Consider the following 70,100-nt stretch of genomic DNA (forward strand, 5'->3'; position numbering starts at 1 on the left):
CGGAACGGAATGGGACGGGCCGGGACGAGACAGGACGGAATGGAACGGAGCGGGAGCAAAGATGCCCTTAGATGGAAACAAGGAGGAAGAAGAAGGAGACAGAGAGGTTATAATTTTGTGTTCCACGAATGTGGAACGAGTCGTTCTAGGAGGTGAGGTGGAACGAAAATTCATCTAAAACTCGTCCCGTGGAACAGCTCGTTCCACCCGTTTTAGATGCACCAAACGTGGGACGGAACGTCTTGTCCCACTCTGTTCCGTCTCGCCCCACGTACCAAACGATAAGGATATTTTTATAACTCACACTCTCAATAAAAAATAAAAAAATAAAAAAAAGCCATGATGTCATATATTAACTTTTATCTCTCATTAAAATATTTAAAAAGTATTGTCTCAATATAAAGGCCCTTGGGCCATTTCCGTTAGGGCCTTAGGCCTATGGACTCTTAAAACCCTAACCCCTAATCATTGGGTCCGGCATTCAAGCCCAAGCCCCCTTCAGCCCATTCATCCTAAACCCTAAACCCTTCAAGCCTTAAACCCAAAACCCTAAATCCAAAACCTTTTGACCCACTAAACCCAAGGCCCAACCCGAACCAAGCCCAAACTCGGTTAACCCCGTTTGACCCGTGACCCATTGACCAACCCGGTCTGACCATTGACTCGGTTAACGATGATCGTTGACCATTGACTTTGACCCGTCAATGTTGACCGTTGACTTTTCGAGTTTCGTTTGGAACCCCTCCTAGGCTAGTTTTGACGTCCTAAACCCATTTTTTACATCCGTTTTCCCAAATTCAATCGTTTGAGTATAGTTTTATTAATTGTACTCTTTATGTGCTTAGGTGCAATTATTAGCAGTGATTTCGTCATTCCTATTTCATACGGCTCTACAACGACGGAGTATCTGTAAGTGAACCCTTTCTAAAAGGCATATTTAATAGTATAAATGCATACATGAAAAGCATGATTTATTGACTACGTTTTATGAGATATTATGTTTACTTAGAATATTTTGGAATACCATATTTTCTATCGAACTCATGTTCTTTGTAGGATATCTGATGGATGACGTTATACTATTCAGAAAATGTTTTTACACACTTCTTTATAGTATATGTGATGGATGACTTTATATTATAAAGAGGTTTTTGAGATATATGTATTATGTTTTGGAAAGATTATGTTCAATGTTTTTGTGTGTATCTAGTGGTCATTGTTCTGCCTACGGGCAATGATACTTATATTGGCTTCGGCCGAGCATAGGTTGGTGCTTGTTTGGCAGATGATACTTATATTGGCTTCGGTCGGGCGTAGGTTGGTGCCTATTTGGCAAATGATACTTATATTTGCTTCAGCCCGGCGTAGATTGGTGCCTATTTGGCAAATGATATTTATATTGGCTTTGGCCAGGCGTAGGTTGGCGCCTGTTTGGCAAATGAAGTGCTCTAAATGAAGAGTTCTCTATGCCTTCGGGCGATACTAATACCACTAGTTAGCACATTATATACGAGATATGTTTTATGAATGTTTTGTGGCATGCTAGGGTTTTCAGAAAACCTACTACATACTATGTTATCGATGTTTTCATAAAACTTTGGAGGTTAGTATGTTGATAATTGTTTCAATATTATATATATATACATATATATATATATATCAACTTTGGGGGTTAGTATTATATATATCAACTTGGTCCACTCATGGACATAGGAACGAGGACTACAATCCTACGTATGAGGCATTCCCATATCAGTGACTTTGAGCTATCTCCTCAGCTTTGACCACTCTTGTAATAACACCTTCCGTTGTAAACTGTTTTAGAATATGCCTTGAACATGTCATGCATTATCATTATATTCATTGTTGGCAGTTGAATATTGTTATTGCGATAGTACTCTACTATTGCATCAATAGTCACATTCTATTATCTTGCTACAATTTTTGTGCGTATCTCATGTGTTCTCAGCATTTTCATTCGTAAATAGCTTGCGTCACCTTCGTGTGTTGGCCAGCACTTGACCATCCTAATGTCTGTAGGACATCAAGATCGGGGCATGTCACATAATTTCTGGGGAGATTCTAGCCCATGGATATATTTTCTTCCGAATGCGTATTTTAGCCGAAAAGTTGAAGATGACTTGGGGGGTTTAAAATTTATATTTTAATAGTTCAATTACTAATATCCATGTTAAGTTTGGTTTTTCTGAATTTTGTTTTTGGCTTATTTAGTATGTTTTGATTATGATTATACATTAAATTAGGTATTTAAGTGCACTAATTATTTCTTGATTGTAAAAAATGTAGCAATTATACTTTATTATCCAACAAATTGCAGTAAATGTAAGAAATTTTGAATGCATATGTGCCTCAAGTGGCATGAAGAAATAAAATGCAAAAGAGCAACTGTGTGAAATTTTTACGACAAATTGTATAATAACATGTGGATATCGAAAACTCTAAAAGATTTGGAATATTTGTAGCGCACATTTCGGCCAAATTTGGCCTAGAAGGTTAAGTCAAATAGAACTCAACCAAGCCCAAACCTTAGATGACAAAAAGAGTGGATGCCACTTAGTACTAGGTCTAGTGGTATTCCTCTTCACTTGTAAGTGAGAGGTCTTAGGTTCAATTCCCCCCAAAGGCGAATTTGAACAACATTATTGCTAGTCCAATGGGAGGCTAAACCCATGTCCCTCCCCCTTAGTGTAGAGTTGGCCACTTATCCAAGTAAATCATCCATTACCACACACAACGACTAGTTAGCATGATGGATTTGATTTTTCTTTTTCAAAAATGATAAATATAACTAAATTACTTGATACCATTAAAAAAGAAATAATTGAATTTAAGAACTAATTCATGACTTAACAATAGTAAGCTAAGTCACTTAGGACTCGTTTGGTAGCTCGGACTGTACTGACTATTACTGTCGGATAGAATACATAGCCACCAGATAGTACTGACTAAATTAATTGGGCGTTTAGTGCAATATCAGATAAATGACCGTATTATTGATACTATGTTTGGTATTATACCGGATAGGAGAATCAAACTTAAAATAAAATTAAAAGAAAAAAAAAACTGACATCATCTCTTTTGTTCCCCAGATATCTCCGCTGCACCCCCCAAATCCCTCCCTCTCTCTCCCTTCTTAGTCTTCGTCTGCTCCCCTGAACCAAACCCCACCACAAAGGTAGCAACAAGAAACCCAGCAAAATGACGACATTAAAGCAGAAATTCCATGCTTTAGAGGGGAATCAGTGCAACCAAAAACCCATATGAAATAAAAACCCCAATTTTGAGTTTCTAATCCATTGAAATCAAAGACCCAGATGAAATCTCGCCCAGTTTTGAGCTTACCCACCACACATCAACAAAATCATGGAACAATTAAGCTAAAAACTCATAAAATATCTCCAGAATAGGACCGGCAGGACTTGGGTTTGATCTGCCACCTTTGGATTCCGTTCGAAATCTTCTTGATGCTGATCGGAGGTGGGGATGGAGAAAGAGGGAGAGAAATGAGTTCACGATCTACATAGCAAATGGCGAATGGGTTGGAGAAGAGCGATCGTGCTTTCATTTTAGGCGAGAAAGATGAACTGATTACATAATACCAAGGTTTTGCTTGGGATAAATAAGCAAGCGTATAGGGTATTAAATAGGCGGGGCCAAACTAACAATCCGATGCTTATTTAGTACGAGACTCATTAAAAACCTGTTTCGTATTATATACTACTATCCGATGTTTTATACGGTGTGCCAAACGAGGCTTTAGTACTAGGGGCTAATGATATTTATGTTCTTTTGTAAGTGAGAGGGTTAGGTTCGAATATCAAGAATGATGAGTTTCTAACTAACTTATGTTGTGTTAAAAAATAGTAAAATAAAGTAATGTAGTTCAAGTGGTTAAAAAAAATTTTAATCTTTACTCGATCTCAGGTTTCCTCCTCTCTCAATATTGTCTGTATAAAGCGAGCAAGGTTTAGAATCCCAATCTAAGTCCGAATTCTCACATATGCATTCCTTGGAGTTACCGACTATGCTTTGATTTACCATTTAATGCAGAACCAAAAACAAGGTGCCACCACTAGATCATCATGGAGAAAGGATTAATATGTTATTCAATGTAGGATGATACCTCTTATATGCAAAATAAAAAAAATATTTTTGTTCTTTTTATTTATGTAATTATATTTTAGTGGCTTTTAATAATTATGTAAAGATTTTGTTACAAGTAGGTAGCATTTGAAATGTTGGGTCTTTTGCCCCCCAAAAAATGCCCTTTTAGATATAATTAAAATAAAAACGTTATGGAATGTATCGCTTTTACATCTTCTTTTCTAATTAATGGGAGTACGCATGGATATTTCTACCCTAAAAAAAGGAACTAGACAAGGTGGTCTCTCATCCCCTAGGGATTTTTAATACTTTGTGACATGAAAGAATCTCTAATTGTGCCGAGGCTAAGAAATATTAGTTTAAAGAGAAATTTGAAAAGTTTCACTTACTTTTCAAACAAGAATAATACACAAATGGTTTATTCAGCATGGTCTTTTCCTGACTCAAGAACATATATATATAACTGTAAACCTAAATATTTTTCCAAAACACAACTTGAAAGACAACCGTGCTCTTCCCGAAGGCATAGAATATAACAATTTACACTTCCGTAGATGTATAACAACCAGCTTCTGCAATGGCACTTGTTTATCCTTGTTTGAACCCAACCTTATCCAGCTTCACCTCCCTCTCTCTACCTCTCTCTCCTTTTTCCTCTCCTCTCTCTTTTGCCCTCCAGCTCCCTCTCTCTCTTCCTCTCTACCTCTCTGTATTCTTCTTCCCTCTCCTTCCTGCTCTCCCTCCATCTCCCGTTCTCTCCTCTTACTCCTCTCCCTTTCAGTCTCCCACTCCCTCTCTCTCCTTTTACTCCTCTCCCTCTCCATCTCCCTCTTCTTTTCAATCTTCCTCTCCCTCTCCCTCTCCTTTTCAATCACCCTTTCTCTCTCCTTCTGTTATTCCTCTCCCTCTCCCCTTCAGCCTCCATCTCAATTTGCAACTCCAATTCCTTCCTCTTTTTCCTTTCGCTATCCGCTTGCATGGCATGGTCCAAGTACATGACCGCCTTCCTATCTCTTTTCCACTCCAGCTCCCAGTCCATCTTCTCCTCCATCTCTCTCTCTCCCGCTCCCTCTCTCTCTCTCTCTTTCCTTGTCATGTCCTCCTCCACCACAACAAAACAGGACACTGAGGGTTGCGAAGGGAGAGAGAGAATCTGAATGTCATCAGCATCAGCATGCTCATCCATAATGCCTACTTCCGGAACAAGTTGAATCACACTTGTCATAAGAAAACAATTACTACTGGCAAAACTTGTCAATATATCACATGCCGGTTTGCAATTGGTTTCCAAATCACCATCAATATAATCAGCATACTTATTTAAAAATTCTACCCAGATTGTTCCCACAAAACTATATGAAAACTCCCCCAGTGGTGGAAGCTCTACTGCAATTGGTGATGGGCCTTTCATAAACAGTGCTCGATTTTCGAATGTTTTTTCGAAGCTCTCAACCTCAAGCCATTTATTGGCGGACCAAATGTATTCAAAAGCATGCCAATCATGAAATTCTTGCCGAGCAAACAAGTAGACCTCACTACAAGGAACGTCAATCAAATGGTAGTAGTTTCGGGGCATAACTTGGTGAAGTTTACTGCATTTCCTACGCGTGCACCTGATCTTATTTTCAAGGACCGAGCAATTCATCATGTCCCAAGCTCCAAGTGCAACATTAAAGGCACCCAATAAAGTGGTGTTCAATGACTTTGAATGAAAAGTACAAAATAAAGTTCCATTCATATAGGCCAACTCCTTTGCCTTTACCTTAAGAACATCATCATCCGGAAGAATACGGTCAGATATTTCTCCATGTTCCATCAGCGAGTTTATATGTGCTTAGGACATAAACATGATTATACCTTTTAGAAACAACAAAAACAGCACAATCGCCGCGAGAAGTAGTTGGAGAAGCTGTGAAAGTTGCTATATGCTGAGGGACTTTGTTTCTAAAACTCAAGGGAGATGATAGTTCGACAACCTTGTTCTGAAAAGGATTATAGAAAAAGAAAAGTCGACTACCATCTTCTACTTCCAGCTTTCGTGACAGAAGCAACCAACCAAATCTTGAAGCGCAAGGTTTTGCGTCGACGAATAATTCTTTTACTTGTTGCGTTACGAGATGTCCAAGGCAGTAATTCTGGTTGGTCCAAAGATCAGAGAGTTCCAGTATGCTGAAAATTTCTCCTCGAATGTCGAAGCAGCCGTATTCCATTAGCCATGTACTGTTGTTTTCACGTCGAAATTAACCCCATCGAGAAAAGCTCGCTGCCAAGTCTTGCATACCGCACCAAATCGAACATAATCATGGTAAGAAAGACGTTCGGCGATTAGGTTTAAAATTGGAATTGAATGGTCGGACCATGAATTATTTGCCATGATGTTTGATATGAGTAGGGATTCACGATAATCGATCAGAACAAAAAGGATATATAGATGTTGTAGGCCAAAATTTAGAGAAAGTAAACTTGCCCCCAAGTAATACAAATACAAATAGGATAGGATAAATCTTCTAAATCTCTTAGGATTCCTTTAAAAAACCTAAACTTGCCACCCAAGTAATACAAGTACAAATAGGATAAATCTTCTAGATCCTTTAGAATTCCTAAAAAACTTCCACTGAAAGAAGAGAACCGAGTCAACCAAAACCAAATGTGATTACATCAAATAAGATAATTTTTGCATGCATCTTCTGTTTAGAATATGTGATGCTGTATTTAGAGACTCATTTTCTTATTAGGTTTCCTAAATTTTCTGTAATTTATTGTAATTAAGGTTCTACTCATGTATATATATTTCCTCTTAGTGAAAGAATACGATTAAAGGAAGTATTTCAATAATTTTGACCATCCCTTTCATTTTACTTAATTTCAAATGTGCAGTAATAAAGCACAACAAGTGGTCTAGTGGTAAGAACGCGGACTGCAGGTCCCCAATAAACAAAAAAATGTGGACTGCGGGGCCAAAAAGATTGTTTGGAGGGTTTGGGCTATGGATTGTGACATATGTACTGTCAAGTGCAATTTGGTGGGCATCTTACTCTCCCGCTCAAAGAAGGGTTCGGGGTGGAGTTGGGTATTACTTTGGTAATAAAGGTCATTTGAGCAATGATAATGGAGTCAACACGTATGCACCGGATTCGAAAACAATCATGGCAGTTGAGGTAGTTAGTGCAGCCATGGGGGGTGGCATGTCAGCCCTGATCACAATGCCCCTCGATACAGTTAAGTAATCTTATAATTATAAAAATTTGATTTTTTTTTTTTTTTAGTACATCGTTATTTTTACATTAGGGGAAAGAGAGTTCGGCTAAACCACACAATATGCAACCTAATTTGGTTATTAAGTTTTGTTGGCTCTGGTTTTTTCAGATCTGGGCATTGTTCTTCAAAGGTTTTAATTTGGCTCTGATTTTTCAGATCTAGGCATTGCTCCACAGTTCTACTCCCAACTCGAGTTGTGGAGGCTCTCAACTCTGTAATGTCTCTCTTGACGTTTTATTTTTCTCTTTTTTTTTAATTGGATATTCTTATTCTATATATTTTTAAAATATTTTCTTATTAAAAATAGATTTTTATCATTAATTATCAGGGCAAATTAGTATATTCATAAGCAGATATTTGATTTAAGGGGTTATTTGAAAGTGAATTAAAATCTAAGGGGGTGTTAGTATAATATCTCAAACATGAAGGGGTTTTGTGAAAATTCGATTAGCCTTGGGGGGTGTTAGTGTAATTAATCATTTTCTTATCACTTTCATACAATTAACTAGCGTAGGGTTGAAAGTAGGAATGATGCTTCCAATTCTGCTGTTAAAATTTTTATTCGAATCCAAAAGTCGGTGACTAATCTAATATCAAATTTAATAAAATATATCATTTCACAATATATATATATATGGAGAAAAAAATCAAATGGAAATTAAAATATATTTTGAAATTACGAAAATCCGAGTTTTGATTTGAATTTTTGTGAATTTTCAATTATGTTTGTTGTGTGAGTTGATTGTTTTTTCACACATATACAGAATAATATTAGAGAACACGAGAAAATTCATCACTTTACATTTTTTTAAGCCACTATTGGACAGTTCTCAAGAAAATTTTATCGACCATTTTTTGTTACGCATAACAATGCATTGTTGAACTAAAACGTCATTAGAGCCCTATTCTGTGAAGGGCCTATTGTTATCTCATATAAAACATTACAACGTCAAAATGAAGTCTTACAGCAGAGTTTAATAACAAGTTAACTGAAGTGCAATATTTCACTTACTCGTTGGATCACTGGGAAACCGGCACAAACACAGACCATATCAGGGAAACATATTTTATATATTCCTAGGGTCAACATGTTTACTCAGTCACAACACGAAAAACCGAAATAGAGATACGATCCATAGTTCATACAAAGTGCATTAAGGATTCTACAGTTCCGAATTCACAAGCTACAAAATATTCACGGTAGATTAAGAGCTTGAGCATGGTGACGGATGTGATCATCGATGAAGGTGGCAATAAAATAGTATGAGTGATCATAACCGGGCTGCAATCGCAAAAGGAGTGGAACTTCAACACTCCGACATGCATCTTCAAACTTGTGTGGCATCAACTGATCGTGCAAGAATTTATCATCTTCCCCCTACACAAAAGCAGCAGTAATTAACTACCTATGCAACAAAGGCAGTTAAAAGTGTATATGAGAGAAGAAATTATACATTTTAAAAGATCAATCCTTGAAAGTAGTTGATGAGGACACTGGACTAAAATTATTGAAAAATGCATATTTAAAGATTAACATGCAACGACATTACAGTTCATTCTCCTCATTTCCCTATTTCAAATCTCCTTCTGTATTGCAGCGATGCTGCCAAAAAATATCCTTCTTGGATTAAGGGGTTTATTGACACTTTCACATGTATAGTCCGGGCCAATATGTCTTTTTATTCTCTTTTCTTTTGCGTGGAAAAGGAAGCCGGAATGTCTACAGACAAAAAGCTTATGATCTAAAAATCAAATGCCCTCAGCCTAGCCGAAGTTCAATTTCAAGTGATATTGATGAGAATGCATGACAACAGAAATTAACCCAGGATACATTATGCAGCAGAAAGGTGATGTAGAACCAAGACGAACTGAAAAACAAGGAAAAGAGGAACAGAAGAGAGGAAAGGAAAAGACGAAGTAGGGTAATCTCAAAGTTCATGTACAGAAACTTGCTATTAGCAATCAATACGTCTTCTAAAAGACATAAAATTTAAACCCACTTTGATAACCTAGCACCTGTGTAAAAGATAATTCCTTCTTACCAACGCAAAAAGAAAAGATAAAACAAGTTATTTAACATCCTTGCGCCTATGCCTAAAATAAGACTGAATTCCTTCTTGTATCAATCATCACTAGGTTGTATTTTCTACAATGCCAACTCTTATTGTTTGTTCCTTTTTTTTGTAAGTACATGAGATTGGAAAGCTTCAGGGACTATTATATGTTGGGTGACAACAGTATTAAACTCTTGAGAGATGAAGCAGCAGCATTCAGTTTTCCATAATTCGTCTATTGAAAAAATAAGAACGTTAAAGTTCATAAAAGTAAATAAACTAGCATATACCATCATTTAAGGGATCTTAGTCATTCTAATCCACAAGTTTTGGCATACTAAATCAACAAGGAAAATGACTTCTGCATGCCACTATTTATTTTGGTCCCTTGATTCCTTTGATTTCTTCAAAACAAAGGCCGTAAATAAACAGGGGGCGTGTGGGGCGGGTGAGTGGGTGGGTGGGTGAGGGGGTAGTGGAGAAGTCACTTCCAATCAACAATGATGCTGAAACCTCTCAATTTGTGATGAATTCCACGTGTCGGGCTCTCCAGTCACGGAGAGAGGACCAGACAAGAGAGGGACTATTTAAAATAAAATAGTTGGGGTGCATCCTAACAAGTAACAGCTCAAGCTTTCAAAAATAGTGGTAGACCACAAAAATTTAACAATTGTCACAACAACAAAGAACATGATGAAAATTAGATGACATCATTATCTTACCTGATCAATTAAAATGGTAGCTGACACATCCTTAAACTTCTTAACAAGGGAAGTGGCATCATATTCCTGCATTTTTGCATTCAACTTGTTACAAACTAAAGACCACAGGATTATGGATAAGAACTGAGACAATTAGATTATTATCTTACTTCCCAATCGGTTTTATTGCCACCTAGATAATTTGAAAAAGCTTTCTGGCCCCATGGACAGTTTGCAGGATTCACAATGGGTGCAAAGGCAGATACTGACTGGAAAATGAATTACACAAACGAGTTAGATTCAATGTAAGTTTCTCCTATGAATCCACTCCAATAATTGCATAAAGCTCCCCTGCAACTCAGGAACTTTTATAGAAAAACTGAACTTTACGAAGTTGCTAAATTAAAGTCAACTTCTTCTTTGAAAAAAAAAAGCAAGCTAAATTGTGGAAAAATATTTATGTCTCCTACGGTCCTACCTTATATTTATCCAGGTTTTTCAGGTAAATTGTCAAAGCTACCGTGCCCACCCATAGAATGACCAGATATAGATGCCCGCGATGTATCAAGCTGTGAAAAATTTTCATTCAGAAGTTGTGGCAACTCCTTAACAACATAGTCGTACATGCGCCAGTTCTTCCATTTTTCTTCAGTAGCATTGAGATAAAATCCAGCACCTGTTTGAGGAGATAATGCACACACACATACACAAAACTCAGTGATGGCTCTTCACACCTAAAGTTATAACTAATCGCCCACTACCCGGCAAAGCTTGTCCCTCTTGCTAACTAAAAGGAGTTTGCATGCAATGCATGAAGTATAGCAATGCATTGAGTAATTTATTACTACCAAAAGTAAATATATATATATATATACACACACATATAACCTTTTGCATGGAAACTCTCAAGAAATCAGAATATTTGCAGGAAACTCTAAAGTTCTCCCTCTTTAGAACCTACACATTTTTATATCCACCTTGTACGTGAACAAACATCCTTTTCCAGTATTACTGCTTATACACCTCAAACATCCTCATCGACTCTCTACTCATTTTACTGGTTCGACATCTTACCAAAAATAAAAACAGGGCATACAGTATTTGTTTTCCCTATTGACTCCTAATCTATCTTGACTAGATTTAAACTTAGGCCTTATCTAGGGGATCCCTATTGACTCTCCCTCCCCCTTTAAGATACACTTGACCATATTGTTTTCCCTTTCCGAATTATAGAACTGTTAGTGCTTCCGTTTTAACAATTTAAAATACAATTGCAAGATAAAGGGTATCTTTCCTGAGTAAAGTAATAGATTCGCAAATCCCATACGACGAAAGGCAATTTTTGCTGTAATACTTCATAACATGAAATATAACAGTCTAATGTTGCGTACCTACACCAAAATCCCAGCTATCCGCCTCTCCTTCTATAGACAAGCCTCCTATTAAGAGTTTACATGAAGAAGTGGTGAGCACAATAGGAACATAATAACAAAAGATACATGGTGGTTTAGAATGGAACAATATAAAATGACAGCCTACCATAAGAAAATGAAAAAGTGACCGTAAAGAAATAATGGGTTAGTTAGTAACAGAAGATGTAGTTTTGACTATTTACTGCATTTTTTTTATATTTACAAATAATATACAATATTATCCCCAATTTTTTGCATTTTCACTGGTGGTAACGCTTCTAATTTTATTTTGTTTTTCCTTTGTATTTCTGTGTCTGTGGGAAGTGGCTGTAATTAATTTATAGTGATTAGACAAAGTTGGATGAAAGTTGGAGGGACTTTGGCTACTTGTCAGGACACACAAGAAGGAACAAGGTCCAGCCCAACTATATTACAACAAAAAGTGAACATTTATGATATAAAAACGTTTAAAAGTCATTATTATCCATGGGAAACTAACAACAAAATGTGCCATGAAACTCACAGCTGTGGTCAATTCACATTATAAGTTGACAACTTGTGTTCTTTTTGGATGTCAATCGCTCATAATGGCAAAATACCATAGTTATTACATCAAATTACTTGATTATGTCACATTCTACGACATTTGAATACATGACCCAAGCAGTTGCCCATTGTGGTCGGTAGTCAAGTTGTTTAAAAGGTTACCAACTAACATCAGTCCTACTTCCCTGAAAACCTAGCAAAGGGACAAACAACAATAATAATTCTTTCACATTCACAAAAAGCAATTAAAGCTAGCATCACAGACACAATAATCAATTGGAAATTAAAAGCAGGAAGGGCTGCCGACTTACTTGGAGATGTATCAGGGGCAATCAGAGCAACACCCTCACTTGAGGCAACACGTTGAGCTCCTGATTTAGTTATAAAATTCTCATCTGTGCAGGTAAGGCCAGAGAGCCAGTAAAGTACCTTCTCATAAAAAAAACTTGATTATCACACATTGCAACATACAAACTTTGATAGCATCACATGGACAAAAGAAAACTCGAAAAATAAACTCAAGAACATGAAGAAGCACGGGAAAGTAGTTTGAAAATGCTAAACAAACAATGCCAAGGGAAACTTTATGCGAATCGTTTCAGCTATAGAAGGTTCCAGTGAAAACTTTATGAAAAACATTTCAGCTTACAATTTGCACCCAGCGAAAATTTTATGATGTAAAACTAATTCAAGTAGTGCTACAAGCATCAACGATTGTCCCTACTTTTAATTCTAAGTAAGACAAACATCTCCTCCTTCATTTTGTTCATAGCTTTTAAGACAGTGAGACAAAACTATCGATTCAAATAATAAATCGAGGAAGCTTCCTTTTCCCTATCTTAAATTCCTTGTCTATGATGGTAATAAGGGATGATTGAATTTGCAACTATAATGTTATAGGTACCATATAACTAATTTCACTTTCGATAAATTCGGTTACTAGTCTGCCCTATAAGAACCCGAGCTGTCTGTAAACTAAATTAAGGGATACGAAATTCAAAATTTCTCAATCAAGTATAGCAAAACCATTATCAAATAACACCAAATACAATAGATTTCAGCCACATAACCCTACAATATAACAATCAGATAAAAACCCAAATAGTATATTCATTGGGAAATGAAATTTCATAAGAGGTTACACATGGGTGAGAGAGAGAGAGAGAGAGAGAGAGAGGACTTACAGGGAATCGGTAGGAAGGGGAAGGGGAAGGAGGAAAGTAGATGTGGAAGGTCATGGAACAGCCGAGCGTAGGGCTGAAATGCTTGTATCTCTTGTTGTACCCTCCGAACATCTTCGAGCTGCTGATCTCATTCGGCTTCGTCTCCATATCTCTTTCTCTCTCTCTCTCTCTCTCTCTCTCTCTCTCTCTCTCTCTCTGAGCTTCTTCAGAAGTGAGCGAAGTTTTGTTCGGTACAAGTAGTGATCGGTGCTCTCCGAGTGTCAGTTTCATTGTTTTGGTAATTGCATTTTAGACCCTCGTATTTTTGTCTATGCAAAAATTGGGTGCATGTCTTTTGAAAATTAACATTTTAATACCTAAAGTTACAAATAATACCAATAGTCATACAACAATTGTTAATGTATTTGTCATTAGTAATATAGTTTGACTTCATGCAAGCAAAAATCAAACGAGTGATATGTCAAGGTATAAAGTTAACTTGAAAGTTGCACTAAAAGAATAAAGTGTCAATGTTAAAATAAACGGACCAAAGTGTTATTTACTCTACACCAAAGTGGTGCAAAGTCTAATTAGCTTTTTTTAACCCAACAATATTCTAAGGTATCATATATGGAGTTTTATGGACTCCGACTCTGAAATCTAGTGGATTCTAGATTAGACTTGTAAGGATTACATCACCTTGTATCGAATAAAGACTTTTTATGAATTCATAAAATTTATGAAAATCTTGTGATATTTAATTAAGACTTTGTATTAAAATTTTTATTGATTTTAAAGAATTTTATAAAGTTATGAATTTTCATAGACTTTTAGTTCTTTTGTAGTAATTTTTTGTCACATCAAATCCAGCATCTCTCTTTAAGATTCTGATGGAGTTCATTTATCCTTCCACCACCATGTCATCACCACCACCTTCTTACCATGACCATCTCCTCCACTCCACTACAGCAATTGTCGCCATCGCCATCACCACAGTAATTCCCATGGGCATCATCACCGCCGCCACCACCACCGCACTGCCTCAACTACTACCAATTTACCATGATTTCATCACTACTGCCACCACTACCATGCACCTTATCACATCGGTTACATTTTGTGGTTGTCGTCACCACCGACGCCACCTTCATCATGACTCCCAACTTTACCACCACTATCACCACCCCATCACTTGCGCCGCCTGCACCCTTACTCCTCCACCACCCCAAGACCACCCTCCGTCATTATTTCACCCTATTATTATCATAACCACCAAAGACACCACCTTCACTACCACCATATTGCCGAAAGCCACCGCTTGGCACTTCCGCCATGTATATGACCACTTCATTATGGTTACAGTCAATATTTTAAATAATGAAAATTAAAAAAAATAGCAATGTTAATTAATTTCATGTTCTTATATAGTTATTTCATAATTGTTTCTCAAGAATCGATAGTCATATACTTCATGATTCACTTATAGTAATGGGTACTGGTAAAAATGAGTTAAGAAGGTTCTAGTACAGAGTTATGTCAAAATCACTATGCTGCAATACTAAGTTTCTTGTCTAATTTCATTTTAATTTTGGTGCTTCTATACTTCTATTTTATTTATTTTACCTATATTATTGTATTGTCTTTGCTAGTTATAATAAAGACATTAAAATTGAAGTTACAACTAACTTCGCTCTAAAAATATTATTTTTAGCAATATTTTTCGATCATGACACCGAAATATTACTTATTAGACCATAATAATTAATATTGATATGAAAAAAATTTCATGATATGTTACATAAATTGTATTGTTTCAAAATGATTTTTATGAAGAAAAGTGTTCTCGATTGTTGTTAGACATCGTAGGCAATAGGCAGTCATGAAGCAGCCGAGCGTAGGGCTGAAATGCTTGTATCTCTTGTTGTACCCTCCGAACATCTTCGAGCTGCTAATCTCATTCGGCTTCGTCTCCATCTCTCTCTCTCTCTCTCTCTGAGCTTCTTCAGAAGTGAGTGAAGTTTTGTTCGGTACAAGTAGTGATCGGTGCTCTCCGAGTGTCAGTTTCATTGTTTTGGTAATTGCATTTTACCAGTTTCATTGTTTTCATTATCCAGTAAGATGGTTAGTGTAGTATTTGATGACTATTTCCTTACAAAAAATAAAATAAAATAAAATAAATTTAACTGTGGGAACAAAAGTAAGTAAAAGAGCTTATCTAGATTGTAGAAACTCATAGTTACAGGGGTTAAGGATATGTGCTAACTCTTGTTTACTTAACACAACTAGATCAAGTAACAAGTCAATTTACCTATGGATCAAAATGTTGCTATTAAAATGGGTGATACTTTTGATGATTTAGCTGATCATGAATAAAATGTGGTTGATGATACGAGAGTCATAATAGCTGGTTGGGATAGAGAAGGGGCAATGTAATCAATGTACAAGTTAATTTTTTTAGTTATTAGTTTCATGTGCTTATCTAGTAAAGGATACGTCAAAACCACTTATATTGCAATACTAAATGTCTTGTTTTGATTTCATTCTAGTTTCGGTGGTTTTAAACTCTATTTTATACGAAGTTCCGCCTTCATTGCTTTAGGTCGCGTTTGGTACGCGGGACGGGACGGAACAGAGTGGGACGAGGCGTTCCGTCCCACGTTTAGTGCGCCTAAAATGAGTGGAACCCGCTGTTCCACGGAACAAGTTTTGGATGATTTTTTTGTTCCACACCCCCACCCTGGAACGGGTTGTTCCATGTCTGTGGGACAGAAATTTCCAAAATTTTAAGACAAAAATACCCCTCGTCTTTTTCAAAATTTACATCAAAAATCATATAACAAACCCTAAAAACTATCCCTCTTCTTCTCAGCCGTCGTGTTCCTCCCTCTGCATCTTCCCTTTCCTCCTCATCTTCTTCCCTGTAGCCTCTTCACCTCTGCATCTTCCATGTAGCAGCTCTGCGAACCTTCCTCCTCATCCTCTTCCGTAGCATCTTCAGCTCTGCATCTCCGTTCCAGGTTCGATCTGTTTTCATGTAGCTCTCGGTCTCTCTTTCTTCGATTGTTCAAATGTTTTTTATTTGTTCTCTGTTTATGTATTTGTTCTCTGTTTATTTGTTCTCTTTTTATTTGTTCTCTGTTTGTGTTTGATATTTTGTATCAACTAGAGTGCAGCAAAATACTAACTGATTTCTCATCTGTGTCTGGTCCATTTTTTTCTTTGGTTTCTGTTTCCGCTTTCAATCTGTCTTTCTGGACGGTCGGTTTGGTCAATTTGGTGTTTCTTGGATGCCTTTGTGTTCTTGATTGTTGAGTTGTATGGTTCTGATTTTGTTTCTTAAGTAAATACATATCAATCTGTAATTTGTATTTTGTGAAATGGGAAAAAAAGGGGATTTTTGGGCATCAGGGTTTTGGTACTTTGATCTGATTTAGGTTTTCTCCTTTGAGGTGCTTTTCTTGCTTTCTGGGCAACAGGGTTGTTGTTCCTGTGGGTGTTTGCTTGAAAGATAAAGCTTTCTCCTTTCTATCTCATAGGAAAGGTAAGCAATTTGGGTTTTGTTGACTTTATCATATTTGTATGGATATTGATTTGAAGTGAGTGAGCTGGTTTTGTTAATGCCTTTAGGTCTTAGTGGATTTCAGGATTTAGCTGTTCATCGCTCGTGTTTTAGAGGTTTCAAAAGTTATAATAGGCTAGCTTTTGCACTTCTCTTGACTTTTTGTTGTCTTCGTTCGTTGAACGCGCTGTCGTGTTTGTCTTAAGTTTTAGCTTGAAGTAATCATGCCTGTAATTGGATTGCAATGACTAATGATTTTTGTCTTTGTGAACATTTCTTTCAAACATATCTTGTTTCCAGAGCTGTATTGATTTATATTTTTGTAAATATAGCAATTGGAGAAAAACAGGCCCAATCTCGTTTGCAGCTTTCCAAACCATTGATCCCCTAACTGACACTTGATAGGAGCATATTTATGCTACTTAGTTAGCTTGTTTTCTTGCATTTAATTAGCTAAAACAACAGTTAGTTTAGTGTTTAAAGTCATTTTCGTGCAATTTCAGGTTTTAGTGTCAAAGTATGCAAAAAGAAGCAATTTGGAGCATTCTAGAGCATTTTTGGGCCAAGATTGGATAGTGCAAGCATGGAGGCATGAGGATGGACGAATTTGAAGGCTTGAATTCAGTTAGGGAGCTGCAAGGAGGCCTAAAAACCTTATTTCTAGAAGGCTTTATCTATTCACACATGGTGCCTAATTTCTAGCTTGTCATTAGCCGTCCTACCTTGTCTCCTAGCCGTCCTAGCTTGTCACTAGCCGTCCTACCTTGTCTCCTAGCCGTCCTAGCTTGTCACCTAGCCATCCTAGCTTGTCACTAGCCGTCCTACCTTGTCTCCTAGCCGTCCTAGCTTGTCTCCTAGCCGTCCTAGCTTGTCTCTTAGCCGTCCTACCTTGTCTACTAGCCGTCCTATCTTGTCTCCTACCTTGTCCTAGCTACACACATTATCCTTTAAGTGGTTCATGTATAGAATTTCTAGTACAAAACCTTTTGGTTTCAACTAAGTTCTAAACCCTTCCTAGCCCTATAAATAAGGCAGCTACAAGCATCACAAAGGCATTCAGAAATTTCACAAACCCTTCACATCACTCATTCATCATCAAAATTCGTCCATTCTATTCCAGCCGCATCCATTGACCCCAAAACACCATTCTTCAACCTAGAGATACAATCAGCCATTCCACCACTTCCCAACCATCAAACACTCATCCACACCCATCCTACATCCCTTGCCGTGTCTCTAAACATCCCACAAACCGTTCTACATCATCAAAACGTCCCAGAATTCATCCCCATCCAATCTGCCGCAAGCAAGAGGAAGGAGACAGATGCGCAAAATTGTTTGGTTCTCCATTCTGAGCTGTTGAACGATTTTAGGTGTATTCTCTCTTATATTTCAATGTCTAATTCATGTAATCTCTGTTTTGCTCTGAGTATGATTGGCTAAATTCGTTTTTGGCTAAGGGTGTATTCGAAACCATGGATATATATGTGAAATAAGTTGATTACTCCAGTTATCGTTGCATAAGTCATGAATATAATCTGTTTAACTATGTGATTTAGAACTTATTCTTGTATGTTGATTGAGAGTGCACACTTAATTTGCATGCTTGAATCTGGTGCTAGGATAAGAATTTGTTTCACCTAATCGTTATGAGTTTATATCCACAAGTAGTGAAGGTCACTAGTCATGATCGTGTTAAGTAGATTCCTGGCGAAAGTATCATGCTTTTCATAGTTACAATTGCCTTGTCGATGCTTATGATTTCCAATGAACGTAATGATTCTAACTTGTATCTTTATCATGCTGTTCATATAGAGAACTTGTTAGGAATAATTTGGTTGCAATGCATATTCATTCAATTCAATGATCTTAGGGAAATCTTAAGGTTAATTTAAGCGGACCTAATTAACTTGGAGTGTCGAGGTTCATAACTTGTCGAATCGATAACTGGAAGTTGATTTAAGTTGCATATATTTCATGTGTGGAAAAGAATCCCTTAGCCATTCCATTATCCATTGGTTTACATCAATTTGCTTTACAATCTGTTTTCTTTACAATCTGTCCAATTAATTGAATTTCGTCCAAACACAAATCTCCCCCCCCCCCCCCCTATTTTGTTAAGTCTTAGGCTTAGAATCTGTCTTATCTTGTGTTTTGAAGCATTTTGAGTCAAGCTCAAACCTAATTTTCGTCCAAAGTTGAGTTTAGTGTCAAAACTGCCCAGTTTGTGTTTTTAGACAGTTTTAAGAGTTTTTAGCTTGTTTTGAGTCTTGTGAATCTGTTTTGAGTCCCTTGAGTCTTTTCAAACATTTTTAAGTTTATTTTTTGTGTTTCTAAGTCAGTTTAGAGGTTTTAGCACCCCTAGTTAATCCCCGGTTAGAACGATCCCTACTTACTTCATTACTACAATTGTCACAAATAGGGTTTAATTTGTGTGTCAAGTAATTTTCACAACAAATTTTGGCGCCGTTGCCGGGGATTAGCAAAGTTGCTAATCCCTTGTCTTGAGTCTTGTTTAATTTGTTTAGTTTCTGTTTTGTTTTATATTTTTGCACCGTGTGTGTGTGTTTGTTTTTGTGCCGTGTATAGGCCTATTGTTTTCTTACTTGTGCCGAGTCTTTTAAGTGTGTTACTTATTTTGTTTGCTCTTGTGTGCAGGTACTAGTTTATGACTCGTAGCTCACAACCTGTTCGTGAGAATATATTCGACTTTAACGACGATTTTAAGAGGATTTTGAGGAGAGAAAGGAAACTACAAGCATCTAATCCTTCTAGTTCCAAACCTGAAATCAAATTGGAAGAAGTGGAGGTTAAAGAAGAGCCCACGGCAGGGTGTGAAGAAGAAGTACCAACCATGGCAGTAGACAACCGAACCATCAAGGAGCTTTCCGCCTCGGGTTTGGAAAATGCAGCCCCTCTTTGCATCCAATACCCTAGGGCAGCCCCTGAGAAGACCGATGAATTTGAATTGAAGTCCAGTTTGCTACATCATATACCCAAGTTCCATGGGTTATCAATGGAGGACCCTAATAAGCATTTGAAGGAGTTTGAAGTCGTATGCTCAAGTATGACACCGGTGAACGTGGATAGCAACATATTGAAGATGAAGGCTTTTCCTTTTTCTTTGTTGGAAAAGGCCAAGGATTGGTTGTACGAGTTGGCTCCTGGCACTGTCACATCATGGGAAAGTATGAAGCGAGCTTTCTTAGAGAAGTTCTTTCCAACATCACGAATCATTCTTCTTCGCAAGAAGATTAGTGGAATTCAGCAAAACCAAGGTGAATCTTTCCCAACTTATTATGAACGTTTTAAAACCCTTGTTGCTTCATGTCCACAGCACCAATTGAAGGAGGAGCTTCTTCTTCAATATTTCTACGAAGGGCTCTTACCAATTGAACGTCAAATGTTGGATGCATCCGCGGGAGGAGCTCTAGTGGATAAGACACCCATGGATGCCAAAATTCTCATTGCTAATCGCGCACTCAACGCACAACAATATGAAGGAGTTGGGCAAAGAGATGCCCCACGGCCACATCATGTCAATGAGGTAAGTTCTATTTCTGAATTACAATCCCAAATGGCTAACCTTACGTCCATGTTGTCACAGTTTGTTGAAGGCCCCAAACCGCAAGGAACTACAATGTGTAGTGTATGTTCCATTCAAGGACACCAATCTGATCAATGCCCTCAATTAATTGAAAATGGAGGGTGGGAATCTGCCCATGCCGTGGGTTATGGGAATCCAAACCAACCAAGGGGTGATCCTTTCTCTAACACATACAATCCGGGATGGCATGACCACCCCAACTTCAGATGGAGGGATGCACAACAACCTGCCCAACAAAGTGGATTCCGACAACCCCCGGGTTTCTTCCCGAGGCCAATGGCACCACAACCACCTCCTCAAGCACAATCATCCCAAACGAACTCAAGTATGTCCATGAATGATGATAAAACGTATCAATTATTAACCACAATGGCGCAGGGAATGCAGAATCAAGCAAAGGAGGTGAATGAGCTCAAGAAGCAAATGGGCCAAATGGCCGAATTTTTGGGACAATTTCGTGAGAGTGGTAAGTTACCAAGCACTACGGAGATCAATCCAAAGGGTGGTTTTGAATCTGCAAAAGCCATCATTTTACAAAGTGGAAAAGAAGTGGGAAGCAAAGCACATGCATCTGCCCCAAACAAGGAAGATGAGAAGTTACAATTGGAAGAAGAGAAGCAATCCCACCCCACGGCAAATATGGCACCAACCATGCCGCAGCAATCTACACCTTCCAAACCGTCTACCTCAGGTAATGTTGTTCCAAATGTTGTGATTTCAAACACTAATCTGCCCAATGTTCCTTTTCCTCGCAGATTTGCACAATCAAAGAAGGAAGAAGGCGAAAAGGACATTTTGGAGACCTTTCGCAAAGTTCAAGTAAACATTCCTTTACTTGATGCTATTAAGCAAGTGCCCAGGTATGCAAAGTTTTTAAAAGAGTTATGCACAACTAGGAAAAGAATTTCAAACAAAGAAGTTGTGAAAGTAAGTGAAAATGTGTCCGCGGTCTTGCAACGCAAGTTACCTCCAAAGTGTAAGGATCCAGGGAGTTTTACTATCCCATGCATAATTGGAAACACTAGATTTGAACAATGCATGTTAGATTTAGGTGCATCCATCAATGTAATGCCATATTCCATTTATGCATCAATGAACCTTGGTGAGTTAAAACAAGATGGCGTTATAATTCAATTGGCCGATCATTCTAACGCTTATCCCAAGGGAGTCCTTGAGGATGTTTTAGTGCAGGTCAATCACCTTATTCATTTTAATCTTTCTGAAACCATTAAACATCCAATTGAGGACCATTCTTGTTTTGCTATTGACATTGTTGATTCTTTGGCACAGGTGCATTTAGATCAAATGAACGAAGATGCACTTGAGGTAGCCTTAGTCCACGACATAGGAACAAGAAATAAGTGTGAGGGAGTCTTGGCAACCCACGGCATGCAATCTGACCATATTGCCGTGCCCTCTTGTGATGAAGTACTTGAAATGGTCGCTGCCCTCGAGTCATTGCCCTCCCACTCTGGTAAGTCTCCAATCTCACTTTTAGATTCGGTTTTGACTAACAAGTTACTTCCATCAACTGTGCAGCCACCTATACTTGAGTTAAAGCCATTACCTAGTCACTTGAAGTATGTGTTCTTGGGCCAAGATCAAACGCTACCCGTCATCATTTCAAGCTTACTCACGGCTCAAGAAGAAGACAAGTTGATAAGGGTGTTAAAAGAGCACAAATCTGCCATTGGATGGACTTCGGCGGATATCAAAGGCATTAGTCCCACCACGTGCATGCATCGCATCCTTTTGGAGGAGGAAGCCAAGCCATCTCGTGAAGCTCAACGTCGCCTTAATCCACCTATGTTGGAAGTAGTGAAAAAGGAGGTTATAAAATTACTTGATTGTGGTGTTATATATCCTATTTCTGATAGTCGTTGGGTGTCACCTGTGCAGGTTGTTCCAAAGAAGTCTGGCGTCACAGTGGTGAAGAATGAAGAACAAGAGCTTGTCCCCACTCGTGTTGTGACTGGTTGGCGTGTTTGCATTGATTACAGGAAGTTAAATGCCATGACAAGGAAGGATCACTTTCCATTACCATTCCTCGACCAAATGTTGGAAAGGTTAGCCGGTTATGAATTTTATTGCTTTCTTGATGGATATTCCGGATATAACCAGATTGTGATCGCTCCGGAGGACCAAGAGAAGACAACATTTACGTGCCCCTTTGGCACTTTTGCATATAGACGCATGCCATTTGGCTTGTGCAATGCTCCGGCGACGTTTCAACGATGCATGGTGAGTATATTCTCTGATTATGTGGAGAAGATTATTGAGATATTCATGGATGATTTTAGCGTGTTTGGCAATTCATTTGATCATTGCTTGAATAATCTGACTTTAATCTTGAAACGTTGTGTTGAAACGAATCTTGTACTTAATTGGGAAAAATGCCACTTCATGGTTAAGCAAGGTATTGTTCTAGGCCATATCATTTCTGAAAAAGGCATTGAAGTAGATAAATCTAAGGTAGACCTTGTTCGCCACTTACCCTCTCCAACTTCGGTTAGAGAGGTTCGTTCATTTCTTGGCCACGCAGGTTTTTATAGGCGTTTCATTAAGGATTTCTCCAAGATTGCACAGCCACTATGCCGATTGCTTCAAAAATAGGTGGTTTTCGAGTTTGATGAAGCATGCTCCACGGCATTCAAGCACTTGAAGGAAGCTCTCACTTCGGCTCCTATTATCACACCTCCAGATTGGAGCCTTCCATTCGAGTTAATGTGTGATGCGTCTGACTATGCCATTGGTGCTGTTTTGGGACAGCGAAAGAACAAGCAACCCCACGTTATCTATTATGCTTCTAGGACACTAAATGATGCTCAATTAAATTATTCAACCACTGAAAAAGAATTACTTGCTGTGGTTTTTGCATTAGATAAGTTCCGATCTTACTTACTTGGTACTAAAGTTGTTATTTTTACTGATCATGCAGCTCTCAAATATTTGCTCACGAAAAAGGAGGCCAAGCCTAGATTGATTCGATGGATGTTGCTTCTACAAGAGTTTGACATTGAGATTCGGGATAAGAAGGGCGTGGAGAATGTGGTGGCTGACCATCTAAGCCGAATGGTGCATGAGGAAGCAATGCCAATTTCTGAAACCTTTCCCGATGAACAATTAATGTCTATCCAGGTAAGTGAGCCTTGGTACGCAGATTTGGTGAATGTTTTGGTGTCTAAACATACCCCTAGCACACTTAATAGGAATCAATGTGATAAGCTTAGAAAGGATGCTAGGTTTTATGTTTGGGATGACCCATACCTTTGGAAATTTTGTCCCGATCAGATTGTCCGACGTTGTGTGAATGAATCTGAGTTTCAATCTATTTTAACATTTTGTCATTCATATGCATGTGGGGGACATTTTGGCATCCAACGCACTGCCCTTAAAGTCTTAGAATGTGGGTTTTATTGGCCAACCATCTTTAGGGATGCTAGGACGTTTTGCCTTACATGTGATCGGTGTCAAAGAATGGGTAATATAAGTGCTAAGGATCAAATGCCACAAACCCCTATACTTTTTGTTGAAATATTTGATGTGTGGGGCATTGATTTTATGGGTCCTTTTCCTTCATCACATGGTTTTCTCTATATCTTGTTGGCGGTGGATTATGTTTCCAAATGGGTGGAAGCAAAAGCCACCCGTACTAACGATTCCAAGGTAGTTGCAGATTTTGTGAAGTCTAACATATTTGCTAGGTTCGGAATGCCTCGAGTTCTTATAAGTGATGGAGGCTCACATTTCTGTAATCGTACAATTGAGGCCTTGCTCAAGAAGTACAACGTTACACATAGGGTGTCCACACCCTATCATCCTCAAACAAGCGGGCAAGCCGAGGTGTCGAATCGGGAGATAAAACAGATTCTTGAGAAGACAGTGGGTCCAACAAGAAAAGATTGGAGCTTAAGGCTAGAAGATGCATTGTGGGCTTATAGGACCGCCTACAAAACACCCATAGGAATGTCCCCCTTTCGGCTTGTTTATGGCAAGCCATGTCACTTACCTGTGGAGTTGGAGCACAAGGCTTATTGGGCCGTGAGGAAGTTCAACATGAATGTGGATGCAGCGGGAATTCATCGTAAGCTTCAATTGAATGAACTCGAGGAGATACGGAATGAAGCTTATGAGAATGCTCGCCTTTACAAGGAAAAGACGAAGGCCTTTCATGATAAGATGATTCGCACCAAGTCCTTCTCTGTTGGACAGAAAGTGTTGTTTTTTAATTCTCGTCTTCGTCTATTTCCGGGTAAGTTACGTTCACGTTGGATTGGACCCTTTGTTATTACTAACGTTTTTCCTCATGGTGCAGTCCAAGTTCGTAGCTTCAAAATAGGTCAAGAGTTCAAAGTGAATGGGCACAGATTGAAGCCTTACTACGAGGGCTTTGTAGAACATGATGTTGAGAAGACAACCCACTATGCCGTGGGTTTCCATGAAGGTTGATCACCGTGGCAACGTCCGGCTGCAAGACGTAAAAGAAAGCGCTACTTGGGAGGCAACCCATGCAATTCAACAAAGGAAGCTCTCGGACTCACTCCAATTCCAGATTTGCGTTCCTAAACCCTTCCCTTTGTTGTTTATTTAGAATCTGCCTATTTAGTTGTTTTACTTGCTGTTTGTGCGTTTCTTTGTGTTTTGTGTGATTTTATGCTTGAACATTGAGGACAATGTTTGATTGAAGTGTGGGGGGGGTAACTAAGTGTTTTTGATGCAAATTCGTGGGATTTTATCACCCATTACTTATAGACTTGTTCCTTGCTGTTTTAAGGTGTTTTTAAGCTGTTTTGGTGCTTTTTAATGTGTTTTAACTTAAAAATCCGAAAATCACATAAAAATTTGAAAAATTGTTTTGAAAATACCAAAAAGAGTTGTTTTTGAGTCATTTTGTGTCTTAGGGTACCTTCCAACACAATGATGAGGATTTGGTTTTTAATTGCATAACTGTTGAAGTAAGTTACAAACATGGATGAAAGTTTGATATGCTCTTTGGTTTATGCTTAGTTGTAATTATAGTTCATGAATTCACTTGTAATCAAAAGAAAAATTAGTTTTTGTAACATGCTTGAAGGAAGAAACTCAAACTAACGCTACAACCCTGAGAGACTTGAGCTTTTAACGTTCTTTGGAGAGTTAATAATCTGTGCATTTGTTGTCTTCTAAAGTCGTTGCATGATCTCATTATTCTTTGCTTGGTTACTACTTAGAAGGCGTTTCATCATTTAGTTCCAAATACTAGAACTCATGCCAGTTTCATTCAAAGCATAAAATTGATTAGCATAACACATAACAAGATGAAGTTGTTTGTGAACCAAGAGCCAAATAGCTGTACCCCATGTTCATTTGTTTTGTAGGTTTAAGCCCCGTTGAGCCTTGTTTAGCCTATGTTCTTTGTTAAACCACGTTATCCTTACCTAGCCTAGAATAGGACCATCCATGCCTTTGTTCTTAAAGCATAGTGAACATGACTTAGAATGAATTCCTTTTGATTATTCTTGTGCAGAAAAACAAGTGTGGGGGAAGGGATTTATGTGTGAGAATTTGTGCCAAAAACAAGAATTGGGCACGAGAAAAAAAAAATGTGAAAAGAATGAACAAGAGGTCAAAATAAGTGAGAAAGAACTCACAAGTGTTGGTTGTTGAAGAAAGGGTCCAAAAAGTTAAATTAGACCCTAAGTATTGTGTATTTCATCCCCTTGTGTGTCTAAGTGATTTTCTGCATGCAAAAGTGAATTCTAAGTGCCAAGTTCATTACTTGTTTGCTATTGCTTTAAGAACTTTTGTTTATCCTTAACCTTTCTTTGTTAGCCAATACCCCTTAGCCCCGTTACAATCCTTAACATCTATCTTGAGTGTTATGTATTTCAATATGTGGAGTTTGGGATTGGTTTGAGCATATGGTGTCCCTGGTTCTCGCATCTAAGTAGTAGCATTCCATTCATGAGATCATATCTATAAATGCTTAATCATTCCAGAAAAGTGCTTCTTTTGTTATAACATGTGTGAGTGTTCGTTTTCATATTTACATCAATCTTCTCACATATGCTTAGTATAGGGAGTGTAGTTAGAAAATCTGTGTAAAAATAAGAGTGTATCCAGTAAGGAATTGAGTGGATTCTCTAAGGCATGTTACTACGTCCATAATGTTATTTTAAACGATTAAATGTGAGCTAGTGAATGGTAACTATGATTACGTATATGCTTAAGAGTAGGGATGACTAAAATCTGTGGGAATAATGATCTTTGGCATGTTATGTATCATTGGAAATCCCTGAAGCAAATGTTGGAAGGTTAGGTTATGTTTATATCTTTGTTTTGCTTGAGGACTAGCAAAAGCTAAGTGTGGGGGAATTTGATAGGAGCATATTTATGCTACTTAGTTAGCTTGTTTTCTTGCATTTAATTAGCTAAAACAACAGTTAGTTTAGTGTTTAAAGTCATTTTCGTGCAATTTCAGGTTTTAGTGTCAAAGTATGCAAAAAGAAGCAATTTGGAGCATTCTAGAGCATTTTTGGGCCAAGATTGGATAGTGCAAGCATGGAGGCATGAGGATGGACGAATTTGAAGGCTTGAATTCAGTTAGGGAGCTGCAAGGAGGCCTAAAAACCTTATTTCTAGAAGGCTTTATCTATTCACACATGGTGCCTAATTTCTAGCTTGTCATTAGCCGTCCTACCTTGTCTCCTAGCCGTCCTAGCTTGTCACTAGCCGTCCTACCTTGTCTCCTAGCCGTCCTAGCTTGTCACCTAGCCGTCCTAGCTTGTCACTAGCCGTCCTACCTTGTCTCCTAGCCGTCCTACCTTGTCTCTTAGCCGTCCTAGCTTGTCTCCTAGCCGTCCTAGCTTGTCTCTTAGCCGTCCTACCTTGTCTACTAGCCGTCCTATCTTGTCTCCTACCTTGTCCTAGCTACACACATTATCCTTTAAGTGGTTCATGTATAGAATTTCTAGTACAAAACCTTTTGGTTTCAACTAAGTTCTAAACCCTTCCTAGCCCTATAAATAAGGCAGCTACAAGCATCACAAAGGCATTCAGAAATTTCACAAACCCTTCACATCACTCATTCATCATCAAAATTCGTCCATTCTATTCCAGCCGCATCCATTGACCCCAAAACACCATTCTTCAACCTAGAGATACAATCAGCCATTCCACCACTTCCCAACCATCAAACACTCATCCACACCCATCCTACATCCCTTGCCGTGTCTCTAAACATCCCACAAACCGTTCTACATCATCAAAACGTCCCAGAATTCATCCCCATCCAATCTGCCGCAAGCAAGAGGAAGGAGACAGATGCGCAAAATTGTTTGGTTCTCCATTCTGAGCTGTTGAACGATTTTAGGTGTATTCTCTCTTATATTTCAATGTCTAATTCATGTAATCTCTGTTTTGCTCTGAGTATGATTGGCTAAATTCGTTTTTGGCTAAGGGTGTATTCGAAACCATGGATATATATGTGAAATAAGTTGATTACTCCAGTTATCGTTGCATAAGTCATGAATATAATCTGTTTAACTATGTGATTTAGAACTTATTCTTGTATGTTGATTGAGAGTGCACACTTAATTTGCATGCTTGAATCTGGTGCTAGGATATGAATTTGTTTCACCTAATCGTTATGAGTTTATATCCACAAGTAGTGAAGGTCACTAGTCATGATCGTGTTAAGTAGATTCCTGGCGAAAGTATCATGCTTTTCATAGTTACAATTGCCTTGTCGATGCTTATGATTTCCAATGAACGTAATGATTCTAACTTGTATCTTTATCATGCTGTTCATATAGAGAACTTGTTAGGAATAATTTGGTTGCAATGCATATTCATTCAATTCAATGATCTTAGGGAAATCTTAAGGTTAATTTAAGCGGACCTAATTAACTTGGAGTGTCGAGGTTCATAACTTGTCGAATCGATAACTGGAAGTTGATTTAAGTTGCATATATTTCATGTGTGGAGAAGAATCCCTTAGCCATTCCATTATCCATTGGTTTACATCAATTTGCTTTACAATCTGTTTTCTTTACAATCTGTCCAATTAATTGAATTTCGTCCAAACACAAATCTCCCCCCCCCCCTATTTTGTTAAGTCTTAGGCTTAGAATCTGTCTTATCTTGTGTTTTGAAGCATTTTGAGTCAAGCTCAAACCTAATTTTCGTCCAAAGTTGAGTTTAGTGTCAAAACTGCCCAGTTTGTGTTTTTAGACAGTTTTAAGAGTTTTTAGCTTGTTTTGAGTCTTGTGAATCTGTTTTGAGTCCCTTGAGTCTTTTCAAACATTTTTAAGTTTATTTTTTGTGTTTCTAAGTCAGTTTAGAGGTTTTAGCACCCCTAGTTAATCCCCGGTTAGAACGATCCCTACTTACTTCATTACTACAATTGTCACAAATAGGGTTTAATTTGTGTGTCAAGTAATTTTCACAACAACACTCAGACAACCCTTAGAAAGCCAAAACAGTTTCGTGATGTCATGCTCAAATCATCTGAACTATGCCTTTATCAGGAAACTAAGTGGTCTGCTTTAGTTTTGCAAAGGAAAGTTAGGAAATGAGAATGTAGAAAAAATAGGGTACATGAAAAAATGAGGGGAGAGGACTTAATTGTTGCATGTTTGAAATCAAGTCAAACTTGATCTGTGAAGTTAGGGGAGAGGACTTCAGTTGTAATTGTAAGGGACATATACAGGATTGGATTGATAGTTATGAGGAATTTATGCTGCACAATGCTTTATGGAGGTAATGTCATATCCAATATAATCATATTACTTTGGAACCTTCATAATCAATCAAACTATATCGTTCGATTGATTGGCTCTTGGTATCCAGACTCTTGCACGGGCCAAACAGTTTTTGCAAAATATGTTCATATGTTAGTCACGTATGTGGTCTCAGTTATTCTTAATCTCTACCAACCTACTTGCCCATTGTCTGCATTACAGTTTCTATGTTATTGTTGGCAATCAAATGCTAATAATACTCTGTTTAACTTTTGAGAGGCAAGGGTTTGTGCCTCGTGGTTGTTTATTAGTCTTCTATTTTTCATTATGAGACATGACTGATCTTACTTCTACTTTCCTAATTTTTCATATTAAATGTTAGTTTGTTATTGCAGGTATATCCGCTTACAACTTGCCATATTCTAGCACTCTAATCAATGCAGTTGGGAATTTTGTGGCACATAAATAAGCTGAGTTGCTGGTTCCTTTTTGGTAGCCAACGTTTCTTGAGGACTTCATTCCTTTTTTTTTCTTATGCTAATGTTCTGTCTCTATACATAAAAATTCGTTCTTTTGGTTTTCATCATTGCTTAACTATAATAAAATATAACATGATAGTTATATGGACTAGTATGGTCCGGTCCATACACTGGCACTGGATCATATGGCTCAATGGTTTTAGGCTAAGAAAGCAACGTCCATAAACATTATATATTATTACTTCCTTTTAATTTCAATGACTTACTTCATTAGTCTAAACCAAACCCTCCAAGTGAACTATTTTGCGTTGTATAGTTTGTTGGGCCTTGCTTTTTATTATACATTATATTATCATTATTACCAAGTCCAAGTATCTAAAATGAATTTAGCGTATGTTGATACTCCACTCATTCATGTGTTGTTTTTTTTGCATGTGAAGGTATGGATGAATATGAGACTCAATTCTTTGTTCTTTTGAACGTTTGGATTATAATGGCACAAGTCTTTACTATGAATGCACAATTGTTGAGGTATAGACAACAACAAAGGAGACAACGGGAAATAGCTAGTTTAGAGTAGAGGACATTTGTTAGACTTCATGTTAGGAGAGAGGAAATAAATCGTATCACGCGATTGAGTGATACTAACTGTTTGTGGGAGCTACGAATGGATAGGAATGCATTTGCAGTTTTATGTGATTTACTACAAACTCGTGGTGGATTGGTAGATGATGGTCATGTTACAATAAAGGAGCAAGTAGCTACTTTTGTTAACATATTAGCCCACCACAATAAAAATAGGTCAATGCAAGTTAGATTTTTTTAGGTCTGGTGAAACTATTAGTCGATATGTCCGTAGAGTATTGTGTGCATTACTCAGTTTGCAAGATGTGTTGTTTGCAAAACCAACCCCTATCCCAGAGGATTGCACGGAATCGAGATGGAAATGCTTTAAGGTAATAATCATAGTAAAATCATTAATAACATAATTATTTGTAATTGCTAATTAATATAAGTTTTTCTTTTGTCTAGGGTTGCTTAGGAGCGCTAGATGGAACATACATAGGGGTCACTATGCCTGATGTCGATAGACCAAGATATAGAACAAGGAAGGGTCATATAGCAACTAATGTGTTAGGCGTATGCACACACGACCTCAAATTCGTATATGTGTTATCCGGTTGGGAGGGATCAGCTACTGATTCGAGAGTTCTTGGTGACGCTGTTACTAGAGCTAATGGCCTCAAGGTCCCAACTGGTAAGATAAACAAGCACCTAGTATTTTTCCTTACCTTTGTTGGCCAACAACTAAAATTTATTATCAATTAATATAGGTACATATTATTTGGTTGATTCCGGATATACGAATGGTGAGGGTTTTCTGGCACCGTATAGAGGCACTAGATACCATTTGCAAGAGTGGGAAAACAATTCACGTGCACCTAGGAATCATGAAGAATATTTTAATATGAAACACTCACGTGCTAGGAATGTCATTGAGAGATGTTTTGGCCTCCTCAAACGACGTTGGGCTATCTTACGAAGTCCTTCCCACTATCCAATCAAGATTCAGGGACGAATGATCACCGCATGTAGTTTACTTCATAATTTTATCAGAATGTATATGGCAGTTGATCCTGAAGAAAATGCAAGGCTTGCATTTGATGAATTACCTATAGGGGAAGATTTACCAGAAGTATTAGCCTACATTGAAACTGTTGAGTCAAGCCAAATATGGACTCAATGGAGGGATGATCTTGCAAGAGAAATATATGATGAGTGGAGAGGAAGGAGGGCTTGAAAATTGGTTAACATGGTAGTTGTTGTAGTTGTCTTTTAGATGTGGACTCAATTTAGTTGTTGTAATTGGCTTGAAAATTCGTAACATCAAGACTATTGAGATGTTTGTTATTGTAATATGGTAATTGGGAGTTATCTAGATGTTATGGCTTATTTGATATGTTTATTTGTGTTACTAAATTTTAATAAATTTTAAAATTAGGGTGTAGTCATTGTCATTTAATTTGGCTTATTTGATTTGGTAATTGATTAGTACAACTAATATAAATTTAGTCATTGTCATTTGATTTGGCTTATTTGATTTGGTAATTGATTAGTACAACTAATATAAATTTATTTGTGTTACTTGTGTAATATATGGCGTATTTGATAGATTATATGGCCACCTCACGTAATTGGATTGATCATGAGGAGGATGTACTACTTACCATCCTCGAGGAGATGGTTGCTGATGGTGTTAGGTGTGAGACCGGCAATTTTAAGGCTGGTACTTTTGTAACGGTTGCCTCCAAGATGAAGGAACAGATTCCTGGCATTAATATAGAGCCGAAGCATATACAAAACAAATTGAAGCGTCTGAAAGAAAAGTATTCGTCTGCATATGACATGATGAATACATCTGGATTTGGTTAGGATGATGAGAAAAAATGTGTTGTTGTGGATAGTGACGAAATACTACAGGAGTGGGTGAAGGTAAATTTTTTTTTCTTATTCTTTATCAATTAGTTGCTTTGAAAGTCTTAACCTTGATTTCTTTGGGTTCTTATTGTAGAAACATCCCAATGCATCTTGCAAACCAAATAAGCCATTCCCGTTGTATCCACGGCTATGTAAGATGTTTGGGAAAGACCGAGCCACGGGTAGCATTGCTGAATCAGCGGCAGATGCAATTGAAAATATGGGTTTGGAAAGTGAGGATTGTGAGACTTTTGAGATACCTCCGCTTTCACCTACCCCATCTCCTTCTGTTGCTACATCTAGTGCTTCTCAACCTGTTAGGAAGAGGAAGAGGAGCAGGAATGATGGTGATGCAAATATTGTATCTGTTATCAGTGAAGGTTGGAATAAAGCTGTTACTGAAATGAAGAAATTAGGTGAAAGTTTTACTTTTAGAGAAGCAAAAGCTAGACTACCTTCTGAGCTTCAGGCCATGGGTCTCCCATATGATCAGGTGTTAAGAATTTCAATGAAGTTAGTGAAAGATACCGATATGATGGGTATTTGGACCACCTTGGATGACTCACAGAAGCCAGATTTCATTAAAGTGTTTATGGAGAGCCTTTGAGGTTTTAGTATTTGTGGTTTTAGTATGGGGAACTTTGTCAACTTCTAAGTGTTTTCATTATTACTTTAGCAAGACATTATTTGTTTTTTAAGTCATGATGAATGTTTGATTTCGGATATTTCATGTTTAAGTTATGCATATTTCATTTTCTTTGTTTAAGTTCTAAATGTTTAAACCCTAAAATGTTTACGATATGCATGATCATTAAACTTATATATTTTTCAACATTTGTCATGTGCTCTTATGTGGTTTGCCTTGTTCCTGCAATGGGGAATATTTAGAGGGGTGTCCTTCTAAACAAGGCCAATTCTAATGTTTGTAGAACCTAAACTCCCTAAACAACAACCCACAATTGAAAGGACCAAAATTAGGGACTAAAAATTGAATTGGGGTGTGGGTTTTGCAATTTACACAATAAAATTTGATGGGTTTGTGGTGAAAATTCGAATGGAGGTGTAGAAAACGGGAAAAATTACAAATTTTAAAGGGGTTTGCATGTGAAACACAACATATACCTATTAAAATTTGGACCAAGAAAAACAAATAATGGATAATAGTGTTCAAATTTGAACAACTTATTAAAAAAAAAAAAAAAAAAGTCATGTCCCGTTCCGCCCATAAAATTGTACCAAACAACAGCGGAACATGGGTATTTTAGTCATTTTAATATTTTGGTTCCGTTGCGTCCATGTGCTACCAAATGCAAGACGGAACAACCGTCTCGTTCCGTCCTGCGCGTACCAAACATAACACAGAACATCTGTTCCGTCCCGTCCCGTCTGCGTACCAAACGCTACCTTATACCAAAAAATCACCTTTGTCTTTTCTACTAGCTTCACTAAATCAAATTATTTACATATCGAGTGAAATACGTTCTCGGATTTCACTATTGTAATTTACGTATTTCGTATTTGCAGGATTTTATATTATTTCTTTTCGTTCATATTAGAGCTTTAGTTAACTCATTACAAAGTTTGAATTTTTTTAATTAATTATTAAAATTCTATAGACTTTTCAAGATAAACCTCAGTGTTTTCAAATAGATCTCTATCCCACGAACGCGTGAACGAAAACCGTTTGCAAAATAGAGCTTTAATGAAGAAATTACTAGCCACTAAATTCAGGGGCATTTTTGTCTATTGACAGAGTCCACATAGGGAATACCCTAAAAGGATGGAGTGGCATTTCCTCTTTTAGAAAGTTAAACGGCAACAGACGTGGAGGAGAGGTGATTGATCACGACCCAGTTCCTTAAATGCCGATTTCTTCCTTTTCCTACACCTATGATCATCGCCACCACCACCAAAATGCAGCTCGTGACCCCAGGATCAATACCCTTCCAAGATTCACTTAAGAAACGACTAAAGGCGGTGATTTGAGGCCACATTGTTTAAGTGATGCAACGAGTTTCTCGCCTTTTTTCGGCAAGCTCGCAAAACGACAATAACCCAAACAACTTGGGATCAACTCACCTCAGCTCTAGCTACAAACTCTAGGCTTAGCTCCTCGATCAGACGTCAAACGACAACACACCGTGCATGCCCTGTTCATAATTTTTGAGGGACTTCTAACAATTTCATCGTCTTCCATCCACTTTTAGACTTATGTCAGGTATAAAACTTACTCCACTTGTCACGATATTTGTTTTTGTGTATTTATATGCATTTTGATGTTGGTCTTTAATTCCGGCGAGTTATGTTTCTAAGTTAATATTGATGCCCTGAATCTGTTTCCAATATCTAGTTGGTGTGCTTTCATCGTTTGAGCCTAGTTGCGTAAATGGCCGCCATTAAACCTTTGTGGCAGGCGAAGATTTAACCGTTGGATCATTATGAAATTTTAATATATTGTTGTGCGCATTATTTGAGGATCTTAAGAACTTACATATTGGAAATACAATATATGGATCTACCATATTGGTTTATATAGGGTTGTTGACCTTACCAATGACAACGTTAACCAAGGGTTGACTTTTGATCAATTGTCTCGAATTGGTCTTAAATACTGAAATTAGAATTACAAGAAACTTGATAAGAGTCTTATGGGCCTACAAGTGGCACCTTATCAGAATTTACCTATTTATTGAGAAAACAATGATAATGTGTAGATTCTAGTATGAAGAGATAAGTCAGGGACCACATTAGAATTATTCTGCATATCTTATATGTCAGTTTGATTTAATATTGGTTGGCTAGATGTATGTGTGCTTGCAATTGTGATTCATGGTGAACTTGATTAAATGTGGTACATGGATGATTCTGCCTAATTAATTTGGTTAGTGGACCTTGTTCTTATGTTTATGTCTATTGCACATTGTCATGCCTGGTTAATCTGCATTGGAGATTATACGCATCCTAGGAGTAACTTCGCCTAGTTAATTCTCATTGGGGTGTCATTGCTTACTTGATCTCATTATACCCATAGGTGGTTCTGCCTAGTTAATCCGCATTGGGCAATCATACTATTGGATGCATGTCTATGGTTTTGCCTGGTTAATCTGCATTAGGGATTATATGCATTCTAAGAGTGACTCCACTTGGTTAATATGCATTGAGGCATCACTGCCTACTTGATCTCATTATACACATAGGTGGTTCTGCATGGTTAATCCACGTTGGGGAATCATACTATTAAATGCATGCATATGGTTCCGCCTGGTTAATCCACATTATGAGACCATACGCATTCTAGGAGTGACTCCGTCTGGTTAATCTGCATTAAGGGACCATACGCACTCCAGAGTTAGTCTAGAATCCCTTTCCCTAATTGGTTCCGTTAAATGGTTCAGAACCTTATCTTCATTGGATTCTGTTGAGTGGTCCAGAATCCTTTTCCCTAATCGGTTCCATTGAGTGGCCCATAATCCTATCTTCTTTGGATTCCGTTAAGTGGCTTGGAATCCTTTTCCCCAATCGGTTTCATTGAGTGGTTTGAAACCTTATCTTCGTTGGATTCCGTTGAGTAGTCTGGAAGTCCTTACCATAATTGGTTTTGTTGAGTGGCTCAAAACCCTATCTTCATTGGATTCTGTTAAAGTGGTCTGAAATTCCTTTCCTTAATCAATTCCATTAAGTGGTCCGGAACTTTATCTTCATTGGATTCAGTTAAGGAGTCTGAAATACCTTTCCCTATTTGGTTTCATTGAGTTGGTCCAAAACCCTGGATTCCTATGAGTAGATGTTGCTTAAAGTTGTGTTTGTAGTTTAAGGTTAAACTGTTGTTACTTAACATGTTGAATGAAAAGATTACAATATGTTTATAGGTTTAGAAGAGAAAATGTATTGGTCATTTGATTGAGTTGAGGATGACACACAAAAGATTTGTCAACCATAATTTTTTAACGCAATCTCAATTGGTTGGTTGCCCACATATATTAACTTTGAGGAAAGGTGCTTCAACCATGTTCTAACATATATTCTAAAGTTGGTATTGGGTAATGGTATATGATTAAGATTACTGTCATAGTTCATACCAAAAATTTTAGTGACGCCGAAATTCTAACTAGATTTTGCTAGAACTAAGGACTATCTACCAACAATCAATATGAAGATTATTGATAATTTGATATTGCTAAGATTCCATTTGAACTTAAAAGCTAGAAGCTTCCAATAAAATTTAGGTTTTTCTAACAAACTATCATTATAAACAAATCTCCAAGTAAAACAATAACACATACATGTATGTACCTTCCAAATCATGTTTTCAGTTGTGGACAATCATATGTGGCTTTATGAGAGGAATTCTCAACGTCAACCACAAATGTGTTGGTAAGAAAATGTTGGTCCATTGATCAACAAAGTGTATTTATGCGGAATATAGGTATACAAAGAAGTCTAAATCGGCTAATGATGATGATTCTTAATAAATAATAACAATATTAATTACTAATGATAACTTCTCATTGAGTTTCAATTTTTTCACTGTTGTTTGTAGATTGACAACGAATCTCTGAATTGCATCAAATGTAAACAGATTGGACGAAAAGTGTGTGGTTAATATCAACATATAAACTAATTTTTTAGGAACTACCAGCATGTAGACTTTATGAGTATTGTGTAAATAATGTACACACAAATATCTAGACTTTATATTTTCACACTTAAAGCTGGTTCATCCTTTGCTACTAATATAGTGCTATCATGGGGTTTCAGCGTTGGGTATGTTACGGAGACTAAATTGTAGATCAAATTTGTAAATCAAATGATATTGAAGTTGATGTTCGGATTATTATCTAAGTGTTGATTAACGTGTTTATTTCTTATCAATGAAACATAATTTAATTTGTAAATTTAGTTTACTTGGCATTGCTCTTTGACTTGTGATAAAACACCAATCAAAATCATCCAATATTAATAACCGTTGGGGAAGTTGGCAGAGTCTAAAGCCTAATGACTATGGCACCCAACTCAACCATAACTGCACCCATTAATGCCCTTTATGTGTGTTTTTGTTTTTTATGCTCCTCATCCTGTCTCTGCTGTCACGCTTTCTCCTTTCAATGATTCAAAGCTTCTTCATGCAAGTTACATTTTTCTGACCTCCATTGCACTGTCGGTGTCTGTCCGGCTTCAATTTTCCAGCATGATATCCACCGTCAATGCTGGCGGGTCTGGACTGATAGGAATTTAAGTGAACAACCCAAAACAACTTTATGACCGGAAAGCCTTATCCGACAAGGTTGGCTTTTTTATTGGACTTTCTTTTTCTTGTTATTTAATTTATGAGCTTTCACATAGTGTTTTTTGAAATTTATGGTTTGGTAGATGAACAACCTCAGGCGGAGATAACAATGTCACTATTTGAATATTTGGGCTTTATTTTTTTTTTTTTTGGCATGTTCTTTGGAACTCTTAAATAAAAATGAAGAAAGATACTTGCATGCATAGAATAAAGTCCTATCCTTTTTCTTGTTTGTATCAGTTTCAGCTGGATTTGGTTAGCAACAAATCTTGATTGGTGGGTCGGAAAATCTGAGTGAAAAGATGAATATTGTGTATTGGGAGAGAAAGATGATATAAATACCAAAGGTGGGTTGTTGTTGAAATCTGTCTAGTTTGAGAATTTTTCAAGTTCCATGGAATTATAGAAGATCCTGCATAAGGAAGTAAGTAGTTGGGAATTTTGGTTTTCTGTGTTCTTTTTGACAGTTGGAGATGGTGGGGAGCATTGAGGCTATGAATCGTAATTTATACCCGAATGGATCTGTTCAGAACTTTAATGCATTGGAGGAGAAGCTTGACGAGCTCCGAATCCGCCTTGGAAAGGCTAATGGTGATCCTTTGAGAATTGTTGGTGTCGGTGCGGGTGCATGGGGCAGTGTTTTTGCTGCTGTGTTGCAGGATAGCTATGGTCAATTTCGAGACAAGGTTCAGATAAGGATATGGAGAAGAACGGGAAGAGCAGTTGATAGAGCCACAGCTGAACATCTTTTTGAAGTGATCAACTCGAGGGAGGATGTGTTGAGGAGGTTGATCCGGCGTTGTGCGTATTTGAAATATGTGGAGGCAAGGCTGGGGGATCGAACTCTTTATGCCGATGAGATTTTGAAAGATGGATTTTGTTTGAACATGATCGATACCCCTCTGTGTCCCTTGAAGGTTGTAACCAGTTTACAGGAGGCTGTTTGGGATGCTGACATTGTGGTGAATGGCTTGCCATCGACGGAAACAAAAGAGGTGTTTGAAGAGATAAGTAATTATTGGAAGGAAAGAATCACAGATCCGATTATCATCTCTTTGGCCAAAGGTATTGAAGCTGCACTGGAGCCTCTCCCGCATATCATAACTCCCACGCGAATTATTCACCGGGCGAGTATGTTCCTTTTCTTTTAAATTTAACTGTCACCCTTTAGCACGTTGGGTTTAACTTTACAGTATGGTGGAAGAAAGGAAGGAGAGATGGTTTATTTGATCTGGTTTTATCTTTAGCTGAATTGGTAAATGTTTAATGTATTTTCGCAGGGTCAATCTTATGGAACTTTTTACATGGATTATTACGTTGTTCCTTTTCATATCTACACGAATTTTAAGTGTTATTGCATTTTTAAAACCTGATAAATCATGTTGATTGTTTATGTTTCAACTTTCAACTAACATTGCATGGAAATTGGATGATCATACGTTACTTACACTTTTCCTTCACTGTTATAATGTTATTTCGACTTCACATTTCCGCTCATTCTTTTCTGTACGACTCGCAGCTGGTGTACCTATAGAGAACATACTTTATTTGGGTGGCCCAAACATTGCCTCAGAGATCTACAACAAGGAATATGCTAATGCTCGAATATGCGGAGCTGAGAAGTGGAGAAAACCTCTTGCAAAATTCTTAAGGCAACCCCATTTTATTGTCTGGGACAATAGTGATCTTGTTACACATGAAGTCATGGGTGGCTTAAAGAATGTCTATGCCATCGGAGCAGGTAAATCTACAATTCATTCTGATAGATCTATCTCAAACAATAAAGGCAGCGTCTAATAAAAAGGAATGAATTTTAGGTGTCATAGATTGAAGGTAATTACAAGGAACTTTTTCTGGTACCAATCATGTTAATGTGCAAATGTCCTTTTTCAGAAACATGAAAAAGGGATAAAGGGAATGAGATGTCAAATTTTCTGCTTGGTTATTGTTGTTCATCTTCATTTCAGTGGTGGTAATTTTTGTTCAGCTTCATCAAATTTCGGAGCTACGCACACCTGATACGTGTTAATTAATGAGGACAATCTGAAGAGTAGTTTGCTTTTATATGATTTGGAGTCCTGTTTTTACAAGAACACTACTCATCAAATCTGTCATCATTAACACGGTATCAGGTGTATGAAGCTCTGAATTATTCTAAGAGGTTATCCTGATTCCCTTATTTATATGCTAGTGCCTGTACGAATTTCATGTTTGTCCTGGCAAGAATTTGTTCAGGCACTTCAAGAAAATTTGTGCTGGAATAAACATGAGATTTGTTTACGAACTGTAGTTACCCCACATGCTAAGCGAAGCTTCCAGGAAGTGTAGGAAACAATACAATTTCAAATTTTATGGTATACATACTGTAGTAGGATGTCATAAATGAACCTTCTGATTTGCAACTTGCAGCCGTTTTTTATTTTAATTTTCTCAGGGATGGCAGCAGCTCTCACAAAGGAAAGTGCTACCAGCAAATCTGTATACTTTGCACATTGTACCTCGGAGATGATATTTATCACTCATTTGTTGGCGGAAGAGCCTGAGAAACTTGCAGGGCCTTTGCTGGCTGACACATATGTAACCCTGTTGAAAGGTCGCAATGCGTGGTACGGGCAAATGTTAGCCAAAGGAGAACTAAACCGCGATATGGGTGAAAACATCAGTGGCAAAGGAATGATTCAGGTATCAGTTGTTATTTTCATTTCAAGAAGATGTATGACATTATATTAAAGTGCAAGAATCTACGAAGAATGTGAATACTCCTGTGTAAGGGCACTAGCAAATATCTGGTCTCACTAAAACGTGCCCTTGTCATTCTGTTGAGGAATTTATTCGGATGTGGTTAAAAGCACTTTTCTTCTAACTTGTTACTGATCAATAACGCTCTGTCACCTCTCCTTCTAGGGTGTCTCTGCAGTCAAAGCATTTTATGAACTTCTCAGTCAGTCGAGCCTAAATGTCTTGCATCCTGAGGAAAACAAGCCTGTTGCTCCCGTAGAGCTCTGCCCCATCTTGAAGACGCTATATAAAATATTGATAACAAGGTAATGTCCTGCAAACTTATCATTTCCCTTTTTTTTTTTTGCCGCACTCAAGTATAAAAAAATATTGACCATGAGAAAATTAACTAAGAGGCTTTTGCGTAATTCAAAAGATCACCCTGCATTGCTTAGTATAACCCGAATTATGTTTGGCATTACTTTGTATAACCCGAATCAGATGGTCTGCCAATGCATGTGTTCAGTAACTTTTACAAGTATATGAATCCCTGGCCATGTGTATTGTTTGATCACCAGGGAGCAATCATCACGAGCTATTCTTCAAGCGTTGAGGGATGAAAACTTGAACGATCCCAGGGAACGCATTGAGATTGCACAGAGCCATGTCTTCTATAGGCCTTCCCTTCTCGGACAGCCTTTGACTAGTTTCCGTTTGCAAGATAAAGTGGTAATATAATCCCTGTGAAAGCATGGTATTACAGGACTGCATGGTGGAAATAAGCATGTTGGTTTTGATAAATGTTAATCATATATATAACTTATTTTTGCTTCCTAAGGATACGATAGCTTGCTCTTTGGTCGTGAACTTGCTAGTAGCCCAATTGATTTTCATAGCTCTTGTATGGGAGCTGGATTTGCATTGTATTGTGTATCATATTATTAAGATACAAAAAACCGATGATCACATATTTGTATAGATGAAGGAATACCATTTTCCGACCATACGGAAACAGAAAAACATCGTTTTTAGGTCTTGAGCATCCTTCTTTTGAGTAAATTGCTGCCTAAAATAGTGTAGGTGCTTGTGGTTGCATGCTTATGTACAATGTAAATTATCTCAAGCCCTTGGAACTGAAGGACGAAAACGCTGTCTTCTTGCGTTAACATGAACATTTTCGTTTACAACAAAATAGCTTCCAAGAAATCCAATACTATTTGTCTTGAATGCTTTTGGTAAATTTTGGGATTTGTCATTTCCCGGTGGAAGAGGCTCTTTGTGCTTGGAGGTGGTTCGAGCTGGTTTGGGTGCGAAGTCGTGGTTTGGGTGGCATTTTTAGGAGGAGATTGACTGTTTTAGTCTGGCGTTACCGTCACACTGAAAAATTACTCGTATTACACGTTAAAATAAGAACTGAATGTGAATCAAATATGAAGGAGAACAAAGAAGAATCAATAGTATAATGTCCAAGTTATGATTAAGAACCATTTTCAGTAGACACATGATACATACAACAATTTAACAATATAATTTTAGAGCAGAGCAAGAATTCAAACCCGATTACTGTGATCCAAAAAACGTGCACCAAGTAAAGCCATTTTCCGTTCTTCTCCTTTCAGTGACAATACAATCTAATCACCGAGTCTGCACTGTTATCAGACTATGTTGCAAACAACAGCTATAAGGCGTGTTTTTTTAACAAATGATATTAATTACACTCGGAGGAGGGAATTACACTCTCATAAAAATGTCTTCAAGTTGTCTCATGGACCGGTAGTTGAAGTGAATATGGATGGGACGTGTACAGAGGGGCCAATTGTCACCCCGCACAGAGTACAGGTGGTTAAATGTAAAACATTTAGTCTCATGTGGCTAGTTTCACAAAGTGAAACAATGAAAGTGGCAATTGTGCAATTTCCAAAAGAAGAAAACGAAAACCTTTCGTTCGGGTAAAAAAATATCAGTTGTAATAGTTGAAGCCGTTCCGAAGAACCTGAACACTGCGGCGCCCTATTCTGTCGTATCGGAGAGTGTAGGGCCACCCCACCAACCTCCAGCAATGGCGGAGAGTGAGAGTCGAAGCGTCGCCGAAGAAACCTTGAAGCCCTTTTACCAGAGGGCCTCTGAAGCCGAGGTATGTTTCCCACCTTTTACTTGTAGCCTTGATATCCTTATGCTTCTCAACTCTGCTCAACTCTATATATATATATATAGGCACACATACATGCGTGTATGTATATATATATATATATATATATGTATTTATTTATCGTGAAGGTGGAGCGTTAATGGCGTCAGTAATTGGCGATTTGGGTTTGATTGTTTGTATCTGAGAATCATGGGTTCGATTAGGATAGGTTATATGTTGTAGGTTCTTTAATTAAGAAGATGAAGTCGATTCCCTCTAATGTAACCAAAATAAAAATTTTAGGGTTTCATCTTCATGGTCAGTGGATGAAGATAAGTCTCAATTTCTCTCACTCAGTTGTTGGATTAAGAACTGTTGTGTTTACAAGTCTTCATGTTCAGTGCAATTGTCTAATGCTATTTGAAATATGCCACAAGTCCATGATTGGGAAGAAACGAATGAATCCCTTACTTTTCTGCATAAGTTTGTTTGAAAGAATATCAATAATTTTGTTTCGAGAAGTACAAAACAAAAGGAAACGTAACATTATTTGTAATTCATGAATGCAAAAATAATGTCTACCCTACACATTCCATTATTTCAATGAGACATTGATAGTACCTAACTACTTATAGAGTTGTAGTTGAGAAGCTTTGAAAGCTTTTAAAGCTATAGTTTGATATTGATGGTTTCAGGACCTTGTTCTTAAATTCACAGCTTTCAATAATTGTCGATTCACTCTGACTTTTCGTTAGCCCCCAAGGATTTATTACCACCACATCTGAAAGCAGACTCTATGAAAGTAGGCATAAAACTCTATCGTGCACAGACTAATGATATGCTGATGAATAATATTTGATTGATTATGTATTGTTTGATGATAGAGACTTACCTTCTCCTATTTGGAATAATTTTCTCTTTCATTGCTTTCAATATAGCCCTTATCATTTTTGTAGATGAGATGTTTTCTACGAGAAAAGTATATATTTCTAGTTTATGTAGCATGTTTGATGACTGAAACTTTTGATTTTTCCGCTGTAATCTTGCTAACTTGGCATATTTCTTACATAGGACCGCTTATCAAGGCTTGAAGCTGCCCTCGCAAGCAAGAAGGGTAGGTTTAATGGCACGCATTGTGCAATAGTGTTTTGTTCATGGCCAAGAACACAGGACCTCACTTTTCCTCTTTTCTCTTTTGTTTTAATTTTTTTTGTTGGATGCTGGTTATGGAACCTTGCAGATTCTGCAACTGATGGTTCTTCAAAGGTGATCAACGAACTCCAGTCACAGATAAAAGATGCATGTGCGAAGGTGTCTTTAGAAGAAGAAAAGGTATTATTGCATCAATTGTATCTTTTTTTTTTTTTTTTTTTTTTTTTTGTGGGGGGGTCTCAGTTGGAAAGTACTGAGGAGATCTGAAGATCTTTTTTTGTTCATTTTTGGTGACTTGCAGAACAAGAAGCTTGCTGCTGAAAATGCAAAGCTCCAATACCGCATACAACATCTTGTTCAGGCAGTGAGAGATGGTGATGACAAGTTGGAGAAAATGAAAGTGAGTTATAACTTATAGCTCGTACGGATTTTGTGGAAAAAGATAGTGGTATTTTGTCGTCCTTTCAGATTGGGGATTTGGTTCCTATAGAAAAAATATTCTGATATTTTAGAAAATATAGCATAGCATCTATTCGGGAAAAGAAAAAAGAGATAAAAACTGAATTTATTATTGGACTTGGGTTGATGAGGTCACAATGCTATGCCAACCTTCAGTCGTTCAACAATTTTACTTGAGTTGACACCTTGGCTTTTTGACCATTGGTTTGCTTGCATTTAATCAGGTGCGTCCCATACCTAGTTCCGATGCAGCACCTTAACTTAAGCACCTAGAACTAATACTGGGTTGAGTTAGACCCAGTGGACTCATCTAGGTTTGGGTTTCGTAGCTCTTAGTTGTGGACCACCTACTTGTCGATTGCTGTGATACATCTCCAATGTGGGATTATGCCCATCACGTCCATGGCTTGTTTATCTAGCCAAACAACCCCAACATATAGGTGTTCTTGTTAGCATCACTGGTTTGAGCAATAGTTTTTAGTTACTGGGAAGATTGTTCATTGTGAAATTTTCTTGCGTTTTATATGTGAATCAGTGTGTTGCCAAAATTTCTTGCCTGTGTGCATTCAGAGCGTGTCAAGAGGCCAAAAAATTGTATGATAATATAAATAGAAGTTGAATATCCCTATCACCTGGGTTTTGACTGACTGAGAGTCAAATTTAGAGAGTATGATACTATGAATAACTATAAACACTTTTCATTAGTTTCGCTAAACTCCTCCATTTTCTTTTCGCAAGTACATATTTGCAGCATTGGTTGTTGAAAGAGGGGTCATAAGGATGATTTGTCTTTCAGTTTGATATTTTCAGTCCGTTTTAGATGCTTTTGTTAAGCTTTATACAATACAGCGCATAGTTAATATCTGATTTTGTGCGTGTATGTAATTAATTCCTTTTGTTTCGACAGGTAACGATGCACGAGTAACTGGGGACATGGAAGTCGGATGCATATGATCGTGAACCTATATAATTATTCCTCGCTAACAGATTTGAGCTGGATTTGCTACATTATAAATATATAATTATTGATAAATGTTATACCGCATGATTCCAACATCTTGTACTTATTTTTAGCTTTTGCCTTTCCGGCAGAGAGATGCTAGATTATATAATGTAGCCTTGCTACTTGGGATTCAGGAGATCTCAACCCTTCGTCATATTTCACAATTTTTAAACATAATATGAAATATTCAAGGTTCTAAAACATGCTAGGCTAGTGTCTAGGCGGACTAGACTGATTTAAGCAAATTTATTATACTTATAAAAGTACATAATTTTATTGGGATACATAATTTGTAAAATAAAATGACATATAGATTATAAAGTATGAGAATATATTGAAAATCTAAGGAACAAGCATATAATAAGTATCATCTAAACATTCAACATGTCTCTTACATTTTATTGACAAAAAAAAAATGCAAAATGAAAGATACTAATTTTCTGTCAAAGTGAGGGTTGTGATCCAGACAGGTGTTTAGGCGGATTTAGATGGGCTAAGTGGGTGCCTAAGCGAACGAGGTGGACGCCTAAGCTGGTCTAGGCTCTCTTTTTTAATTTTCAAACACTTAAGGATCAATTGGGGAGGTAGCCAACCGCTTAGTGCCTAGATGGAGATTTTTAAAACAGTCAAAATATTAAAAGATTAGTTTAACCAAGAAAAACATTTTGTATAACAATATTACTTTAAGGTGTGTTGTTACTGACACTCTAAACATGCTCATTAAACACGCTTAAATTTTTTGTGTTTAAAAAGAAAATACATACAAAAATGCAGGATAAAACATTGGGGTGTTGTGAATAATTCAAGGCATTTGCAAGAATAATTCAAGTACATTGTTCCTTGTTGACTCTACTTGAATTATAATTTATTGATAAATACATCTTTGAGTTAGTGACTTGTGACTCACTCATATATTTGAGGACACGAGTCTTGGTGAGTTTGCGCTTCAAGGAGATTGACTAGCCATTCATTCGAGGACACTTTTAGGCATTTCGGAATGAACTTCATCAACATTGTTGTGTTGTTAGATCCGTCCATTTATTAATGAAAACGTTCATGATATACAAGGTGGGTAGAAACATATAACCAGTGGGTGTCAATTGCAATATTTTATCTTTGTTTACGAATCATATTCTACTAGTAATTTTATACAAAATAGGAAGGATGAGGGTTTGAACACCGGATATAATACAATGGAGGAAGAGAAAAATCTTAACTACTAGGCTAATTTTTTTTTCCAAATCCTATGGTATCGCACACATCCCGGAGGAGTTTAAATTTTAAGATTGTCTATCTATTGCACAGATTTCAAATTTTAAACTCATTAAATTATAATAAATAAGACATTGAGCAACACCATCACTTAAAGGTAGTTAGCATAAATATTCCTACACTCTCGGAAGGTTAGGACTAATCCTAGTGGAGCCCAAAAATACAAAAAACATTTCAGCCCAGCTTGATCATAGTAAAATGACACAACTAATCTTCCAAAGCTACCCTTACATTGTTTAATAATTTACAACCTCTATCCATCCAGCTAGGCCTGGCAAACGGGTCGTGTCTATCGTGTTCGTGTCGTTTTCGTGTAACACCTGTTATCTTAACGGGTCGTGTCGTGTCACACCCGTTATCTTAACGGGTCCTTAACAGGTCGTGTCACTTTACCCAACGGGTAAAGTGACCCCACCCGTTATGACCCATTATGACTCGTTAAGAAAAAAAAATATTTTTTTTTAAATTTGCACATACCACACATTGCCATATAAATATTACTTCAAAACATTAAAACATTTCTCGTTCAAGTACTATATCTACACTCGAAAATAAAAGCCTAATAAAAAAAATAATACATACACTACTAATATATTACAAATATTAAATGTGCAAGGATAAAGAGTTTTTGTTTTTAAGATTGTAAGTCTTTCTCAAAAGTTTACACCTCCATTTACAAAATCTTCAATTTACATCGATCATCATGAAATTGTATTCAATTTACACCTACATCTATATAATTATTATAGTTTTTACTTTTTAGGGATATAAAATTATTAAATTAATGTATATAATTATTAATATTATAGTTCATTCATACTTTTATTAAGTATATAAATTATAACATAAGATTTTGTGATATCCACATCCACTTGTGTAAATATTTTAAATTGAAGATCGAATTCATTCATTGTATTCATATAGGGTCAAGGAGTGTAGTTATAAAAAATCATCAAAATCGGAGTTAAAATAACCGTTAAATCGTGATTTTTGTTTATAACCGTTGAAAAGCTTTGTCCCGTTACTTGACCTCTGAATGTTTTTTTTTTTTTGTGATTTTTTGCTGATGTGATCTCCAAGCATATACAAACAATTTTGACGGTTGTGGATCGTTGAAATTAGTTTTGGAGAATTCGTAAAACGATAGATTGACTAACACTTACAGTTTATTTATACTTTTATTAAGTATAACATAAGATTTTGTGGTATCCACTTGTGTAAATATTTTAAATTGAAGATCAAATTTATTCATTGTATTCATATAGGGTCAAGGAGTGTAGTTATAAAAAATCATCAAAATCGGAGTTAAAATAACCGTTAAATCGTGATTTTTCGTTTATAACCGTTGAAAAGCTTTGTCCCGTTACTTGATCTCTGAATGTTTTTTTTTTGTGATTTTTTGCTGATGTGATCTCCAAGCATATACAAACAATTTTGACGGTTTGGATCGTTGAAATTAGTTTTGGAGAATTCGTAAAACGATAGATTGACTAACACTTACAGTTTATTTATACTTTTATTAAGTATAACATAAGATTTTGTGGTATCCACTTGTGTAAATATTTTAAATTGAAGATCGAATTCATTCATTATATTCATATAGGGTCAAGGAGTGTAGTTATAAAAAATCATCAAAATCGGAGTTAAAATAACCGTTAAATCGTGATTTTTCGTTTATAACCGTTGAAAAGCTTTGTCCCGTTACTTGATCTCTGAATGTTTTTTTTTGTGATTTTTTGTTGATGTGATCTTCAAGCATATACAAACAATTTTGACGGTTTGGATCGTTGAAATTAGTTTTGGAGAATTCGTAAAACGATAGATTGACTAACACTTAGAGTTTATTTATACTTTCATTAAGTATAACATAAGATTTTGTGGTATCCACTTGTGTAAATATTTTAAATTGAAGATCGAATTCATTCATTGTATTCATATAGGATCAAGGAGTGCAGTTATAAAAAATCATCAAAATCGGAGTTAAAATAACCGTTAAATCGTGATTTTTCGTTTATAACCGTCGAAAAGCTTTGTCCCGTTACTTGATCTCTGAATGTATTTTTTTTGTGATTTTTTGCTGATGTGATCTCCAAGCATATACAAACAATTTTGACGGTTTGGATCGTTGAAATTAGTTTTGGAAAATTCGTAAAACGATAGATTGACTAACACTTACAGTTTATTTATACTTTTATTAAGTATAACATAAGATTTTGTGGTATCCACTTGTGTAAATATTTTAAATTGAAAATCGAATTCATTCATTGTATTCATATAGGGTCAAGGAGTATAGTTATAAAAAATCATCAAAATCGGAGTTAAAATAACCGTTAAATCGTGATTTTTCGTTTATAACCGTTGAAAAGATTTGTCCCGTTACTTGATCTCTGAATGTTTTTTTTTTGTGATTTTTTGCTGATGTGATCTCCAAGCATATACAAACAATTTTGACGGTTTGGATCGTTGAAATTAGTTTTGGAGAATTCGTAAAACGATAGATTGACTAACACTTAGAGTTTATTTATACTTTCATTAAGTATAACATAAGATTTTGTGGTATCCACTTGTGTAAATATTTTAAATTGAAGATCGAATTCATTCATTGTATTCATATAGGGTCAAGGAGTGTAGTTACAAAAAATCATCAAAATCGGAGTTAAAATAACCGTTAAATCGTGATTTTTCGTTTATAACCGTTGAAAAGCTTTGTCCTGTTACTTGATCTCTGAATGTTTTTTTTTTGTGATTTTTTGCTGATGTGATCTCCAAGCATATACAAACAATTTTGACGGTTTGGATCGTTGAAATTAGTTTTGAAGAATTCGTATGCCATCAATCAAGTTCCGTGTGTATATATATATATTTATTAAGTAGATTTAAATCTATTTATTTTGTACTATAAATTATAATTGACTGGTACACGGAATAGTACATACATCACGTGTCACGTGTGTCATTATAAAAATAGTGAGATATGTCATGACAGTCATGTGTGTGATAAAAAATTAATAACTTAAAAAAAAAAAAAATTCTCGCCACTTCTATTAATTTTCATTTTTCCCTCTTTTTTTGTTTCCTTTTCAACTTTTTCTTATCATTTTCACTTTTCCCTCCAACATCTTTCCCTAATTCCCTCACTTTTTTGTTTCATTTTCAACTTTTCTTAACATTTTCATTTTCCCTCCATTTGTTTTTTCAAAAAGGGCGGCAAGTTGGCAACGGCAAGAAATTGATTATTGAAATTTGAATGGAAAGAAATCACATCAAATTTCAATGGATGCAAAATCATGCAATGCATCATGCATATTAAATTATTAATTAATAATTATTATAGTTTTTATAAAATTTAATATATATAATTATTATAGATAGACTTAATATTTTGGGGGTATAATTATTATAGTATATATAATTATTATAATTATTATAAATTTTATAGTTAATTTAATATATATATATATATTATAATTTTTAGGGGTATAAAATTGTAAAATTAATGTATATAATTATTATAGTATTTTTTTTTGGGTTATAAAATTATAAAAATAATATTCTGCTTATCGTGTATCGTGTTAGCCACGTGTATACCCGAACCAACCCGTTATCTTAACATGTGCTTATCGGGTTACCCGATAACGACCCGATTCGTTATCGTGTCGACCCAAACACCTGTTAATTTCGTGTCATGTCGTGTCGGGTTATCGGGTTATCGGGTCGTGTCAGAAATTACCAGGCCTACATCCAGCTGCCTAAGGACTGGTTTGGTATTGCTGTGCTTTGAAAAAAAGCTGCTTCTGCTGTGTTGTGAGAATAAGCAGCTATGAAATAAAGCAGCAGAGTGTTTGGTAAACTTTTTTGTAAAAGTGCTTTTGAAAAAAAAAAAAACAGTATTAGAGTGTTTGTTAAACTTTTATGTAAAACGGATGTAAAAAAGAGCCGGTTTTTCAAAGCTTGGTTTTGCAGCTTCTTGTTTTTGGCTTTTTTTCACCCAAAACTGTGAAAAAAAACTGAAACTGAGTGTTTACCAAACACAAAAATAACTTCCAACCTTTTTTTATAACAGCTTTTTTTAGAGTCACCTTAATACCATACCAGTCTAAGAGCAATAAACTGACGCGATAACCAATTCCTCCTTCCTCTCTGACGCTCATCTCTCCACAACTTCTTTTTCTCCCGGTGGAAGCGGCTCCTCCGGTCCTCCTCCACTCAGGCAACCGGTATCCTTCATTTCCTCTCTCTTCCTTAATTTTACTCTTTTGGGTTTATTTTTAAGCAAATTTCTCTCTCCCCCTCTCTCTCCCTCTCTGTTTTTGATTCTGCATTGCAGCAAATGGGTAGCTTGATTTTTGTTCTTTTCTCTCATTAATTAATTTCCATGATTCCGAAATGGTCTAAGACCAATTGGGTTTAATAATTCCTGGGTTTTATTTCACTAATTTGTTTACTTGGTTAACCAAGTTGCTTTTTTTGCAATTTGGTAAAAAAATTATGGAAATTGTTGTGACGATAATGCATGTGAAAACTTGCCTGATAAGTGTTCGATGAATTGCATATGTTTAACTCCTTATTTCTTGCCACTCATATGCACAGGATTATCCTGAAATGAAATGCTTCTTTGGGATTTGCATGTGGGTTTCTCCAGTCTATATATTTCATGTAGAATTTCATTGTCAGTTTTTTCACTGATGCTTTTCGAAAGACACTGCAACTGATGCATGCTGAATCTGGGTCCTCAGTCGTTTCCTTTCTTTCGTTTCTCGATCAGATTGTTTTCCTTTGCCATATTAGTGATTATTAAGACATTCTACATATGAATTCCGTTAATAATGGTGTTCTATGCGAACTACATTGTCATTTCTTGCGCTTCATCTGCTTTGTGTGGGTGAGAGAGATAGGGGTAATCTTCAAGAAGGACTGTATTTGTTAGAGTATGCTATTGGTGAGTTCTTATGTGTGAGTGGGTTGGTTGCGGGGTATGTGGAGAAAGATTGAGAGCTAAGCCACGTAAGTGAAAACATTGGCTGGTCTGGAACAAGGATGGCACCATATTCATTTGTCTCACAGAGAAATAAAACTTTGAAATATTTTCACTGTCACAGTAATTGCTTGATTATATGATCCTACTATATTTGAGCTTGTTGCAGATTCTAAATTTTAATCCGCAGCAGTGATGGATGGCTCATCTCAGGCGACAGGATCTAATCCTGCCTCAGGGTTAGATTTTAACAATTTTCAAAGTAGGATGGCAAATGATGATCAGCGCTTTCTCTTGTACTTCATTATCGGTACCTACTTTGGGCCTGATCTTAAAGGAGAGAGGCCATCAAAGTCAGTGTTGCAGAGAATAGCTGAGCGACTTCCACCATATACTATTGAGCAACTAGGTGGCTCCTGCCTGAAAATGGCAGAGGTAGAGCAGGTGTACTATTATGTTCTTCGGAAGGCTGACCAATCTGCCATTGCTAAATTACCTTTGTTAAGCCAGTTCTTCCATGGTAGCCTCCGTACCCATAGAGAAGATGCCACAGCCAATTACCCTCAGTTTACGGATCTCTTTCCTCTTCTCCTCCACCCCCATTCACAGTTCAATAACAAAGATGATATCTTTGAGAACATTGTATTTATTCATAACCCAGAAATATATTACATTAAGCCAAAGGATATCGAACGATTTAAGAGGCTTACTGGACTGGAGGATTTTCTTCTGGATAGAGATGCTGCAAAGCTGCATACTGTTCCTGATGGAAGTGTTTTATATAATGTGTTGGAGCAGGAGCCGAAGTCCAATGGTGAGTCACCTCCCGCTAGTTCTTGCCAAAGTTCTAGGGGAACAAAACATTTAGAGGATCTCATGGAATTGAAGGATCCTCTGAAACCTATGCATGTTGAAGCACCTATCAGTACCGTTCCAGATAGTGGTACTCCTATGATGCATAGTTATATGTCCCCGCACACGAATAAAAAAACCTCTGAGCCTGTGGAGAAACTTGATCGTGCTATGATTTTTCTTCCTTCTCTTCCAACTAAAAAAGAGTTGTCCAATATTGTAGCTGCCACAAGAGATGGATTTGCATTGACTGGGAGTGCGGCAATGGCGAAGGTGGGACCAACGATAGGGCTCATTGACATTGGAGAATGTGATGACTCCTACCTGTTTCGTGTATCTCTTCCTGGAGTGAGAAGAGATGAAAGTAAGTTTCTCTTTACAACTTAGATATCTCTTGTATCTCTCTCATATCGCAGTCACATACTTATCTCTGTGGCCACCTGTATTGCCTCTTTGATACTACCACTTTTATACGTAATCAAATGATGTAGAGCGATGATCCGCAGGGGAATTCAGCTGTGAAGTTGAAAATGAGGGCCAAGTATTGATAAGAGGAGTGGCGGTAACAGGCGAGAAGACAGTCCACAGGTACTCTCAGATGTTTGAAATGCAAACACAGAATCTTTGCCCTTCTGGGCAGTTTTCTATCTCGTTTCAGCTACCTGGTCCAGTTAATCCGCAGCAATTTTCTGGTAATTTTGGGACGGATGGAATTCTGGAGGGAATTGTGATGAAACGAAAAGATGTCAGTAGTAAGTATGCGTAGCTGAAGTTTAGTGAGCCGCTGTATATTTGTTAGGAACACTGACATAAGGAGTTCTGTTCTTGCCAAATTCCGTTGCGTGATATTGTCATTGAATTGATGTCTGCAAAATGTTGCAAGTGCCTCAGCTGCTATCGTCATTAGATCCTCAATGCGCGATATCAACTGAGGCACGGGTAAAATGGCAGCCTAATAAATATTTAACCCTGTAATATGGTAACTAGAGAAAATGGTTGAAAAAATGATGCATGAATTTCCAACTTATTTGGGGATGCTTCAAATTATGGACAATAGGGAGGGACAGAGGATCCAGCGATGTTCTGATCTAATTTAAATTACAGGGAGATGAATCCGAATTTGGATGCAAAAGAAGGGAGGGCTAAACCCTACGCCCACCCTTCAACTGACATGGGGGGTTCCAAGTTAAGTTCCGACGGGTCCAAATTATTACCAATACTGAAAATTCTGAAAATTTGGAGTATTTCGATCGAACTAGCAAGAGTTTCTAGAATTTCAAAATTACAAAATAAATTGGGAGTGGGTGAGAGAGAGGAATGACAAAGAGCGGCTGAATCTTAAAGAGAAAGGAATCGTGCGGCTAGACTTATTTTAGGACTCTAAAGAAACAGTTGGAGAGTGTTTGGACCGATTGTCAACGACTTGAGATGCTTTATTGCAGGAATGCCGCACTCGATGATCAACCTTGTTCAACGGGAAGGAAATGAGGCGGCGCATCGTCTTGCTAGGATGGGTCTTAGTAGCTCTTAGGAGTGTATGTGGTTTGAGGAATCTCCGGATTTGATTCAGGTTATATTAGTCAAGGATGGATTGTAATTTTATTGTTTCATTGACGTTGATTGTTCATTTGAGGATAGGTTCCAGTTTGTTCGAGACACTCTTTTCCTTAGACCGGGTTGAAAGCCCCGTCAAGGTTTTTATCGAGGCCCAGTGAACACACTATCCTCAAGATGTACGTATTCTTTGTTTACCTATTGGACATCGTACTTTGTTTCCAAGAAAAGAAAAAAAAAACAAAAGACAAAAAATTTATAAGATAAGGTGCACAAAAACTGCTTATCTCCTAATAGTGTTTCACTCCAACTAGGACTCATCTTCGTTGTGCAATTCCTTATCTTCCAAGTCTCAACTTTAATTCCTCCAGATTTTAGTACATGTTTAACACCTTAATTCCTTGACTTCCAAGTCTCAACTTTAATTCCTCCAGATTTTAGCACATGATTAACACCTTCTAAACTCAAAAAATGTCTCGCCCATATGCTATCCACGCATGTTATCCAATCCAAGTCCAAAACTGTTTCTAGTTGCTCCATTTGACCTCTAATTGTCAACTTTACCAACTAAACCTACAATAAAATGAAATATAATTTAAATCACTATAACAAATGGAAATTGACTAAGTAAATGAAAACAAATAAGATAACAAGTCCCCCACGCTTACCTTTTGCTAGTCCCCAAGCAAAACAAAGAAAACAAAACAAAAACCTAAACCATCCAACAATTGCCTCAGGGATTTCCAACGAACCATGATATATAAAAAATCACTACTTAGTCCTTACATAGATTTTAGCCATCTTACTCTTGAGCTTATACTTAACCCCAGCAACCACTCACTAGCTCGCCATTAATCAATTAAATCAATATTTGAAAGTAGTAACACGTCTTAGAGAATTCAACAAATTCCTCACCAGATATCCTCTCTATTGTCACACAGATTTTCTAGCTACACTTTCTATACTAAGTATACGTGAGAAGATTGATGTAAACATGTAGATTAGCACTTACATATGTTATAAAAATGAAGGCACTTTCTGAAATTACTAATACTTCGTATATATATGATCTCATAAACTAAATGTCACTTCTTAGAAGCGAGAACTAGGGATCCTATATGCTCATACTAATTTCCAACTCCACATATTTAAACACACAACAATCAAGATAAAAGTTTAAGGGTTGGAACGGGGCTCAGGTATTGGCTAACAATGAAGGGTTAAGGATAAACAAAAGGTCTTAAAGAGATAGTAAGCAAAGTAATGAAATCAACACTTAAAATTTAACTTTTGATTGTAGTACCCAACTATGAACACAACGGGAGATCCAATAACCCATTTTCAATTTCAATTGGGCGTTGTAGGGAAACCCTAAAACACCAAGATCAAAATCTAATTTTAGGCAAAAGCTTGCTATCGCTACTCATGAATATGCTGATCTAAGAGTAATAGTCATTTGAAATAGAAAACGAAAATACAATGGTGATGAATATTTATTTTCGTTGGGTGAGTTTCAATTTTTAGATTTGTGTCTATCCACTATACAAATCTTGAAATTTAAACTCATCTAATAGTGATAAATAAGATGATAAGTATCACTATCAACTTGAGGATGGTGAGCAAAAATATTCTCCTAAAATAGTACGGGTACTAATTTCAACAAACTTTGTTTTCTCTTCGTACATCCATCCATGTTTAATTCTAACCACTAAATCGAATAATGTAAAGAAAATCAAAGGAAAAAATGAACAAGTGTGCAAGTAGAGAACAAGATTATAAATGAGAAATTAGAGTGAAGTGAACTACATTAGTGAGACGAGTACAAAAGAAAATAGTAATTTAAGAAAGGACAAATTGGTAATTAAAGTAACACACGGCGCTACTTTGACGCCAAAGTTTCAAATTGGAGGCAAATCCTAACGCGTAACGGTAACATAAGCGGTCTGAGTCTCCTTCTCCTTCTGGGATTCGATGATTTAACCTATAAAAAGGAAATATTGGAGTTCTTACAAACAATTGCTACTTGCTACTGCCAGAGAGAGAGATATAGAGAGCAGAAAAAACAACTGTCTTCTTCTTCCTTCGATCGTCATTCATTCTTCTGGGTAATTCATTCTTCTCCTTCAATCTCCATCGATTTGATCGCAATACCAATCTGGTTACTTCTAAGAACAAAGCGATGAGGAAGAAACTTACATCTGTTTGGGCCCACAATTTTGAGCAAGAACTCGCCTCCGTCGATCGGTGTCTCTGCCGTTTTCCGATCGTCTCGTTCGACACCGAATTTCCGGGGTTTCTCCGCAACACCCCCAGACGCGCTTCCGAGGGCCTCCGTTACCAAGATCTCGCATTTAACGTCGATTCTCTTAAACTCATCCAACTGGGTATCACCCTGTTCGACGACCGCGGCAACGTCGGCGGCACCTGGGAGTTCAACTTTCGGGGTTTTGACGAGGAAACCGACCCCCATGTTCCAGAATCCATCGCCCTCCTCAAAGCCAGTGGCTTGGATCTCGAGAAATTTGGGAAGTTCGGCATCGATTCGGATATTTTTGTGGAGGGTTTCGTTGAGATTTTAAGGGTGCACAGGGGGCGGCTTGTATGGGTGAGCTTCCACGGCCTCTACGACTCGGCCTATGTAATGAAGCTGGTGACGAGGAAGACCATCCCCAGCTCCCCCATTGAGTTCGCAAAGGTGGCAGGTCGTTTGTTCGAGAGGGTCTACGACTTGAAGTTTATGGCCAGGTACTGCCCGGGCCTATTTGGGGGCGAAATTGGGCTCGAAAGGATGGCAACAATCCTCGGAGTGCAGCGTTGCGGGGATGCCCATCAAGCGGGTTCCGACAGTCTGTTGACGGCTGAGTTATTCCTGAAGATGAGGAGTGAATTTGGGTTGAAGCCTGGAATGTACGAGGGATTTCTCTACAGTCTTAGTCCCAAGATTTGTGGTGCTTCTAAGTATCTTTGTTCCTCTGTACACACTGTACACAGAGCTCCTCCTCATTCGGTGATCCTTGTCCCTGCGTTCCCCACAAGACCCGTCATTCTCATCCGCCACCCCTTCTCCCGTGATCAATCATGCCAGAGCCGCCATCATGCTGCCCCAGTTATGCTTTACCGTCATCCTCCTCCCGTGTTTCTGCATCGGCGTCCATGTAGTCCTTTTCCTGCTTTGCCTCAAGCCCTTCCTGAAAACCACATTCACATGTGAATTAATGTTGTTAGAATATATAGTTCATATGATATCCATATTTGTAACACTCCTGTAATTGTCCATACATTGTAATTCATTCATTCATTCATTCGATTAATGGAATACAAGTTTATTTCAATCAGTTCAATTTTCTTATTTCCATTCCTTTTATTCAACTTGATTGAATAACAAGTGCACATTTACATACAAAACATAATCCATTTACTCTCAGCAGAAACTTGTTTCATCAAATCTTGTATGCGCTATACAGAATCTCAAATGTGAAAGTAAAAGTTTGTGAACAAAACGGTAGCTAGTGCAAATCTGACCTATTCCGAACAAAATGGAGAGACAATAGAGAAAAACAAATCTGTACACCAAGGTCTAAAATTAACAACAGCCAAGCTTCTCGGCTATTTTCTCAACCAGAACATCTTTCCGAAACATAGTTGTCAGGTTGATTGCTGTGCCGCCAACTGCTTCAGTTCAATTATGTTCTCCTTCTGAAGATCTTCCTCTTTGGATAGACTGCACTCTGAAGGTCCCCCATGCTCCCACCATCAGTTGCAACCTTGTGTGAATCTTCAACCCTAAATCTACATTCAAACCTTTAATCTCTGCAGTAAGTGGGAAAGTACCTTCCATCTTCTTTTATTACTGTGAAACTGAAGTCCCTAACATCTCCGTACCTTAATAAATTCCAAGTCATCACCAAAAGATGTTGCACGAACAATCTCTATTTCTAAAATGATGAAACTGACTTTTATCTCTCATGACAATCTAGCTTTTGATAGCCTTCAAAACAAATTTACAAAAACTATGGCAGTCATCTCATCGCACACCCTCAAATTTTCACCACCCTAACGGGGGTTTCAATTCTTAGATTTATAAGACGATGCAACGGCAAGCTTTTCACTTTGTCAGCATTGCTTCTTTTTCCTCCATGTCCATACCATGAAACACAGAACTGTTAGTTGGAATGTAACCCATACTCTTCACTTGTCTCAATAAGGCCTTAAACTTCTTATATATTTCTGCTGACTCTGGCAACCGGCCCCCACCATAGAACATTTGGAAGTTTCCGTTACATTCAACTGAGATGTAGGCAGCTATTTTCTTGACGCCTCTTTTTCACTTCCTCACCTTATCGACAAAGTTCCACCCTCCAGCAGCCACATACATGTTTGACATTAAGACATGATATCAACCAATATCAGCAGCTAATTCGAAATGCAAATCAACTGCATGCTGGCCCAGTACAACATTTTGGTGGATTCTCCAGGCAGCCAATATAGCTCCCACCCTCCAGAATCTGGGCAAACTTGATCAAATGACTAAGTAGAACACATTTCAGTTAAACTAATAACTTGATTAAATGACTCTGTAAAGAGGGAACAAGAGAGATACCATACAAGCATGCATGGCGTCTCCAGAGAACCCCACAAACAAATGGCTCTAAAGAAACCAGAAAGTCTGCGGCTGGAATGGATTTAGCAAACAAAAACTTTGAGCTTTTGCGCGACCCAACCGATGGCTCTATGATCGATCCATTGCTTGTAGATCCAGTATTGGGTTCCAATCACTTTGGTAAAATATGACCCCTGCAAGAGGACAAAGCATCTAAATAGATGGATGAACTATTCAGTCTAGTACGTAATTACAAGAGTTGAGAAAAGAAAGCTCATATGATAATGAAGTCCCTACCGTTGCTGCAAATCTCTAACCATGTCTCGCCTCCATTATCCATCAAGTCGTTGTAGGTATTTACATTTCCTCGACTGCACATCTAGAGTTATCAACAAGAGAAAAGAGGTAAACAGTTGGAATCCAAGTAGTAATACTATATGGTGCCGTGCGGTGAAGGTTTCCAAAATGATGAAATAACTCAGTTAACATTAGCACAACCAGAACATCTAATGCAAGTTTTTCACAACATATTTCTTCACTCAATCAACAGATAGAAAAATAAAAGGCTCCAACCAACCTAAATAAGCATTTGATTTTCTTAACATCCGCACATAAACAAGGCATCACCACCGTATTCTTGAGTTTGCTCTGCCAAAATTCCCACATTTTGCTATTCGAATTATTACTCAAAATTAACACTTCCAATGGCACTTACACCTTCTACGACACGACAGTATGCTATGCTTGTCGAGTACTTCATCTGTGGCTAAGCCGGCACTGAATCGAATCGGGGGAGACCCGGTTGAAGGCGGAGACAACACGTCCCTTCAAATAGACCCAACATTTCAAATAGACGTTTTAACTCAAAAATAATTATTCTCCTCCAATTTTTATGGGTTAAATTTTTAGCCCGATTATAAAAGTAAATTTAGGATAATTTTTTTCTTAAAGTAATTTTTTTTAAATGAAAAGTTACGTAGACTATTCTAAATTAATTTTATGTATATTTTAACCTAAAAATATTTAGATTCCGATAAAAATTAAAAATCGTTAAATCGGCACCATGAAACTCGTGCAACACTATGAAAGAATATGAACACATAAAATAAATTTTTTAATTACTTTAGCAGTTGGATTTAAATTTGGACTGTTAGATATTTTTTATCATTGAATCATATTTGCCTCAAGAGTTAGATCAAGTTGGGGTAAGTTGGGAGTAAGTTGTCTAAGACTAAAATGACAAAAAATAGCTTAATTTTGCAACTCATTTTGGCACATTTCTTTATCAAATTTAAGGTATTTTTGTATTTTTTGTTCTTATTTAAGAGAATTTTCATACCAAAATGGTTGATAGTGGACAAACTCATATCTATTGATTTCAAATCTGAAAAACCAAAATGAAGAATTATGTCAACGTTGAAAACTATTTAAATTAAAAAGCCTTTCAAATATTATAAATATTGAGTAATATACTTATATTAAATTATTGTTTAAATATTAATTAATATACTTGATCATACAATGCAAATTTAAGCTTAAAATTTGGTCTGTTAAAGATATTAGGTTACATTATTGAAGTAAGATGTTACAGTTGCCACGCGTCAATACTTGTTTTGGAACATGAATTGTCAGCGCAACTCCGTGGTTAATGCTTGCTTGCCACGTTTGCATGTTCCTTCCACCTACGAGTCGCCGTCCAACAACAATACACAAACCCACGTTGCTTATTCGAATACTCAAGTAAAATAAATAAAAAACTGAAGAAAAAAAAAATGTAATTTCCATTTTACTACTAAGTTTCTCATTTTTTGACTTTCTGTACTCATATTATTTTTATTTCATTTTTGTCTTAAACTATAACTTTTCTTACTATTTTATGCTTTAGTCGGTCTGACCAGTAATCTGTTTATTAATTACTAACGTGATAGGAATTTTGTTACCTCATCAGCACCTGAAAAACTTCGATTTATAAAGTATAAAAGTGGGCCAAAAAAATTAACAATAATCTTATTATGAATAAATTAAGCACCCTAATAAAATAAAACATTCAAATATCATAAAGTGCCCTTATAAAATTTTAGAAATACAAATTGAACCAAAAAGAGTTAAATTAATTCACCACTTTTTAATTTTGAATGGATTTTAAACTTTAGGAATGAAAAAAAAAAAAATTCAACGTTAGTGGGTGTTTATGTTTCATATTTTTTTTTTGGAATAATTTTTAATAAAAATATAAATTAGATATTTAAATAAAAATAAATAAAACAAAACATAATATAATATAAAAAGACTAATACCAAACGCTTATGTGCGTGTGTAAGGGGCTAATAAAATAATAAGGCAAGAAAGATGTAAAATTAAAATTACCCAAAAATTAAAAAAGAAAATTAAAAAAAGGAAGGAAAAGCAAAAGCCAAAGACCAAGACTGCAGAAATAATAACTTTCCATTGAAGCTCAGAGCAGAGCTTCTTCTCCAAACAAATCCAATCCAAGGCTTCCAAGCACCTGTTCCACCAAACAAAATCTCTCCTCCTCCTTCAACCCATTTGAGCAATGTCGTCAAAGAAGCAAGCCATTTTCATATCTTCCCTCATAATCCTCTGGTACTCATCAAACATCGGCGTCCTCCTACTCAACAAGTTCTTACTCTCCAACTATGGCTTTCGATTCCCAATCTTCCTCACAATGTGCCACATGGCCGCCTGTGCAGTTCTCAGCTACCTCTCCATCGTCTTCCTCAAGATTGTGCCCCTCCAGACCATCAAATCTCGGTCCCAGTTCCTCAAGATTGCCACTTTGAGCGTTGTCTTTTGTGGGTCCGTCGTGGGTGGGAATATCTCTCTCAGGTACCTTGCTGTTTCTTTCAATCAGGCTGTCGGTGCAACGACGCCGTTTTTCACCGCCCTGTTTGCGTATTTGGCGACCTTGAAGAGGGAGGCCTGGGTTACCTATGCTGCTCTTGTGCCTGTTGTTGCCGGGGTGGTGATTGCCAGTGGGGTAATGCTTGTTTTTGTTAATTGGATCATGAATTTTAATCGCTATTTAATTGTTTAACATTGGTTTTTATTTGCTTCTGCATAAGCTCGTTTTTCGGATTATTTTGATTTGGTCTCTGTACAATGCTGTTAATTTCCCGGGTTTATCTTGCTGTGAATTTGGTACGAGATTTATTGATTTAGCTGGTTTAATTAGTTTTCGGTCGAAACTCTAGTTAAGATATGGTACTTGCTGATCCAGATCTGAATTTCAGCCACCGGGAGTAACCAGCGATGCATTGTTCTAGATATTCTATCTGGTTTAAACTTGAAACCGGAAATACATTTGGCTCGAGATTTTGGTATAGACAGATTACAAATATCGGAGAAGCACCATTCTCTTAAAACAGTGTCACTTGTAGTTGTAATTGATAATGGACAATGCTACCTTTATCGTGGCAGAAGTAAGCAATTCGAGAAATGAGGGGTCATTCATATCGAAAACCATGCATGGATATTGTTGCTATTATGCGAGGCTGGTGTTTAAAGTTTGTGTTGGCATATGATATATGTATCTAATGAATTTTAAGAATGTAACAGCCTGTTTTTTCGGTTTACTGTTATGGCTTATATTGTATTCTGTGTTTTCACTTTTTATATCAGCAATTTGCTTTGATTCCAATTTTAATGGAATGATGGAAATTTCTCGGTTGGTGGCAGGGCGAGCCAAGTTTTCACTTCTTTGGGTTTGTTATGTGCATTAGTGCAACTGCTGCAAGGGCCTTTAAGTCTGTTCTTCAGGGTATCCTACTTTCTTCCGAAGGGTAAAACTTTAAAGCTTTTCACTGTATAATCTGTCATCTGAACTCTTTTATATTTAACCTTATATATTTGGACGGTTTCTGATTAATAACCTTTACCACCTGAGAATCTTTAAGAAGGGATTAAATCTCACTCTTTTCATAGTAAGGAAATTTTTTGAAAAAGTAAGGCATGATAACTTATTATAAATAACATTCACAACTAAAAATAATAGTATAACTATTAATGCAATTATTTCTTAGTTTATACCCAGACCTGTGCTGGTTGTAGGGAAGGAAGTAAATACCGTGGATTGGTTAAACTCTAATAACTTATGGAGGCTGATCTCAGAATGTGTTAGAATCCTACTGTTGTGCTTAAAATACTTTATTATTACCTATTTTCTCTTCACAAAAGATTCAAGCAAGGGATGAGATAATGGAGATTTCTATAATTTCATCACGCACAGCCATTTTCTTGGTTACCTTGAACCCCGAAGAGTCCTGAAACTCATTTCATTTGGAAAATTCACCATTGTGGACGATTCAATCATCAGAAGAAAGAGAGAGCTCAAAAGGGCCATTTTCGGGATACAGGGGCTTACGTGTCTTCTTTCCTTGTGTGAATGCTACACCCTGTGCCGTAGTTACAGATATTTCAGATTTGTAGGAATCATGTAAAATCATTTCTTTGTGGACGGACATAAATATATATGTCCAAAGAGATTCTGGTTAGACTGAAATAAATAACTAATCGCACGCTGTTAGACCTATTTTACAATTAGGACTGAGGGCTAGACCACCTCAAGCGTGAATTTTTCTTCTTAGGTAAAGAAAGCAATGAGTGTTTGAATATTGACCATTAAGTGTTGTATTCCTAATTGCTTATTTAATTTCGTTACTTACCAGTTACTAGAGCCTACACATACGTGTTAGATACATTCTCTTTAAGATTGAAGGCAGTTATCTATTTCTTAATTGTAAACTTTTTCTTTGAGATGCATTTAGATATGATCCCCTTGCTTTATTTGATTGGCAATCAACGGACACACTGCAATCAAAACTATAATTTTCCAAATAGTTGTGATATATGTTCAGTTTGTAGGTTTCTCAGTTTCGTTCCATCTTTATCTCAAGCCAAATTAATTCACTATTTTCTTGCTGTGGTGTTTTCTTACTACTTGTTCTGTTTATATGTCTTAACACTGAACAGGGAGAGGTTGAACTCAATGAATTTGCTGCTGTACATGTCTCCGATTGCTGTTCTAGTTTTGTTGCCTGCTGCACTTATAATGGAGCCCAATGTTGTAGATGCCACTCTGTCACTTGGAAGGGAGCATAAATTCATGTGGTTACTTCTTTTGATTAATTCAGTGATGGCATATTCTGCTAATTTGTCAAATTTTTTGGTGACCAAACATACAAGTGCATTAACGCTTCAGGTTTGGACTTCCTTCACCTTGATTTTCCTAATTCATATTGCCTGATCTAATTATTTCTCGAATTAATATGTTGATTGCTCTAATTTAGTAGATAGAAACCAACACACACACACACACACACCATTAATCAGGTTGGTTTTTCGTTTCTCTTGAATGTATGGTCCAGGTTGACAGTCTAGCAGCATAAGAACATTGCTCGATTTATGAATTATGACCAAATTCCTCGTTTTCAAATAAAATGCAAACATTCACCCTAGAAGCTACTCCGCAGTTCAGAACGGTCTATATTGTATGTCCTTCAAGGGACATCTTCATGAAAAATCCACTAAATTAGAATTGTATTTTAGTGTAGGAAAACACTGACTACCCCAAAACTGAGCAATCAAAACCCAAAATCCAACTCGTTGTGTGATTGTACACCCATAAAGTGTCAACTCTATTGGTAATAGGATCAAAACATTGATTAAACTGCTGCCGGTCGAAGCTAGTTATGACTGTAAGCTCGAAGTGTAAAAGGCCAGTCGAATGGCAAATGTGTCTGCACATAATCATAAGTCTTAAATGCGGTACAAACACATTTCGAATGCAGCTGAATCAATTTTTTGTAGGTGAACAACATGTTTATTTATTTTTGGCTCGTTCTTGGACTTGTATAATTTGTTATATGGTAATTATTTTACAATCAGGTATTAGGCAATGCAAAAGGCGCAGTGGCTGTTGTTATCTCAATTCTTTTATTCAAGAACCCCGTGACTGCTATCGGCATTGGCGGTTACATGATAACTGTTATGGGAGTCGTTGCCTATGGAGAAGCAAAACGGAGGCTCAGATAAGTGATCCTTGACATTTACCAAATTCTTTGTTTTTGAAGGCTTAAGTATTTTGTTAGTGAGATTATGTGCACGTAGATTCTTAGCGCATATTGTTTTAGCAGAGAGAGAGAGAGAGAGAGAATTCATTGTGATCGTGTATTAGAGAAAGAAAGATAATCCATTTTGGTGGTGTATTATTATGTATACAAGCAACTCCTTTTGTACCAGATTCAATCCTAATTATTCATAGAGCTAATGTATTTCCAGTCTCTCCGGTTCATTCCAAGTAAAACTCTTCGAACTGCGTTGGTTATTACCTCTTGTCGCTTGAAAGGTAAGTTTTTTGAGTTTTGATGATTTCAAGTTACATGAAATTCAAAGCCTAGATCCCTCATTTACAAACGAAGAGGAATGCAGTCAAACAGGAAAGATTCACAAAACTATTCCAACACAATTCATTGTCTTATATGAACACAATTTCAAGTTATAATCTTCACTGACATACAAATGATATGCAGATAGATACTGCAACTGTAAGCACTATGACATCGCGTAAAACCTTCACACAAGCGTTTAAGAACAGTATAAATTTCTCTTTCTAACCAACTATACCGAGGTTCAATCAGATAAGGAAAAATGCTAGCAAATCTACTGACTGAACCAAACCTTTCTATCTTTTTGAAAACAAAAACAAAATACCGAGCAGAGCTTTCACAGGACCGTCACTTTCAATACAAAAAAGCTCTGCAACTTAAAACGGCCTTTTGACTATCTCACGGCGTACTAGTTTCAGTCAGTACTCAGCAGACGTCATCTAGCCTTGTGAAGGAAAGCAGGGCATCTGAAACGCTCCTATTCAAACTATGCCCTCTGGAGGACCGGAAGGAAGCGCTTCATATCCGTCATGGTGCTTAGTTGTCCTTTCAACAGGTATTAATTTGAGCACAACTGCAACAAGCATGCTAACTGCTCCAAGTAAAATGCTGAGTAACCATAGTTGCCAGCTTAGTGGCACAGTGCTAGCAAAAGCTCCCAAGAACTCTACTATGATAACCTGGAACGCCGCTGTGCAAACCATGACGATTAGAAATACCCAACTGTCGAACATTCCACGGAATATGTTTATCTTCTCTATGTCACGACTGTTTATCTGATTGAACACCTGTTAGAACAAAAGAAAGCCAAGATCATACATACGTGGGACTTGAGTATTACTACTACAAGCTTTTCAGCAGCATTCTTTCGATCTCGGAAAACAAACACAAGGGGAAATAACAACCACAGGCCCAAAACCACCTGCTTAATTAGGAATAATAACATCAAAACTACAAGTTATATGCTGGTAAGTACTAAAGTTAACCATGTGGAAGATGCACGGCAGCACGCATAAAACTAGGGTATTGGTTAAACCAGTAATATGTACCTGGCAAAACACAAATGCGTTGAATATCACAGTGTTGAGAACCTCTGTTGCATCTGAACCAGTAAGTCCTAGTAGCTTCTCCCCAGAGAAATTGAGAACTCCAAGGACAGCCAGTTGATAGATACTCTGACCAATGATATTTCTCCACATAGCCTTGGTGATGAAGCTGGTACCCCTCCCAACTGGGGGCCTTTTCATAAGTCCATCATTTGGAGGCTCTGTTGCCAGTGCCAAAGCACCAAGAGTGTCCATAATCATGTTCACCCAAAGCAGTTGCACCGCTGTAAGGGGAGCAGATCCTGAAAGAGATGCGGAATTTGTCATTATTCGTGTCAGTTCAGCTCCAAACAAATATAACGGCATTTCATGTAAGAAAAATCTGCTGGACAACATACCTGAGACACATGCAGAAACAAAATTGATCATTAGAGCGACAACGTTAACTGTTAACTGGAACTGCACAAACTTTTGAATGTTTATGTACACTGAACGTCCCCATCTGGCCACATTTACTATAGTTTTAAAATTGTCATCCAATATGATGACATCAGCATTTTCTTTGGCAACCTGTACACATATCCATGAATAATATAGAATTGAAAACATTCATGTTAATGGATGAGGAAATGGAAAGAGGAAACAAGAATTAATTAGAAGCAAAACATCACAGGATTGAAGGAAAAGGATAATGTGGCAGAATACAAACCTCTGTTCCTGCTATGCCCATAGCAAGTCCAATGTCTGACTCATGCAACGCGGGAGCATCGTTAGTCCCATCACCAGTCACTGCAACAACCTCACCAAATTCATCTCTCAAAGTTTTTACCAATGTATGCTTATCCAACGGTAAAGACCGGGCCATTACCTGTATCCACACGGAACATTTAGAAAATTTGAAGCATCTTTTGATATATATTGAGGGTGAAAATTTTCAAGCAATTGTTTACTAACCTGAATCTTCGGTATCACAGCTTTCATCCGCTCCAGAGACATGCTACGAAACTCAGGTCCTTCAATTGCTATACCACCCCGCGTGAGTATGCCACATTCTTTAGCAATGGCTTTAGCTGTATTTATATTGTCACCAGTGACCATACGTACAGTGATTCCAGCAGCTAAACAAGTCTGAACTGCCTCCCTGACTCCCGGGCGCACAGGATCCTTAATACCGACAACTGCTACCAATGTATAGCCATCATCTGGGATGCCATTTTCGATGGAAGAGTCATCTATATCCTTAAACGCTAAGCAGAGAGTTCTCAATGCTTCACAGGCAAAAGAATTTATGACATCCGTGATATTCTTTACCATTTCTTTGGAGAGATGAACAGATTCCCCAGTAGAGTCGATGTACTTGTTACATATTCCCAGTACTATTTCTGATGCACCTTTGCAAAAAGCTCGTGTTCCACCATGAGGATAAGCTACAAGCACATACATTTTCTTCCTGACAGAATTGAAAGGTTCGATCTTAAGAATCTTAACCTCTCCACGCAGGGCATCAAAATCGCCACCTAAAAGTAAACCGAACTCTAATAGTGCTGACTCTGTTGGTGTTCCCAAAATGGAGGTCTTTCCATCATCCTTAATAACCTCAGAACTTGTATTTTGGAATATAACCTGTAAAAGGATGCTTGATGCTCCAGATATTTCTGATATCAACATTTCTTTACTGTCATTTTCTTTTACATCTACAGATTTTTCACATATCCATACTTTGGTAACTACCATATGATTTGTAGTTAATGTTCCAGTTTTATCTGTGCAAATACAACTAGCAGAACCCATTGTCTCACATGCTGAGAGATGCCTTACAAGTGCCCTATCATTCATCAATTTTTTCATTGCAAAAGCAAGGCTCAGCGTCACTGCTAATGGTAATCCTTCGGGAACTGCAACAACAATTATAGTTACCGCAATAGCAAAGTAGTTCAAAAGGGTTACGGCGTCAGTTGAAGACCAATCAGTGATCTCGTTGTTAAGTCCTTTTGTCACCAAAAATCTTACCGTCAATACCAAAAATGTCAACACTGCAAAAGTCAAACCAATTTTACCAATAACTGTAGCAACACCATTAAGCTTCACCTGCAGTGGGGTCTCATCTTCTCCTCCTTCACTCAGAGTTTCCATCAACTTTCCCCATTCAGTCCTCATACCAACTGTAGTAGCTAGCATTTTACCTGACCCATCCTGCACTTTAGTTCCGGAAAGAAGAAAAGGCTTCTCTTCAGATACATTCACCGGCTCACTCTCACCTGACAAGCTTGACTCATCAATCAGCAAACTGTACCCAGATATGAAAAATCCATCAGCTGGAACTTGGTCCCCAATCGACAAATGCACAATATCTCCAACAACCAAGTCGTAAATGGAAACTTTTTGTCTTTTTCCATCCCTAGTGACCTGAACAAAAATCTTTTTCTTCTCCCTGTCCAAATCCTGGAATTGCAAAGACTGCTTGTAGTCACTAATGGCGGTAACCATAACCACTAGAATTATACTAATTAAAATTCCCAGACCATCGTACGTGCCTTTGGGCCAGCCTTCAGTGGCAATTCCAACTCCAATTGAAACCACAGCACAGACCATAAGGATTATTAATGTCAAGTCCTGTAGTGCTTCCCATACAAACACCCAAAAAATTCGGGGAGGTCTCTCCTTGTAACGGTTTAAGCCATAAACATTTTGTCTGATTGGTATATTACTATCCTTGACACCTTCATCTACCGAGACATTGAGTTTCCTTAAAATCCCGTGAATTCCACCATGGCTTTCCAGGGCCTTAATATCATGGGCACGTGTAATAGATGCAAGTTCATCTGGGTGAATGCTGAAACCTGCCATTCTGGCATCTTCTGACAGCTTGAGTTCATCCTGACCTAGCTTTTCAATAGATCCACGATCACCAGCTTCACAACATCACCAAACAAAGCGAGAAAAAGGATTCAAAATATGAGGTCAGCAAACACACAATGAAATTTCAGTTGAGCTATAAACTTAAAGACGATACCATCAATGAAATGCAGTGCTGCTTTTTGAACATAAAGAGCAACTCGAACCTTTTCCTGGTGAATCAAATAAGAATAACAAAGTCAAAAAAAGTAATGATAACCATGTCATACAGACCTATAGTTGCAGGAACTATCAAAGGGTGAAAAAGCTTCAACTGACAATAATAGTAACCGGCGGCTGGATTATAGCTACATGTGTGTCTGCAGTTCTACACACATTATATGCAGTTATTTTTCTCATGTAGTCCTTAAATAAAATAAGTCACATTATCAGTTGTTAAATCAGATATGGCTACTATCAATGCAACTCAGCTGTCTATACATGAGAAACACGGCCTCCTTCAAGGAACTTATGAGAATTTTTTTGTATACAGGGTAATAAAATTTGTTCTCAGGTCTGCGAATACAATCATTGACACAAGTTTTAACAAAAAATTGATATCACCTAATGGAGATCAACTGTTGAGAACTAGAACTTAAAACTAAGCTAATATAATTTTACACAAAACCTAGCAATACATTAGTAAATAAGAGTAAATTGGTTTGCCGTTGCTACTAACAAATCCTAAGAAATGACTTCTTATTCTATAAGGATTCCTACAATATGTATTAGAAATGAAAAAAATGAATCTTTTTTTTTTTTCTACATTACTAGTTAGATGGATGTCATGTCAAAATAATCCATGTTGGCGGATCACGTCATATAAAGGTTTCATGTCAAGTAATATTCACCCCTAATATGTTAATTTCATGTTGGTTTCAAGTATTGTTAATCAATTTTCAAAATATGGTCCATCATCCACTTACGAGATAAAAACATAAACAAAACTTATCCTAATATTTCGGGTGTCCAGGTGGAGAGATTTTTCAGTGTGATCGGCATACGAGATGGTACATCACGTGTCATTATGCAAATGATGGAATTTGTGTGTCAAAAAGTTAATAACTTAAAAAATAAAAAATTTCACGGCTTATATAAAAACACATGATCTACCCCTCGAATTTCCGTCATATTTAAAAATTTCTCGTCCAGGTGGGGTGAATGAGGTAGGAAAACGAGCCCTTGATAACCCCATTTGTTGGCCTGACCCTTTCCAAGGGATTTAAAAAAAGGGAGTCAATCTTATTTAATAGCCACCAAAGCCAACATTTTTAATTGCCCCTACCCTAAGTCAATGTTTTCAATTTAGTCCATGTGATCCCACACGAAATTTCCCAGAAATTTCCTGCGTTACCGTCATTGGACGTTGGAGTCAGAAAGTCGCATTATTATATTCGTACCCGCTAAGTGCTAGCTGAATTTAGGACCAACGTAGCCATCTATATTCTATAGTATAACAATTTTGTTTTAAACCAAAAAGGAACAGAAAAACCCTTTTAGTTTTTTAACGTTTCTGACCAGCAAGTTTGCAAATTCCCTGTTAAACAAGTAACTAAATTGTTATATACCAAAAAGGAACAGAAAAACCCTTTTAGTTTTTTAACGTTTCTGACCAGCAAGTTTGCAAATTCCCTGTTAAACAAGCAACTAAAT

General features: G+C 37.1%; 8 protein-coding genes across 13 annotated transcripts in view; 6 read left to right on the plus strand and 2 right to left on the minus strand.

The window, feature by feature from the left end:
• Positions 1-8,435: 8,435 nt before the first annotated feature.
• Positions 8,436-13,490, minus strand: LOC103927133 (S-formylglutathione hydrolase-like). The gene is given in 8 exon segments (XM_009336028.3): positions 8,436-8,761; positions 10,160-10,225; positions 10,309-10,407; positions 10,617-10,655; positions 10,657-10,814; positions 11,530-11,577; positions 12,408-12,525; positions 13,281-13,490. Coding segments are annotated over 8 exon segments (858 nt in total). The 5' UTR covers positions 13,428-13,490; the 3' UTR covers positions 8,436-8,578.
• Positions 13,491-30,421: 16,931 nt separating this feature from the next.
• LOC103963148 lies at positions 30,422-31,632 on the plus strand. Its single transcript, XM_048576081.1, has 3 exons — positions 30,422-30,580; positions 30,657-30,882; positions 30,959-31,632. The coding sequence occupies exons 2-3, from the start codon at positions 30,699-30,701 to the stop codon at positions 31,423-31,425; spliced, it is 651 nt and encodes a 216-aa protein (XP_048432038.1). The 5' UTR covers positions 30,422-30,580; positions 30,657-30,698; the 3' UTR covers positions 31,426-31,632.
• A 5,530-nt stretch (positions 31,633-37,162) lies between these two features.
• Positions 37,163-41,146, plus strand: LOC103927132 (glycerol-3-phosphate dehydrogenase [NAD(+)] GPDHC1, cytosolic-like). 2 transcript variants are annotated; one of them, XM_009336026.3, is made up of 7 exons: positions 37,163-37,386; positions 37,630-37,736; positions 37,857-38,520; positions 38,909-39,130; positions 39,824-40,071; positions 40,294-40,433; positions 40,686-41,146. In XM_009336026.3, the coding sequence occupies exons 3-7, from the start codon at positions 37,863-37,865 to the stop codon at positions 40,843-40,845; spliced, it is 1,428 nt and encodes a 475-aa protein (XP_009334301.2). In that variant the 5' UTR covers positions 37,163-37,386; positions 37,630-37,736; positions 37,857-37,862; the 3' UTR covers positions 40,846-41,146. The 2 variants fall into 2 exon arrangements, with proteins under 2 accessions (XP_009334301.2, XP_009334302.2); XM_009336027.3 differs by lacking the exon at positions 37,630-37,736.
• An 897-nt stretch (positions 41,147-42,043) lies between these two features.
• LOC103927131 lies at positions 42,044-44,987 on the plus strand. The gene is made up of 5 exons (XM_009336023.3): positions 42,044-42,241; positions 43,307-43,349; positions 43,476-43,567; positions 43,689-43,787; positions 44,754-44,987. The coding sequence occupies exons 1-5, from the start codon at positions 42,167-42,169 to the stop codon at positions 44,769-44,771; spliced, it is 327 nt and encodes a 108-aa protein (XP_009334298.1). The 5' UTR covers positions 42,044-42,166; the 3' UTR covers positions 44,772-44,987.
• A 5,227-nt stretch (positions 44,988-50,214) lies between these two features.
• On the plus strand, positions 50,215-52,781 carry LOC103927130 (increased DNA methylation 2). Of its 5 annotated transcripts, XM_009336022.3 has the most exons (4): positions 50,215-50,338; positions 51,266-51,910; positions 52,172-52,312; positions 52,455-52,781. In XM_009336022.3, the coding sequence occupies exons 2-4, from the start codon at positions 51,292-51,294 to the stop codon at positions 52,712-52,714; spliced, it is 1,020 nt and encodes a 339-aa protein (XP_009334297.2). In that variant the 5' UTR covers positions 50,215-50,338; positions 51,266-51,291; the 3' UTR covers positions 52,715-52,781. The 5 variants fall into 5 exon arrangements, with proteins under 5 accessions (XP_009334297.2, XP_009334295.2, XP_009334296.2 ...); XM_009336020.3 differs by having other exon boundaries at positions 51,266-52,312; XM_009336021.3 differs by having other exon boundaries at positions 51,266-52,312; positions 52,440-52,572.
• Positions 52,782-55,399: 2,618 nt separating this feature from the next.
• On the plus strand, positions 55,400-58,001 carry LOC103927128 (putative CCR4-associated factor 1 homolog 8). The gene has a single exon (XM_009336019.3). The coding sequence runs from the start codon at positions 55,682-55,684 to the stop codon at positions 56,711-56,713; it is 1,032 nt and encodes a 343-aa protein (XP_009334294.1). The 5' UTR covers positions 55,400-55,681; the 3' UTR covers positions 56,714-58,001.
• Positions 58,002-60,424: 2,423 nt separating this feature from the next.
• Positions 60,425-64,401, plus strand: LOC103927127 (UDP-URONIC ACID TRANSPORTER 1). The gene is made up of 4 exons (XM_009336018.3): positions 60,425-61,100; positions 61,799-61,902; positions 63,092-63,320; positions 64,007-64,401. The coding sequence occupies exons 1-4, from the start codon at positions 60,657-60,659 to the stop codon at positions 64,151-64,153; spliced, it is 924 nt and encodes a 307-aa protein (XP_009334293.2). The 5' UTR covers positions 60,425-60,656; the 3' UTR covers positions 64,154-64,401.
• A 162-nt stretch (positions 64,402-64,563) lies between these two features.
• Positions 64,564-70,100, minus strand: part of LOC103927126 (putative calcium-transporting ATPase 11, plasma membrane-type) — a 7,257-nt gene continuing 1,720 nt past the window's right edge. The window contains exons 2-7 of the mRNA XM_009336017.3: positions 68,566-68,620; positions 66,507-68,464; positions 66,262-66,420; positions 65,951-66,122; positions 65,556-65,854; positions 64,564-65,294 (exon numbers count right to left, since the gene is read on the minus strand). Coding sequence (XP_009334292.2) covers positions 64,989-65,294; positions 65,556-65,854; positions 65,951-66,122; positions 66,262-66,420; positions 66,507-68,464; positions 68,566-68,620 — 2,949 coding nt within the window. The 3' untranslated portion in view covers positions 64,564-64,988. The remainder of the gene's footprint in view (positions 65,295-65,555; positions 65,855-65,950; positions 66,123-66,261; positions 66,421-66,506; positions 68,465-68,565; positions 68,621-70,100) is intronic.

This window comes from the organism of the source record quoted next, unplaced genomic scaffold (assembly GCF_019419815.1).
Source record: "Pyrus x bretschneideri cultivar Hongxiangsu unplaced genomic scaffold, Pyrus_bretschneideri_v1 Contig83, whole genome shotgun sequence".
Taxonomy (NCBI): domain Eukaryota; kingdom Viridiplantae; phylum Streptophyta; class Magnoliopsida; order Rosales; family Rosaceae; genus Pyrus; species Pyrus x bretschneideri.

What these genes read in the sequence shown, in the direction of transcription:
- LOC103963148 (XM_048576081.1), top strand. Translation starts at nt 30,699, where the DNA reads ATGCCTGATGTCGATAGACCAAGATATAGAACAAGGAAGGGTCATATA. An exon ending in TGGCCTCAAGGTCCCAACTG is followed by an intron (nt 30,883 to 30,958) that starts GTAAGATAAACA and finishes CAATTAATATAG; the next exon opens with GTACATATTATTTGGTTGAT.
- LOC103927132 (XM_009336026.3), top strand. Translation starts at nt 37,863, where the DNA reads ATGGTGGGGAGCATTGAGGCTATGAATCGTAATTTATACCCGAATGGA. An exon ending in GCGAATTATTCACCGGGCGA is followed by an intron (nt 38,521 to 38,908) that starts GTATGTTCCTTT and finishes TACGACTCGCAG; the next exon opens with CTGGTGTACCTATAGAGAAC. An exon ending in TGTCTATGCCATCGGAGCAG is followed by an intron (nt 39,131 to 39,823) that starts GTAAATCTACAA and finishes TAATTTTCTCAG; the next exon opens with GGATGGCAGCAGCTCTCACA.
- LOC103927131 (XM_009336023.3), top strand. Translation starts at nt 42,167, where the DNA reads ATGGCGGAGAGTGAGAGTCGAAGCGTCGCCGAAGAAACCTTGAAGCCC. An exon ending in TGCCCTCGCAAGCAAGAAGG is followed by an intron (nt 43,350 to 43,475) that starts GTAGGTTTAATG and finishes GGAACCTTGCAG; the next exon opens with ATTCTGCAACTGATGGTTCT. An exon ending in TGTCTTTAGAAGAAGAAAAG is followed by an intron (nt 43,568 to 43,688) that starts GTATTATTGCAT and finishes GGTGACTTGCAG; the next exon opens with AACAAGAAGCTTGCTGCTGA.
- LOC103927130 (XM_009336020.3), top strand. Translation starts at nt 51,292, where the DNA reads ATGGATGGCTCATCTCAGGCGACAGGATCTAATCCTGCCTCAGGGTTA. An exon ending in TGGAGTGAGAAGAGATGAAA is followed by an intron (nt 52,313 to 52,454) that starts GTAAGTTTCTCT and finishes GATGATCCGCAG; the next exon opens with GGGAATTCAGCTGTGAAGTT.
- LOC103927128 (XM_009336019.3), top strand. Translation starts at nt 55,682, where the DNA reads ATGAGGAAGAAACTTACATCTGTTTGGGCCCACAATTTTGAGCAAGAA.
- LOC103927127 (XM_009336018.3), top strand. Translation starts at nt 60,657, where the DNA reads ATGTCGTCAAAGAAGCAAGCCATTTTCATATCTTCCCTCATAATCCTC. An exon ending in GGGTGGTGATTGCCAGTGGG is followed by an intron (nt 61,101 to 61,798) that starts GTAATGCTTGTT and finishes GGTTGGTGGCAG; the next exon opens with GGCGAGCCAAGTTTTCACTT. An exon ending in CAAGTGCATTAACGCTTCAG is followed by an intron (nt 63,321 to 64,006) that starts GTTTGGACTTCC and finishes TTTTACAATCAG; the next exon opens with GTATTAGGCAATGCAAAAGG.